This window comes from Littorina saxatilis, linkage group LG2 (assembly GCF_037325665.1).
Source record: "Littorina saxatilis isolate snail1 linkage group LG2, US_GU_Lsax_2.0, whole genome shotgun sequence".
Lineage (NCBI taxonomy): Eukaryota > Metazoa > Mollusca > Gastropoda > Littorinimorpha > Littorinidae > Littorina > Littorina saxatilis.
Window position 1 is genome coordinate 27,184,425 of NC_090246.1, and position 62,954 is coordinate 27,247,378.

A 62,954-nucleotide genomic window follows, 5' to 3' on the forward strand; every position below is an offset into this window, starting at 1 on the left:
CCCTCCCCCCCCCCCCATCCTCGTGAGTACATGGAAACACAAGACTGTGTATGCACGAAAAAGATCATTTGTTCCATGCCATAGTTGGGTGGCTTATAGAAACACAAAAATACCGAGCATACATCCCCAAAAAACGGACGGGGGCAAAAACGGTCATACACGTAAAAACCAACTCGTGCAAAATCACGAGTGTACGTCGGATCGGTTGCAGCCCATGAATGCAGAAGAGGAAGTTTCCTATCTCTCTTTTATTGTTACGAAGTCGCTATCAGTGCACGGAACAAAATGAGACTTGATCCCTTTTTCTGGCGTTTCCTTACAGGAAGGACTGAATCGGGGGCAGACTGGGACATTTAGTCCTTGTAAAGTAAGATTCTGTCAACCAGTACATCGCTTAATTATTGTCTAGGCCTATCCTGTGTTTTGTCCTGACGAATTAATATTCCAGTCTTTCTGAGTCTTGCTTATAATAATAATAATAACTGGACATTTTCAAGTTAAGTGCCTAACCTATGGCTCTAGGCCCTTTACAAAGGAACATATATACAGAATAGAACAATTAAAAGTACAACCTACATAAAACAAATACAGACACAAATCACCACATGTACTGTTCACACAATAATCATATATGCAATACACACTATATATATATACAAACATACACAGCTAACACTCTCAACAATCATAACAACTTTATGGGAGAGGAGTATGTGCAAAAATGGAATGAAGAAGACATTAGGCCAGGTTGGTGTAATATTCTGTGAAAAAGAACGTTTTCAACTGTTGTTTAGAAGAGCTGAGAGAGGTGCAGTGTCTGACAGAGAAGGGAAGAGAGTTAATTGCTTGCTTGTTCAGGGCCGGACCAAATGAGTTGTAAGGGGGGGGGGGGGTTCCTCCTTTTTTTGGGGGGCAAATCAGCGAAGTGGCGAAGCCACAAGCGCGCGCCTGCAAAGCAGGCGCGCGAACTAGGGGGGTCCGGGGGCATGCTCCCCCGGAAAATTTTTGAAAAACGGTTAAAATCTGTGCAATCTGGTGCATTCTGGGCCTTGTTTTGAGGGTTAAGAGCAGCATTGTTTTGGTGCTAAAACTAGTAAAAGTCAAAGCAAGGTACATGCTTTTTCCAGGGGTGGGGTTCCGGAACCCCTGGAACCCCCCCCCCCCCCTGGGTCCGGCCCTGTTGTTTGTTCTCCCTCCATCTTTCCTTCTGTGTGCATGTGTTTCTCTTTCTGTCTCTCTTTCTTTCTTTCTTTTTCTGTCTTCCATTGCTTCACTTTATTTTCTTCCTTTTACTTTCTTCCTTTCTTTCAAAGTCTCTCTCTCTCTCATAATCTCAGCTATGTGGCGCAAACAACCAAGGGGGAGAAGCTAGCAGCTGCCAGCAGTAGTTTCTCCCCTTGCTCCCAGTCTCGGTAGCTTACACCAACAAATCAATGGTGCTTGTCGGGACCACCAGAGGGCGCCTCGAGGCAAGACACCAATTAGGACGGACACCAACAGTTCATCGTCCAAGCACGCAGACGACAGTCGAAAAGGTCATTTACTCCGGTCGATTCAAATTGCTTCTTGAGAACTTGCCAGGGAGATTTCGGACAAAAAAGCACTATCTCGTAGACTGAGAAGACACCTGATGTTCGATTTCTGTTTAAATACCGGCCGGTCGGCTGGCAGCAAGTGCTGCATGCATTTTAAAATGTAATGCTCCCCTTGTGGAACATCATGTCAATCACCGTAGATCCGTCCGGACGTTTACCCGTTCACAGTTACCAAGAATAAACACAGATAAGGGTTAAAACACACACATACACACACACACACACACACACACGAAAACATTTATACAGCACAATTTCAAAAACCTTTGAAATATAATGTTAAATACAACAAAAAATAAAGCGTGATTACAATTTACAACCCCAAATATCAATCTTGGGGAAAAGGGCATGCAAACATGAGAACATTTACTTTTAATCTGGTTGGGAACACGGCTGTTGTTTTAATATTTATTACACTGCCAAAACAGCGATTTCAGAAACATAAAGAGCACAGATTCGTTCCAGTGCTGTTTTTGTGCTATGGCGACTAAAATCTGCCCAAGGCAGGGCATCCTCACAGCAAAGTTAGTTATCTCATAGGACAGTAGTGATGATAGATAAACACAAACACGATATACTCACCCGAAAACACGACGAGACAATGACACTGTGAGCCTGTCATTCCCAACCAATGAAAGTATGCACACACACACACACACACACACACACACACACACACACACACACACACACACACACACACACACACACACACACACACACACACACACACACACACACATTATAAAATGATAGGCCTACATGCATAGGCCTATAATTATACCCGCGCACACACAAAAGTACGTGCAATATTAACCGGTGGGGCAGGGCAACCCTCAGCAACGTAATTTAGCTCACAAACAAAATAAACGATGACAAATAACAACAAAAAAACGATAATCACACAACAATACAACGAGACATTAACACGGCGATCTCGTCAGTTCTAACCAATGCTCCTTGCCCTGTCCCGGAAGTGACGGTCGTTAAACGCGCAATAGACAAGAAACGCGTTGCGCGCGCAGGTAATAAAATCACGTGACTTGATTGCAATGAACGGAAATGATGACAGATCGTAAAATCCACGGGAACTGGAGCAGGAATAATTATCCGATATGCCAGTAATTTTGACTCGGATTCAGATTGTTTAAGCCTGTTCATGGAGGAAAGCTCGGTGCTAAAATGTCTATGTATTGTTCGCAATGGCTAGCTATCCTAATAAAGGAAATCATTTTCATTTGTACACAGCAAGTAAATCAGTAATGGAAGTGTGTGTGTGTGTGTGTGTGTGTGTGTGTGTGTGTGTGTGTGTCTGTCTGTCTGTGTCTGTTTTTCTGTCTGTCTGTCTGTCTGTGTCTGTGTGTCTGTGTTCTTCCCTATTGCTGTTTCACCTAGTTCTTTCGCCCCGCTTTATCGTCAGTGTCTCATTCTCCTCCGTTTTCTTTTACTTCCTGGGGTTTGGTCTCGCCTTCGTCGATCATGATTTAGGATGGACACTGTGATAGTTTTACGCGGCTTTCGGCGTTCTTACCAGCTCTGGTTCCCATTAGCAGCCTCTGTAGACCTCTTAAAGGGTCGATAATGTGTTAATTCATCCCTTAAAACCCACAAGGCCCAGGTAACGTGCTTTTACTTTAAAAGTTATAGTGAAAGTTTTCAAATCCTCCATAAAAGTATGTTGCAACGTTAAAAAAAATAGTATCCCAAAGTAGCGACACATAGCAAAAGTTTGTCGGGCCGCGGTGGTGGTCGTCAGCGAAGGAACCATGCAATCGCTGCACAGGGCTAGTGACTTGTAACCGGTCAAGTTGCTACTTTAATTTCATAAATACATTTGCAATTAACATGATTGTAAACTTGCGAAATCCAAAGCGCTCAACTATATGATTAGTCAGTTTTGCCTGGCGATGGTTTGTATTACTGGGTTTTCCCGGTCGCAGTTTGTAAGAATGCTGACATGTGAAAATTGTAAATTGTCAATTTCTTGCATTATCCACTTTCCCTACAATTCTTCTACTACCGAGTTTTACACGACCCTAATTCAATTTATGATTATTACATCAGGGCCTCAATATAGAGAATACCTCTTTGCCTCATCACAGACCAAGAACTAATTAAGTTGCGTTTGTTAAATTAGCGTTTCTGACGACGAACTTTTCAATGGGCGTCCGAGTTTTGTCGGTGATATTTAACGCTAAAATTTTCGAGAACATTCTCACGGCGAAAACTCTGCTATGTACGCTTTTTTTCAAAAGATTCGTAAGTATCAAAAGGGCGTACGCATGCATATTACCCGGAAGTGCTAAAACTAGCCATAAAATCCTGACAACAAAGACTGTGCATGACTATGCTAAAATCGTTTATTAGCCCTGTACGTGCAGCGCTTAGTTTTGTTAGTGTGATTCAATTCTGACGTCATGGACTCTCCACCACCACCGACAGACGACCGCTACTATGTCTCGTTATCAATTCTCTCCGTCAACTGTCCAAAATAATGTAGTTATGTCCTACCTACAAAAACAGGGTTTTACAGAACAAACCGAATTTAAAGTAAAAATTATCGCCACAATTTTGCTTCGATTTCAGCACAATGCAAAGGATATTTCCGTCTGCAAAGTGTTTCTTTGCAACAGACTTCTTACATTTTTGACACTATTCTTGAATATTATCGTGTCTGTAGTTGCATGCTATCTATGGCAAACAGATTATGAATAGAAAATACGGTTTGACCAAAGTGGCATTTTCGAATGATGCCTGTTTCCCAAATAAAAACAACAACACACAAAATATAGCCAACGCGACTCTTTCAACTTCAACTTACACCGGTGAAGTGAGGTGACAAATGATGATAGATTGTGGTGAAGCTTTTAGGACGAAGAAACACTGCTGTTCTGTGCTGATAGCCGCGAGACAAATGACTATTTAGCAGACTTGATAGAAAATGTACACTGACTTATAAGACTAGTTTCGGAATTTCAGTCGAAGCAAGTCTTCTTTATGGTCAACCAAAACTAGATATCTCATAAAGTTCTGCGTTACAAATAATACTACTGCGCAGGCTGCCATCCCTTTGCAAAATCAGGTGTTTTAAAATAAGCTTATTCAAATGTCGTAAAGTAGGTGAAGAAAGAGCACTCTTCTCTACTTTCGCTGAGTTACTTCCCTTGCTTGTGTACGTGATGAGGCTGTACTAGGTCGCGGCGTTATATATGGCGCTGGCCGTGGTACATCAAGGCGTTGAAAACAAACAAACTTTTATCATCACCACTCCTGCCCACCCCGTCATCCTCCCCTCTTCGCTCACCCTTACCAGCTCCTTAGCGTATCACCAATTCTTGTCCCAAATGGAAATATTTTCTGAGAGGACGTTAACTCCCCCCCTTTTACTTACTTCAAGGCGGCGCTTGTGGACTTCTTTGTGCTTCAAACACCGGAGTGGAGCTGCGTCCTGAAGCGCATTCACTCACTTTGATCTGATTAAATACATGTACCATACCTGTGGTGCGTTTCGAACAAATCATGCCGTGTGCGTCTGGATGAAGGTACTCCGGATGGCCCAGCTTTTTCAGATTCGTCAAATTTGCCAGAAACTCCCTACCCCCCAAACTATCAGATCAATAGTGTCCCTCTAACCTGGACGCATTTTGTGCGTCTCCATCCATTCCTTTCTGTTAGAGGGTAGACGTGTGTGCGCCTGTGGTTATATGTCTGCTTCTAAGTCTGTGTGTGTGTGTGTGTGTGTGTGTGCGTGTGCGTGCGTGCGTGCGGGCGTGCGTGCATGCATGTATGCGTGCGTGCGTGTGTGTGTGTGTGTGTGTGTGTGTGTGTGTGTGTGTGTTTGGTGTGTATGTCTGTGTGTGTGTATCTGTGTGTCTCTGTTTCTCTGTGTCTCTGTGTATGTCTATGTGTCTTTGCGAGCATGCATGGCATGCGTCCGTCTGTGTCTGTCTGTCTGTCGCAGGAGGGGGTGAGGGAGAGCGGGATTGACGAGATTGCTGCCAGCTTATCTGTGTTGCTCGAGGGGGAGGAGGTCCCGGGTGTTGTTCAAGAAAATGTTGTAGCGTCTTTTCGTTTCCAACAGGTTATTGCTTTTTCATTTTGGATGTACATGTACACGACAACAAACATAGTAGTGATTCATAACGGCCAAAGACCATAAAATAAAACAGAGAGAAAGGGAGAGAAAGAAACGCCAAATGTCTCTTTTTAGCATTTTTACCTCTTTTTTTATCTTTTTTTTTTGAAATCAAAAAAAAGTTTTTGTCGGCGCCAAATCGATAGGGTCGGTCGGGTTACCCTAAACAGACAATTTTTTTTTTCCTTAGCATACAATCTGGAGACAAAAGTTTCTTCTCAACGATGTAGGCCCTAACTCCCCTTGATCTCTCTGCAGGGAAATTTAGAAAAGATCTCTAGAGAATAGACGTCGTTGTCTGCTGAATTTCTCATCATCGACAAAGTAACACACAGAGTTCCGTTGCAGGGAAAACTGTGCATCTTCATGAATAATCAAAGCCACGTTGCCTTGTGCAAGAGAAGACCATTTTCAACAGCAAAGCTTACCCAACATAATTGCGGACGAAACTGAATAGCCTCCGAGGGACAGACATGACAAAGGACGGCAACGAATCACCAAGAGTCTCTGAGTTCACATTCTGAAATGACAGTGTCTCCTTTCTATGGCTCTTGTGCTATAAAAAAATCGATACGCGAAAGACAATACTAAAGACCGCTGAACGATGCCTAAGGGATGGTAAGTTTTAACTTTTATGTGACAGTTATGACAGCTCGAAGCCTATAGGTGCTTAGCTTCAACCATGAGCACACTATGATGGTTGGTCGAAAAGTTACAGTGCAGCCTCTGTACCTTGGTGCTAAACCATGTGGTACCACAACAACGTGAGTCTCTGTTCAGACACATACGCGCACGCACGCATGCACGCATGCATGCAAGATCGCATGTTCGCACGCATGCACGCACGAATACTGTAAAAGATCTTTTTGTCGGCGAAATGAAAATGGACCAAGAACAGTAGACAATGAAGATAAATGGCATAGAAACAGACTGTGTACATTCTTGGACACGGATGAACACACCAAATATGTAGCTTAATTTTCTTCCCATCCTTTTTCTGGTCGCCTTTGGGAGGTTCAAATGACAAAATATTACTTTTACGAAAATGTGGTACTCTGGGGACATTAACCGTGTATTTACGCTCTACAGAAGATCATATGAAAATGATAAAACACAAAAGTATGCTAATGTAGCCAAGTGCTAAACTGGCTACTAATTCGTTATAATGTTTTTATGTCATTCCTGTCTTGTGTAAGTTTTGCCCATCGCTTTATGTTTTGTGTAATGTCATTATCTGTTTTGACGCCACCCATCCTCATGTACATGATAGCATTTGAGATTTTGAGAGAGAACTGAGAACTATCTCGTAGAGAGAGGACGTACTTGTTTTTGTACTTTGTTATCATGAAGACATACTGATGTAGATTGCATGACATTACACAAAACATAAAGCGATGGGCAAAACTTACACAAGACAGGAATGTAGATTGCATTGTACTATTCGTGTGGCCTCCCGGCCTTCGGGCTGGGAGCTGGGTTGGTGAGGAGAAGAGAAGAATAGAAAATAAAGAGAAATGTGAATCGACAGACATGGTTTTCCAGAGTTTCATGTTGCATCAAGTGATTCGTCGGTCTGTGCCAGTGAACTCTTGTCTATCATTCTACATGTGAGTGAAAGTCCATTACGAGAGCAAGTGATGTTCGTTCAGTGCAAGACACTAAAGAGGCACCCACATGGTGTACTCCTGAACTTCGGGGTTTACTTCTACTAGGTGACTACATTCACCCAACTACTACATCAAGAGTCAACAATCAATAGTATCCACATCCTTCCACCCCATCACACTAAGAAGTTATATAAAAAATATATAAACACATAAACGACTGGAGAGAGAAAAAAATATAGCGCAGAAATAGACAACATTCGTTTGTATAGAAGCACAAACCGAGTTCATTGTGTTCTATCCTTCCACAATATTTCTTCTCATTTGGAAGCTTAATTAGTGCAGTTAAACCCGGGAACGCAGAAGAAGAAGAAGTGCAGTTAAGCTACTGAACGAATGTCTTTTATACTTGTCATTGTTAGCTGTGGAACAAGACTCTCCTTCGGCGGAGATTTGCAGGAAATGAAACCAGAAGATTTGTCCATGCAGTCATGTCTGCTATTCCGCCCAAGGGCAGGACCAGTCATATTACCAGATACGTAAACTCCGAGGACGTCAATGGACACATACACAGCTTTTAAAGGCTTTTAAGGGTACCCTCCTTGTTTTGTAAACGATCTTGTACAAAAACCCAGGTCTGTCCAGGCTTTTGTAATCCACAATATAATAGCATTCTTTCGCTTCAACACTTACCCAAAATAAGGTATTAAGGCCAAAGACATTTTCAATTGTGGCACGGTGGCTCTTGGCGAATGTTGGCAGTAATAACGTAAAAGTAAAATTAAAACTTATTTATGCGCAAATGTTCCCTCTGTTAGTTACCCACACTGTGCTCTTTTACACATCCACTGCTTCTTGGAGTTTAAATGGTCACATTTACCGGCACGGTTGGCCTAGTGGTAAGGCGTCCGCCCCGTGATCGGAAGGTCGTGGGTTCGAACCCCGGCCGGGTCATACCTAAGACTTTAAAATTGGCAATCTAGTGGCTGATCCGCCTGGCGTCTGGCATTATGGGGTTAGTGCTAGGACTGGTTGGCCCGGTGTCAGAATAATGTGACTGGGTGAGACATGAAGCCTGTGCTGCGACTCAGTCTGTCTTGTGTGTGGCGCACGTTATATGTCAAAGCAGCACCGCCCTGATATGGCCCTTCGTGGTCGGCTGGGCGTTAAGCACACAAACAAACAAACAAAAAAATGGTCACATTTGAGATCTGATAAACAAAGGGGAGTAAGCGCTCTAACTGCATACATGTGTAATAGGGTAATTGAGAGTTATTCGGAACCAGTCTCCTGGCACCTAGAGAATTATAAGCATTGAAATGAGCAAACGACTTTCATCCTCATTCTAATGGCCATATATGATTAACGTATGAGGACATTTTTAAATAACAAGTCTTGGGAATCTCGTGCAATGCAAAACCTCCTTTCCTTGTTCTTATATAGTCACTAAAGAAGGTGTGCAACTGGAGCTTACCCGCAAGACAATGCACCCATGCATAAGGAATCAAGAACTGAAAACCATGAACAAAACCAAAAGCTTTGAATAACTCTCACACTACGCAGCATATTATAAAAGTTTAAAATATAACCTGGAGAAAAAAGCCGCTTATGTGCAAAATCGAGAAGTTTGGTGAACTCTTTCGTTAGCCGTATGATAATGTCCTTTCTCTGCAAAATTCCTTTGGGCCATCATGAAGACGTCGCTTTCCGTCGTTCTTTCATTCATTCCTTCATGTAATCCTCCTTATGCTCATTCATCCCACCATGCGTTGGTCAATGGGCGCTCGACATGCTAAGGGAAATAGGAATAAATAGGCAAAAACCAATCCGCTCATTCTCCTTGAAGAAAGACAGTAGTTAAGAAAGAACAAGTCGCGTAAGGCGAAATTACTACATTCAGTCAAGCTGTTGAACTCACGGAATGAAACTGAACGCACTGCATTTTTTCACCAAGACAATACAGCTTCGTCAATCCCCGCGACAAGGATATCGCTCACTTTTCACGTGCAAAACGAAGTAAAATTGATAAGCCAGTATAGCGCGGTAGCGTATTGCACTAAGCAGAAAAGGGCGCTTTTCTGTATTCTTATTAGCTTTCTGAGCTTGTTTTTAAAAAGACATAACATATCTATACGTTTTTCAAATAAGAAAATGATAAAGAATAAGATGAAATCATTTTTCGACCAATTTCTACAATTTTAATTCTAGTACCTAATTAAGCTTTGAGCGTTAATTTTGTATATATTTTTTTATTCAGAATTTGATGAGGAATACGATGCAATCAATTTTGAATCTATTTGCGAAAATGTATATATCATGGCAACTTTAATGAGCAAACTCATTAATTAATTTTTAAGCCTCCAAGCTGAAATGCAATACCAAAGTCCGGCCTTCGTCGAAGATTACTTGATCAAAATTTCAAAAAAATTGGTTGGAATATGAGAGCGTGGCAGTGCCGCCTCAACTGTCATAAAAAGCCGAATATGACGTCATCAAAGATATTTATCAAAAACATGAAAAAAATGTGTGGGGATATCATACCCAGGAACTCTCATGTGAAGTTTCATGAAAATCGGTCAAGTAGTTTTCTCTGAATCACTACACACACACACATACAAACATACATACACCAGACCCTCATCTCGATTCCCGGTCAACGTTAAAACATTTAGTCAAAACTTGACTAAATGTAAAAAGAAGGGCATTTACGGATGTTTTTTCTGCAAGTGATCTACACCTGAGGCGCTCATTGCCATTCTCGTTTCATTTTGTAGCAATTCCGATCAGAATGCCTGGCTATTCTCCTCAGTGCCGTTGTCCTAGCATGAATCGTTCTTTTCTTGTGCATCATATAAAGCTGTAGCATGGCTCACAGAACACTATCACGGGACACTATAGCTAAAAGGGCGGTTTCCACGACAAAATCAAAGGATAATTATGGTGATATGAAAATGTGATTTTCCATTGAAAACGATTTCTACAAAATAGGAAATCAGTTCTTCTTCCTTTTTTTCTGCTTCTCTACCTCTTTTTTTGTCATCTTCCTATCCAACCATTTCTGCAAAATGTTCCCCGGCCTCTGCACAAACTTCGTGGTCGGCTGGGCGTTAAGCAAACAAACACACAAACAAACTCTGCACAAAAAACCACCAGGCTGCAGCCAGAGGCTTAGTATGTGTCAAAGTGGAAGGATGGTCTCATTCGGCGTAACATCCAAGACGTCATGGTCATTTACAAGATGATTTACAAGAGAAGGAATTAGTATACTGAAGCACCCGAGTTTCTTCTTTGGCGTCACCAACTATTATGCCCTTCTCATTAGAACTTGATAACTATCTTACAATTTCCAGCACGGGAACCTGTTGCCAAGCGCCCTGCCCCCTTTCTAAAACAACAAAAAACAAACTTGACAGAGTTATTTCTGAACATCGTCTATTGTCGTGACGAGGGGCCAAGGTCTGAAGGTAGGCTCGCTGACACAAGCGCCTGTGGTATCCAGCAAAACGTTACCCGGATTTGTCTCTGTTTCTTGAAATGTGTACAATATCGTTTCTCCCAAGACTGCTTTTGTGAGCATATGAATGAGTTCTTGTTGCGCTATTCAATGCACATAGCGGGAAGTCTGATGAGTTTTCGATTGGGGCTGATGATTTCAGCGGTGTGCGAGTTTTCTGCATAGCATGAATGTTTTCCGACACCGAGCGAATATTTCCTCCAACAGCGGAGGTCTATTCATTTCCCTACCCGTTTCCAGATGGTCTACCAAAGTTCAAGATTCTGTTTCATTTTATTTTATTTTATTTTTGCGTGTTCAAGAAATCCATTTCAATATCTGGTCTTGTGAACATTCCTCTCTCACTCTCTCGATATATGAAGTGCAGCTTTTGTTGACACCCCCCCCCCCCCCCCCCCCCTCTCTCTCTCTCTCTGTAGAGATCATTGCGTACTTTTCATCGACTTTGCGGGTGGTGAGGGCATCCAGTTTCTGTTTGCAAGGGCCTTGAATGATGACGTGAGAAATGAAGTGTCATATGCTTTCATTAGACAGACAGACGTACGTACAAACAGAGAAACACACACACACACACACACACGCGCGCGCGCGCACACACAAACACACACTTCTGTAAACAAAAGTGCGACTTGTTCCAAAACAAAAATATTTCCGAGCTTTCTGAACACAAACAAAAAAAATTCTTTCCGAATACATGTACAACTGATTTTCCAATTTCTTTTGGGTGTGAAAATAATATTTTCTTCTGCGGTCAAAAACGATGTTTTGGAGCAAAACCTGCGGACAAGCTTACAATTCTTCACTTTTTTCCCATGTGCTTGTCTTTTTATCTCCCTATTCCCCTGCCTCCCTAAATACACACACACACACAAACCACTCACACACACAAACCACTCACACACACAAACCACACACACGCGCACGTACACGCACACACACACACACACACACAATACACTACTGACTACAACCCCCGATGATCCCCCGCCTTCTGTTCCCAATCCCTCCAATCTTGTCCCACCCCCACCCTCCTTTTTTCCCCCACCCCCGCCGTTTGCCACACCATCGACCATTATGGTCCGGCCCTTACCAGGCAGCGGTTTAATGAAGAAATATTGCCATTGTTCCTCTTCCATCTTCCAAATTCTCTCTCTTTTTCAAAGGGCACTGGGATATTCAGTCTCCCACTGCCTTCAAAGAAGCTGCAAGATTTGTTCCCATAAATATAATGGCAAGGCCAGTGTGACAGTTTCTCCAGATTAATGTTTAACTTAGCCATGGCATAATAGAAATAAAGTAAAAGTACTGGGTGAAAAGGATTGATTTCTCGATTTTTGTTTTCACACTTGTTTCAACACACTGAAATGTCACTAGGCAAAATATTAGCAAAATCTTTTCGTCTTTTTTTTGTTGGTGGTCAATCGGTGTCCGAAGAATATTTTGTATACATGTATGAGTATAATGGCTGTTTTAGAAAAATTACCATTGATACTCCACACAGCAAAGGTGTTAAAAATGTGTTTTCATACACACACACACACAGAAAGAAATGACAAAAACACAGTTTAACAAATCAATTTTTTATTGTTGACAACTTCAGTCGAATACCTGTATTATATTTGTAGTACGTGACCATCTTTCTTTCTTTATTTGGTGTTTAACGTCGTTTTCAACCACGAAGGTTATATGGCGACGGGGAAAGGGGGGAGATGGGATAGAGCCACTTGTCAATTGTTTCTTGTTCACAAAAGTACTAATCAAAAATTTGCTCCAGGGGCTTGCAACGTAGTACAATGTATTACCTTACTGGGAGAATGCAAGTTTCCAGTACAAAGGACTTAACATTTCTTACATACTGCTTGACTAAAATCTTTACAAAAATTGACTATAATTATGCTATACAAGAAACACTTAACAAGGGTAAAAAGAGAAACAGAATCCGTTAGACGCCTCTTACTAGGGAGCATCGGGTAAATTCTTCCCCCTAACCCGCAGGGGGTAGTAAGTGACCAGAAAATGGCTGAATCACCCATTCAAATTAAAAATACACATGCAAAACCTGCATTAAATTTAAAGCCTGAGTGATCAGAAAAGACTGGACAGTCACAAAAGAATGTACTGAAACCTACCACCTGTATAATCAAAAATGATACTCAACATGCAGCCATAGTAATTATGAGGACTGAGGACTTAAAATACATTTGTTCCATAATAAACATAAACACCTACATGTATTCTTAACAAAAAAATTCCAAAAACATGGAATACAAAAAAATGACCCCCTAAAAAGTAGAATAACATGGTTTTTTGATATGTGTGCACTTGTTTTGCCTTATTTCTAATTAACACTTGTGGATTTTCTGTTAAAACAACATGGAATATGCAGAGGGCTATATATGTATATGCCCCTAACCTAGACATTAAATGAACTGAGTTAACCAAACAAAATGGACAGTACAAATACATTATTGCAAAGATTGCAGAGATTGTCAAAAGCTTTACCCTTAAAACATGTTCATGGCAATGCTCATGGGCATGGCAGCATGAAGGCCATATTGCAGTATGCTAATCATAGATATAAATATTCATATAAAACTGACACAGTTTAAAAAAAAAATAGCATATTAATTAAATTAATTAATTAAATTAACATAACATAAAAATAAATACAAGATTCTTATTAATACAGCTGCATCTTGAAAGATACAAATTCAAAACTGCAAACAAGAAGCATATAAAATTAATATTGACGTGCAAAAATATTGAGACTATGTACATAAACGCATAAAAAAGCTTTATACAAAGTATATTTCCTTGAGAAAATTTCATTAGACAAAAGTGTCGCACACACGATCAGATTTCAGCATAGGAAGGCAACACAAGACTGGGTGGCCGAGTGGTAACGCACTTGCGCTCGGAAGCGAGAGGTTGCGAGTTCGACCCTGGGTCAGGGCGTTAGCAATTTTCTCCCCCCCTTTCCTAACCTAGGTGGTGGGTTCAAGTGCTAGTCTTTCGGATGACATGAAAAACCGAGGTCCCTTCGTGTACACTACATTGGGGTGTGCACGTTAAAGATCCCACGATTGACAAAAGGGTCTTTCCTGGCAAAATTGTATAGGCATAGATAAAAAATGTCCACCAAAATACCCGTGTGACTTGGAATAATAGGCCGTGAAAAGTAGGATATGCGCCGAAATGGCTGCGATCTGCTGGTCGATGTGAATGCGTGATGTATTGTGTAAAAAATTCCATCTCACACGGCATAAATAGATCCCTGCGCCTTGAGTCCGAGTCTGGAGATACGCGCGCGATATAAGACTTCATATAACTATAACTATAACAAATAGAGAAACTAACCGACACAGGCCACCGGAATTCCATATTCAACTGTTCTCTCAGCAGTCTTGTTAAAAATGAGAAAGCATGACCAAAAGTTCAAATGGTCAGTCAGTAACATTTTAACAAACATTCAGCAGCTTATCTCCATGCATAGTTACGCTGATGGGGTCTATGTCGACCAAAAGAGTGGGATTCCCTGTAGGTGGAGTTCCTGGAGGGGGATTCCCTGTATACAGGGAATACCACAGGATTTAGTTTCTGTAGCGTGTCGCTGATATCGCTGAAAGTCACGTGATGCTTGGCGACATCGGTAGAATTTGATGTTTTTCAATCTTTTTTGATATTTCTTTGAAATTCGAGTATGGTTTGCAAGTTTTATTGAAAAACTCCACCCTGTGGGAATCCCACTCCAGGAACTCCACCTACAGGGAATCCCACTCTTTTGGTCGACATAGACCCCATCAGCCATAGTTACACTCACGCTGGCATATAATCATAAAAACACCAAATCCAAAAACAAAGAAATTTTAAAAAAAAACCGATTCATTCGCTTGTGGTTTACCAGCAAGCGGCCAAAAATTCAATCAAGCTAAGTTCTTGTCACAAATTGTTTGTCTGTGCACTTAAAAGACCATTGGGTTGATATAGTTGTTATTATAACGTATTGTTTTGTCAATAACAAACGTTCCAACAACTTACCTTTCTTGTTTTTTTATTCATAAAGACACCAGCTTAGGGATGTTCTACTGATAGATATATATATGTGTGATACAGATTGGTTATTGAACAATCACATTGGGTGATGATAGCATATTTGTAGTAATTAATCCAACAGATTGAATATTCAACAGAATAACCAGCAATGGTCCCAATTAAAATAAGGTTCTGTCCCAACAGAATCTGATTAGAAGCAGCAATGCGTGTCCTATGCCAGAAACTTGATCCAAATCTTGTAATATCACTGCCGACCAGCATGAATGGAATCTTGTAATTTGAAAAGATTGTCCGCAGGCGCTGTTCAATCTTTTCCAACACTTTATACATTCGACCTACATGTGCGTTTTATCCCTTCAAAATACTGCACACAGAACTAAATAGTACATATAACTTATGGCAAACAATTCTCATTGGCATTTTTGAACACCTACAGAATGTATCACAGATTGAGCTTTTTGTTACATGATTAAAAATGTAAAAGTGTGACAGATTCATGCAGCACGGACAGAATTATTTGTCAATACTGAACAATAACACCACATCTCATCTGTTTTTCAGACACACAAAAACAAAACAAAAACACTCATCACTCATAAAAACAATATATACATGACACGGGTGCATGAGCCTGGCATCAGAGGTCTCAAAACGACAAAGTAGTCACCAGGCTGTTTTTTCTTCTTTCCTTTTTTCACTGCATTCGGCTTGATGGCGTCATTGTCTTTCGGCAATACAGTTGCATATTTGTACATGTAGTCCAATACTGAAACCATATTGAGTATCTATTTATTATTTCCACTCCATAAGAATCCAAATAAGAGGCACTGGTAGTCAAAGATACCTTCCTTCTCAGTAAACTTTTACTGGTTAGTCACAGATCCTAATAATTTTTTCCCCATTCAGTACCAAATAAACTTGAGTTTGAACACTTAATTGCAGTCTTCTGTACGTTTAGATAGAGAACGTCTATGCTGCCAAAATGGGCCTTTACTGCAATGTACATTACACCTACACAATCTTTGATGCATTGTACACCATGTATACAACTGGCTCAGCCTTTGATACAATGCACACTCTACATCCATTTGGCTAATTCAAAAAGAAATGACTGACTATTTGTGTGTAGTCTTCGTGTACACTACATTGGGGTGTGCACGTTAAAGATCCCACGATTGACAAAAGGGTCTTTCCTGGCAAAATTGTATAGGCATAGATAAAAATGTCCACCAAAATACCCGTGTGACTTGGAATAATAGGCCGTGAAAAGTAGGATCTGCCCCAAAATGGCTGCGATCTGCTGGCCGATGTGAATGCGTGATGTATTATGTAAAAAAATTCCATCTCACACGGCATAAATAAATCCCTGCGCCTTGAATATGTGCGCGATATAAATTGCATAAAATAAAAAATTAAAAAATAAAAAAATAAATCCCTGCGCTTAGTCTTAGAACTGTACCCACGGAATACGCGCGATATAAGCCTCATATTGATTGATTGCTCGAGTCTTAAATTGTGTATCATACAGCATGATTCATCTTGCTGCTGACCCTGAACAGCGGATTTTGTTTAGGTGGTGGAGAGGAGGGGGGGTAGTTTAACCATGGTTACTTATAAATATATTTGTGATGCTGAATACACTCTGAATGCCAAGCATTGTCTATATATACAATTGGTTCATTCAAACATCATACTAAAACAATTCTCGATGGCAAATTGTTTCATTTATTATTGAACCCTCGTACGTTCAAGTTTTTCTGATAAGGTAGGTAGCTTATCCGGTTGTTGTAGGCTCAATGAGATTCAAGTGGAGTTTTCACCAGTTGCTTATTGACAGCATGTTTCTTGGATGTCTTGAACTGTTGTACCATCAAAGGGATCAAGGTACAAAATGTTGATGTTTAGATGTTTAGCTGCCAGTTATCTCGCAGAATTGTTCTATTCATGGTATGCATCATACCAGATTTTGCCAGATTTCTCCAGTGATCTGAAAACATAAAAACAGGACAAATTGCTATAAGATCTTCAAAAACATAAAAAAACAAATGATTGTAGTCATACCTAAAAGAAGTTGAAACAGACACATAGTAACAACGCATGCGCACGATAAAGTACCCAAGTTCACACTGCAGCAAAAGTCTCAAGGCTTGGAAACATGAATACACGCATGCAGAAAAAAGCAACAAAATATGGGTAGCGCCGTACTGTATGGCAGCTGGCTTTCTCGAGTGAGAAAGCAGCCCGAATTTCCGTGAGGGTAACCTCACAGGACTATATAAAAGCTTATCTTATCTTATCTTTCAAAGTATTATTTCATGCGAACTTCATCCATTACTTAGTTCACACGTCTACCATTACATCCCCAACCAGCTGGCCACAAAACTACTACAGCAGTCCCTCTCATGAACGGACACCCTTGGGCCATAGCAAAACTGTCCGTACATTGCAGGTGTCCGGTCACGGGAGGGGTGACCACACCACCCCCTCCCCCATACACACACAGAGACACACAAACAACAGCATTGAGTCTATGCTAATCACTTCTTGTGGCTGCTAAACAATAAACTCCTAATACTTCTTTAAACGTTCTGTAAAAATGATTTGTATGAAAAGTGTTGAAAAGAAGAGATAAAATAAATCCTCAAGGCAGTGAACACACTCACCATGCACTGACATACGAAAGCAGCCACACAAACACAGCACAGAGGAGCGTGTGCAGATGCCTTGCAAGAATAAGCTTGAAGACCAGTTTGAATAAATAGCAGCAGATAGAGCTGCATGTCATAATCATGTAATTTATTTTCATCTTGTCTGGCTTTATTGACTGCATGCCGATCATGTGGCATGGCAGTGACTTTTCACTCTTCAGTCGGAAATACACTGTACATAACACAGCTCTCACTCTCCCTCACTAAATGCCTACCCCAAGCCGTGACAACTGATGCTTGGAAATTGTGTGGAAGAGTACACCTCTCTATTTCTCTCCAATGCTCTTCCTGCTGACATGCAGTGACACCGGACACCCCACCGAGTTTAGCCAGCTACCCCTCCATCCCCCCCCCCCCTCCCTCCCTCTCTCTCTCACTCCCTCCAGCCATGTACTGTTTGGGGCTGTGGCCACAGAGGTCAGCTCCAACTGTTCACTCAGAGCAAAACCAGTTCGCAGCCGGTAATTTCCGCGCATATGTAAATTCCGCGCTTGTAAAATACATGTATGCTCCGCGCAATATCGGGTTGTAACTTCCGCGCACGAATTACTGGTTCGGCTCATACAACTTGCGCGCGTACTCACAGTCCCTACGGTTAGCACTTTTCACTGACTGCTCATTGACTGTTCACGAAGGCAGAAACTGCTGGAACTGGGGAGACTGCAGCAACGATACAACACGGGGGAAATCGACAGGAAGGAATACGTCAAGTCCATGGCCTGGAAAAATTTGCCGGCCATGCTGTGACTTCCCCCCTCTTGTACCTTTGCTGCAGTCTCTGTGACTGTGATACCAGACACCCGAAATTTCTGTAATTTCTGTTATATAATAAGTGAACAAAATATTCTTATACGCATGGTTTAAGTCTTCATTCGTTTTTATCGACTTGTCTGTGTAATAAAGACGTGTTCAATATATAGATATACAAGTGTCAGTTTTCATGGATATACAAGTGTCAGTTGTTAATGTCTCAATGTCTCACATTTGACCGAGCAAAGACACGCGCGCTAGTTTCACATCACATTTTGCTAAAACACGCGCGCATCTTACATATACACCACGCGCGGGAGTTTCACATGCGCGGAAGCTTCAAAATTGGGAAAGTGCGCTGAGTGTTCATGCACCCAACCAGTTGACTGTGTCGTAACTTTTGACAAAGCAAGACAACTGAAGGGTTCACAGATTAGGCAACCGACTCATGGTCAAGGCTGAGGGGAAACAAGAGTATCTTGTCAATGAAAGAGGTTACACACAGACACACGATGCTGAGAACTGTGGCCGGTTTTTCACGAGTCTCTTTCGCTCAGGACCTTCATCGACTGTGGTTTCTGTTGTTTACGTCAACAGACAAGAATAATGAGCACAGTGCAGTTTCATGTTGGCATCTTCGCATGTACTCCACTTCTGACCAAAACTACCCCCCCCTCCTGATGGGTACAGGTGCACTCAAGTTACCAGTGACTGTCGTCACGCCATTGTGGCTGTGATCTTTGTACCAAGAGCCGGACTGCTCTGTTATCGATTTTGTTGTGGTGAAAATTTGACGATGGTCTGTCCGTACATTGGAGGTATGACCTGCTGTTGGGACCGAAAATGAGTGTCCGCGTCCACGTTTTGCAGGTGTCCGTTTAAGGGGGGGCAAATATAGAAGGAAAACACTCCGTGCCGAGCAAATGTGTCCGTACATGTCAGGTGTCCGCTCACGCCGGGGGCCGTACATTGCAGGGACTGCTGTATAACTAACGGGAAATAACTCAATCAATAGCAACGTCCATAAACATGAGAAAGCAAAGAATGATCTCCCTTCAAAGGTATTGGAGTAATTTGTCGCATACATTTACAAAGGTTTCATGTGCGTGCGAGTGGATGTGTGTATGCATGAGTGTTTTTATACTGGTTTGGGATTGAATCAGGAAAAGGTGATAACACCATACGTTGACTAAATCACTAGTTACCTGACAACGTCACCCCAGGCACTGAGAAGAGGTTTGCAACAATATGGAATGCCATGTTTCTCACACATGGATCGTACAAAAGGAGCCACCTTAATGTAGTTGTGTCTTGGCATTGTTGGGAACAAGCTGCAACAGTTCAAACAAACTCTTGTAAATGACGGATATCAAATGCAGAGAGAAATCTGAAAAAGCTTGCAAAACAATTATGGAGAGGGAGAGAGGGAGAGAGGGAGAGGGAGAGAGAGAGAGAGAGAGAGAGAGAGAGAGAGAGAGAGAGAGAGAGAGAGAGAGAGAGAGAGAGAGAGAGAGATTGAGAGATAGAGAGAGAGAGATAGAGAGAGAGAGAGAGAGAGAGAGAGAGAGAGAGAGAGAGAGAGAGAGAGAGAGATTGAGACAGTCGGAGATTGATGGAGAAAACAGATAAACACTTGAAAAGACACTTTTAGTGAATAATAGGATCTTTTCTGTATTCGGTTGGCCTTCTGCTTGTGTGAACATTGAATTACAGACACAGCCCAAATACAAAACTTTAACCTTCAAACTGAAAGGCCGATATCCTTACCATTTGGCTATTGTAGGCTATCCGGTTAAGAACATTGCCTCAATTGTGTTCCACTGTGCAACAAACCATGAGCCAAAGAGAACAAATCAGCCCTGAAAGTCCAAAAATGCTTCTCAAAATTCACTAGCCAGAGAGCACATTTTACATGCCAAACAAACCATTTGTTTCAACAACTTTACTCGCAGCTGGCGAGTAGATGAACATTTCTACTTGCTAGTTACATGTTTCTACTCGCCATGGCAAGTAAAATTTCACCACTTTCAGGGCTGCAAAACAAAGCTAACCAAAGCGTACTCACTGGTGCTCAATCTGATAGTTGAGATGACCAGTGAACCAGTCGAGGAAGGGAGTGGAATCGACGTTGCACGTGGTGTGAAGCTGCATGGTAAACCAGTCTTCATCCTTCCTGTCACGCTTGATGTCCATCGGTATGTGGCTCATCTGTGTGACCCATGTAAACCAGTGGCTCTCAATCATCCTGGAAGACAAACCAAACAATTACGGTATTTTCTAAGGCCCGACTTTTTTCCTCGAGTTTGACCCCTGGCCTTGTATAAGGAAACGCCTAATCCGTGTATGAAATACGAAAAAAAATCAAAGAGACCGCCTGAGTACCAGTCAAACAACTTGTGATAATGCATGTTTCAGCCACTAGGTACTACCCTGGCCAAGTTTCCTCTCAAGACATCAAAGAGACCGCCCCATAGGTTAAACTCGGTCACTGACCCCAGTGCAGGAAGTGTTTCCTCTCTCAGATATGACAGGGGAACCACCTGTCATAGCTAAAACTGGGTCATTGACCCCTGGGAAGAAGGTCAGTGTCAAGGCATCACAATGGACCTGCCTTTGATCTCACCGCACACACAGAGCACACATATTTCCACTCTGTATTCTTCCTTTGATGTGCCGCTTCATTCTTCACCGTTAGTTACCGGTATACTTTTTCAATTTTGGTGCGCCCTATGGGCCCCCTGCGCCCAATGGGTGACTGGAATACAATTTTTTTTAAAAAGAGGGGGGTGAGCCTTATGCGCTGTAGCGCCTTGTAACCCGGAAAGTACGGTAATCAAGACCCTAGTCAGTTTCAGTTTGTGAAATGACAGTTACACATTGTCTGTGTCTGGCACTGAACCAAGTTTTCCAGTTTATGTCAAAAATAAGAAAGATGAAATTCTATGACAGTTACATATTGTCTGTGTCAGGCCCCTAACCCATTTCTATGACAGTTACATATTGTCTGTGTCAGGCCCCTAACCCATTTCTCTAGTTAATGTCAAAAATAAGGGAAATCAAATTCAATTTGTCAACCAGTCCCTATTTCTGTTCATTCATCCTGTCCGTTCTTCCCTCCATCCAAAAAATAATTGACAGTAAAAACAGATGTGTGAGAGCACAAGTCTCAATCATCTTAAAACACTAACTTATGATCTTATGTACCAATCTATCAACGCTCTCAATGAAAATACAAATTCCACATGCACTAGTACTAAACAGGTGCACATGACATTTCCTTGATTTAGCCCACAAAAACAATCATGTGTGCGTGCGTTTGTGTGAGTGTGTGTGCGATGGTGTTTCATATCTATGTTTAGCAGTATTTGTGATTCTAGTTGATAGCGATCGATTGATTTGAATGTGTATTGTGCATGTGATTGTTTTTTTGTTTATTTGAAGATTCTTTAAATGTGTATTGTTGCTGTAATGAAGATTTATAAATAATAATAATGGTATATAAAAAAATCAACAAATCAGTAAACAAATACATGACTTTGTATTTGTTTACTGATTTGTTGATTTTTGTATATACCCTTATTATGATTTATAATTATAGCATTGGTCTATCCGTCACTTAGAAATTGCTCAGTTTGTAAGCACTGGACTTGTGGTCCTCTGGTCACAGGTTCAAATCCATGTCAGGACAGACACAGGTCAACTTTATGTGCATACCCTGAAACAGTATCCATGTCCCACTACTGTTTTACCACTGTGTTGTGTAAAAGACCTCAGTCATTCTGCCAGAAGTGTAAGTGGTTGCATGAACACACACACACACACACACACACACACACACCACCTGGATACGACTCTAGTTGCAGCTTGCCAGTGAGGAGAAAACCAGAATTTCCCAGCAATAGGAGAAGTGAAGAAAATAAGCCCACACACACAAAAATGTAGTTACCCCCCCAAAGAGCTGTTGTTATCCCAAGATTACAAAAGCTAGTTATTGCTCAACAACAAAAATTTAAAAAGCTTTTTTTTCTGAGGATGAAAGTCGATTGTTCATTTCAATGCTTTATATTCTCTCAGGTGCCAGAAGTCTGGTTCTAAATAACTCTCACTTACTCCATTACACAAGTTGTATGCAGTTAGAGCACTATAACGTCCCTATGTTTATGAGATATTTTCTGCTGAGCAAAATTGAGAGATGATAATTTCACATTATACAGACCTGGCCAGCATGTAGAAAAAAAAGGTTCCCCATCCCCCAAGGAAAGTGGCGTAGGCAGTGGACAGCCACATAAAGAAGCCAAAAGTCAGGAACAGATCCTGCAAGCAAAATCAACATATCACAAACAGGCCATTCAAGTAACAACTTTTTTTTTTAAACAAGCAAAAGAAAAAAAATGTTTGGCGTTTCATGAGCAACACAAAATTTGACTTTTAGTAATTTTCAACAAACATCTGATTATGGCTAGTTTACCTTATATGGTGAACATTCTGTCAGAAAGTCATCCATTTCTTTCTCAGTCAACCTATGTTAAATACACATGAACAAATGTCAACAAACTGATGAAGGACTTATAAGAGCTGTTCGACATGACAATGTTCACACAGCAAAACTTACAAGATAGTCCCTGCGCCTCACACAGAAGTAGATAACCTCATAATGGAAGTAGAGAGGCAGCAACAAGGGTGGTCCCACTGAAAAAGCAAAAGAAAATATTGTCACGGTCATAGGAAAATTGGATATCTCAATTTTTGAAGTTTTGAGAAAAGCAAGATTTTGGAAAAGGCTCAAGTCAAGGCAGTTAGGCACCTCTACTCTAAAACAGAAGAATTATGCTAGTTTTACAGGTGACTTCTTCCCCACATTTTCACATGTTATAGAAGTGATCAGGTGGCATACAATGGACTCTCAACTGCAAAACTGTGTTACTATAAGTTAAGCAAAATTTTCTTCTGATAATTGTGCTGATATACTGGTGAAAAACAAACCTACATAATTATATCCACAATAGTTTCGCCTTTGCAGCATTTGAATAACTCAGTAGGGAGCGCGCTGGATTTGTATCCAGTTGGCCGCTGTTAGCGTGAGTTCGTCCCCACGTTCGGCGAGAGATTTATTTCTCAGAGTCAACTTTGTGTCCGCGAAACCCCCCCCCCTCCCTCCCCGCCCCCCCCCCCCCCCCCGCCCCCCCCCCCCCCCCCCCCCCCCCCCCCCCGCCCCCCCCCCCCCGCCCCCCCCCCCCCCCCCCCCCCCCCCCCCCCCCCCCCGTGTGTACACACAGGCACAAGACCAAGTGCGCACGAAAAAGATCCTGTAATCCATGTCAGAGTTCGGTGGGTTATAGAAACACGAAAATACTCAGCATGCTTCCTCCGAAAGTGGCGTATGGCTGCCTAAATGGCGGGGTAAAAACGGTCATACACGTAAAATTCCACGAGTGCAAACCACGAGTGCACGTGGGAGTTTCAGCCCACGAACGCAGAAGAAGAAGAAGAAGAAGAATAACTTAGTTAAAAGGCCAGCCAGATCAAGGCCATCACCGAACATGTCTTTTCTTATATTCCCACAAAATGATTAGGTTGCACATGTCAAAATAGAGTATGCATGCACAATCAAACATGCAAGCACATGCACAGACATACACATACCCACTGCAATGCACACACCCTCTTACTTGTGGTACTGTTGTATTTTTATATTTAGTCAAGTTTTGACTAAATATTTTAACATCGAGGGGGAATCGAAACGAGGGTCGTGGTGTATGTGCGTGCGTGTGTGCGTGTGTGTGTGTGTGTGTGTAGAGCGATTCAGACTAAACTACTGGACCGATCTTTATGAAATTTGACATGAGAGTTCCTGGGTATGAAATCCCCGAACGTTTGTTTCATTTTTTTGATAAATGTCTTTGATGACGTCATATCCGGCTTTTCGTGAAAGTTGAGGCGGCACTGTCACGCCCTCATTTTTCAACCAAATTGGTTGAAATTTTGGTCAAGTAATCTTCGACGAAGCCCGGACTTCGGTATTGCATTTCAGCTTGGTGGCTTAAAAATTAATTAATGACTTTGGTCATTAAAAATCTGAAAATTGTAAAAAAAAATAAAAATTTATAAAACGATCCAAATTTACGTTTATCTTATTCTCCATCATTTGCTGATTCCAAAAACATATAAATATGTTATATTCGGATTAAAAACAAGCTCTGAAAATGAAATATATAAAAATTATTATCAAATTTTTTTTTTCGAAATCAATTTAAAAACACTTTCATCTTATTCCTTGTCGGTTCCTGATTCCAAAAATATATAGATATGATATGTTTGGATTAAAAACACGCTCAGAAAGTTAAAACGAAGAGATGTACAGAAAAGCGTGCTATCCTTCTCAGCGCAACGAATACCCCGCTCTTCTTGTCAATTCCACGGGCACTGCCTTTGCCACGGGCGGTGGAGTGATGATGCTACGAGTATACGGTCTTGCTGCGTTGCGTTGCGTTCAGTTTCATTCTGTGAGTTCGACAGCTACTTGACTAAATATTGTATTTTCGCCTTACGCGACTTTATTTAGACATGCCATGGGTCTGCAACATTCTCTCTCTCTCTCCGACTCTCTCTCTTTCTCACACACCCACCCACCCACCCTTACACACACACACCACAACAGAAACAACTGCACACACCAACCAGGACACCATATTAACTTACACAAAAAGAAGTACTTGTGCTGGAAGTTGTACGGCATGAATCCCTTCTTCTTTTCACCCCATAGTTTGGGCATCTCATCGCCCATAAGGAAGAGGTAAGCGATATCAATATCTGGGTCCTTGGACAGCTTGTTGGGCTTGGCATGATGCTGGAAGTGACGGAAGTTCCACCAGTGAGACGAAGCACCCTGCAAATGAAGCATTTTTCACATTAAAAACATATGGGTTTACGAGTACAGTAGTTTTTAAGCATATAACCACGTCATGTCCCAAATAGCCTCTAGTTCAGGGGACAGATAAACTAAGTTAGCATAGCATAGCAGAGTACAGTGGAACCCCCCTTCTAAGCTTTTTCTGTCTTTTAACCTGCCTGACACTGCAACTGCAAGGCAATTTTCCTTGTTTTTATAAGGACAGTAAAATCTTTGAATTTTGAAAAAAGTTGAAATTGCACAACTCTATATCACAGTTTTCTGTCAATGCAGCTATATATATGTAGACAACAGTGAAGAGCTTTAAACCGATTTGATATCAAAATCTACTCATAATAACTGAGAATCTTCCTCGTTTTATTAAGGCTTTGACTGTTCACAAATCTATTCATATTTCAAAGTCTTACAGCGCTGATGTCCAACGGTCTCAATTTAATTCTCAACCTCGGTAGTGTGAACACTCCCATGAGTTACTGCCCTTGAATCTACTTCCCTCTTCAGATCATCACACAGCTGTCAGGCAGAAAAGCTTCTTCTTCTGCATCTCAGGCTGCTGCTCCCATGTACACTCTTTTTTGCACGAGTGGGCTTTTATGTGTAAAACTGTTTTCCCCCTGTCATTAAGGCAGTCATACTCTGCTCAGGGAGTGCATTGTAAAGGATTGCTTCTTTTTAGTTCATTAGAAACACGCGAGTGCCGAGACTACTATAATCCCGTCACGCGGGTCCGAGATTACCGAGACTATCTACGTCAGAAAGATGTACGTCATTTCTTTCAGCCACAATTCGTTCTTTTATTGCAGACTTCGAAAGAAAAGAAAATGTCGTGTCTGATTAAATTAATTCAACTTGTAGTTCCTAGCGACGAATTGTTTATGCAACCGAATTGTTTATGCATCGCTAAGCAACTACTTAAAAACGGAAACGCCGGAAGTAAAAGAAAAGGCCGTTGAGATCAACAGACCAGGCAAGATTCGGAGAGCTCCAGATTCTCGCGCAGAACTAGACGTTACTAACGCCGCAGAAGAAGGAAGTCGTTATCCCAGAGGGAGAACCCGTTTCGCTGTCTTGAGAGGTAACTAGTCTGTTAGTTAGTCGTGGATTTCGATCAAGAACGAACCAGATAATATCATATTCAAATAACCAAAGGGAAGTAATCGCTCTTAATGCATACGACATGTGTAATAGAGTAAGCGAGAGTTGTACGGAACCTTTTCTCCTGGCACCTGAGAGAATGATGAGCATGTGAGCTTGCGGTGATCATCTTTTTTTGAGGATGAAAGTCGCTTGTTCATTTCAATGCTTGTTATTCTCTCAGGTGCCAGGAGAAAAGGTTCCGTACAACTCTCGCTTACTCTATTACACATGTCGTATGCATTAAGAGCGATTACTTCCCTTTGGTTATTTGATATCTTAACATCGCTCTGCCTCATTCTGTTTGAGATTCATATTCATTCGTAGCAAAGAATGGGTGTAGGTGTGTTCTTTCTTCACTTAGTTTTGTCGTAGAATGAATATTGATAAAATTGTCATTTAGGGAATGTCTGATATTTAACAGCTTCTACGTTTGATCGCAGGTTCGTGCACGGGAAGACGAACAAGCAAGATAACCGACAGAGCTACGTATTTGGAAGCGTCATTTTACGTCATCGTCGTCATGGATTTCATCGTCATCATGGATTCCATCATCATGATTCCTGTAGACATGGTTCATCACCAATTGTCGAGAGTCGTCTCTGCAGACTGTGATCATCCACTGTAAATGGATCCTTCTTCGTTATAATAAGGAAGTACATTTTTATATATCTGTTTCATTACCTCCAAGTAACCAAAGAACTTTCATCGTCGTCATTTGGAATTGTATGATAATGAGCCACGTTTCCGGAGAATAATATTGATGTCAAAATCAATGAACAATAACCATATGGTGTTGTGAAGTGAAGAACTGAATCTAAGATATATTATTAATGCATGACCTGAGTCAACCTTGTGTAAGGTCGAAGAGCAATTAAAATAAATTATAATTCATGCTGTTGATTTCTGTCCTAAATTGCCTTGGACAATATCAGCCGATAGCTCAATCGTAATTGAAAGTCAAATATGGGATTTTAGTATTAGAACAAAAAAATCCGCATAACATGCATGCTGTGTACTTTTGAGTTCCCGAAACCCACCAAACTCTGACATGGGTGACAGCATCATTTCTGTACGTACTTGGTCTCGTGCTTGCATGTACAAACAAAGGGGGATAAAGTACTAGCAGGTCTGCACACAAGCTTTCTCGGAAGCTTGGAAAACTCTCTGCCTTTATACAAACAAACCCAGCTTGGTTTCTCTCCCTTTCCCTCTCTGTCCCTCAGCTGTACACTTTAACATATTGAAACATCACAGCAACATACCTTTACGAGTCCTACAACGAGGTGATGGAACCAATGGTTGACAGAAGTATTCTTGAACACACTGGCATGGCCGTAATCGTGCTGCGTCCAGCCTGCCTGGGCCTGTTTAGGAAAAAATGAAATTGTAAGATAGTGCGTGAGGTACTTGTTTATACTTTTCAATGCATGGAATGACCAGTTTCTGATAAAGGTGACATCATAAGCTTGAACATAAGAAAGCTAGAAAATATACACGCAAACTGTGTCTCTGTTTCTTCCTGCAAAATCAGTATAATAACTCACAGTGTACACAACATTACTTACAATGACTTCATACTTTGTCTTCTTTGTTCACTAGATTAGGATGGCCGAACAGGGGCTCTCTATAACTTTCAGAGACTTGTTCATTATTTTGGTAGGGTTGCAGAAATTTGAAAACTGTGAATTTGCGCTTTCATATATCTTGTTAATTTATCTTATAATTGTATTTATACACACAACTTTATCATCAGTGCGTAAGATCAGAATTCAACCCACGTCCTTCACTAGTTTTTCAAATGACGTATTCACCTGTGATGTTGCGAATAGTAGTACAGCAGCAGACCAGGGTAGCCAGCCGGTTCCAAAGTACCAGAGAACAAAGACAGGCGATAGAAAGAGGGCTACAACATGAGCTAAGTGGAAAGTGAAGAATGCTGGGTTTGGTTTCAGCCAGCCTTTTCTCTCCACCATCTCACGCAGCTCACGGAAATCTTCCTGAACACTAGTCTGAAAAGATAAAAACAGTATGTACAGTAAGTCTTGAACTTGGTTTAATAGAAAAAACCTGTTAATTCTGATTTATCCTCTGCATAGACATCATCCAAAACAAGAAGAGCAAACGCTCGATCGAGTCACTTTCGCAGTTCTGAATATTATATGAGGCATCAGATGGACAGGAAGAAATTGCTATTCACAACACAATGAGTCACGTTCACATAAAATTTGAGCCCGGTCACTTTTATAGTTTCCGAGAAAAGCCCAACGTTAAGTTGTGTGTTGCCGAACAGAAAAGGCTAGTTATCTCCCTTGTTTTTCTGATAACGTTCGTAAAAGGCTACAGATGTAAATACTTTGATGTAAAGAATAATCCTACAAAGTTTCAATCACATCCGATGAACTTTGTCAAAGATATAAAATGTCTAATTTTTCCTTTGACGCTGACCTGTGACCTTGAAAAAGGTCAAAGGTCAACGAAACCATCGTTAAAGTGTAGAGGTCATTGGAGGTCACGACTAAACAAAATATGAGCCCGATCGCTTTGATAGTTTCCGAGAAAAGTCCAACGTTAAGGTGGTGTCTACGGCCGGCCGGCCGGACGGCCGGCCGGACAGACTAACACTGACCGATTACATAGTCACTTTTTCTCAAGTGACTCAATAAAACTGAATGTCTGTTCAAAACTAAGCTTCAAATTCTTGTTTGTCGCAAACATTTACTGCAGAAAAGGAATGTTAGAAGTAATGCTCATAAATATATATATATATATATATCTATATATATATACGACTTGTGTCTGTCTGTCTGTCTGTGTGTCTGTGCGCGATGCGCGGCCAAGGTTCTCGATGGATCTGTTTCAAATTTAGTGATCATATTCAGGTACACCCTGGACACAACCTGGTCGATGAGATATTTCAACACGTGCTCTCAGCGCTGAACCGATTTTTTGTTGTTGTTGTTGTCTGGATCCACTACCAGTAACTCTTCCTTATCTTCTCCAGTGTTTTCAGCCGCGATTATCTCCCTTCCTCCGTGTGGCGTCAATCCATATTCCCGTTACTACGTTACTATTTTTAGAAGGTCACTGCACGTTACTATTTTTAGAAGGTCTCCAGTGTTTTGCGCTTTTATCTCCTTTCCTTCGTGAAGCCGGCGTACACCCGGCAAAGCCGGGTCCCAGGCGCAGCCTGGTATTCGGCTCTACTTCTTCCCGGCGAAGCGGGTAATCATCTAGTCTTATATATATATACGACTAGTGTCTGTCTGTCTGTTCGCGATGCACGGCCAAAGTCCTGGGTGGATCTTTTTCAAATTTGGACACTGTATTCAGCAGGCATGAAAACTGAAAATAAAAAAATACTGAAAACAAAATTCGAAGGCGCATAGCGGCAAGTTTCGCAGGCGCGAAGCGCCAAGACTTCAAGGGGGGTCCGGGGGCATGCCCCCCCGAATTTTTTTTTTTTTTCAAGGGTGCAATTTGGTGCAATCTGGGGCTATCTGAGCCTTAAAATTGGATTCAAACATGGCCCCAAAACTATTTTACTATAACTATGACTAGGGAAAAAAAAAAAAAAAAAAAAGAAAACAAAAACGGAAAAATACGGAAAAAAAAAAAAAAATACGGTTTACTTTTTTCGAAAATACGGAAAATACGGAGAATTTTCATGCCTGTTCAGCTACACCCTGGACACAACCTCATCGATGAGATATTTCAACACGTGCTCTCAGCGCTGTGCGCTGTGCGCGCTGAACCGATTTTGTTTGTTTTTTGGTCTGGATCCACTACCAGTAACTCTTCCTTATCTTCTCCAGTGTTTTCAGCCGCGATTATCTCCCTTCCTCCGTGTGGCGTCAATCCATATTCCCGTTACTACTTTTAGAAGGTCAATGCACGTTACTATTTTTAGAAGGTCTCCAGTGTTTTGCGCGTTTATCTCCCTTCCTTCGTGAGCCGGCGATGCCGGCGTACACCCGGCAAAGCCGGGTCCCCGGCGACAGCCGGGTATTCGGCTCTACTTCTTCCCGGCGAAGCGGGTAATCATCTAGTAATATATATATATATATCTTTAATATACGTTTTCTCACTTTAATTGTTCAACAACATTTGAGACAGTCTTTTCATATATTTCATTTTCAGACCCAAAAAAAGCCTGAACAAAGGCCTGAAAAAATAGGAGGTGTATAATCAAATTAGGAGATTTTTTACGCAATAAATCAGAATAATCAACTTCTAATTCAAAGAGAGGAGGACTTGCAAGGAAGAAAATGTTACATTAGAGGGCTTTAAATCAGAGGTTTCACAGTTGTTGGCACACCAATATGTCACATTTCAACTTGTATCAGAATAAATGAACATTTCAGAAGTTGCACTCACAGGTTTATAGTCCACCACATCTCCAATATAGAGCGGAGCGAGGAATTTTGACACAAACTCTTTGTTGTTGTGGAATGCTGTCCATGCGTCCTGAAAAAACAAAAAAGTTTTAGTTTATTTCATTCAAAACATAAATAATAAATGACCTTTTTTTCGGTTGCTTTCTAATGCTGTCATTTAATATAACAGCATTAATAAGAAAGGGTACTATTCAGCAAAAAAAGATGTTTACCATCATGCAGCAGATAAAAAATGTCTTTCACTATTATTAAACCCAAAGCTTTGCTTAAGGGGTCTACGTCGACCACAAATGGATGTATTCCTGGTAGGTGCATTTCCTGTAGGTGTTTTTCCTGTATGTACAGGTAATACACCCAGACAGATTCTGTGTAGGATATAAGTACGATACCGCTAAATCTTGTGCCAAGCGTGTGACTGCCATTAAGTGATTTGAATTACCTTAGAGTTACTTCCCTGTCTCAAATTGCAGTTCGACAGGAGAATCTTTCAGAATTCCTGAATCTGTAAACAGCATTCGGCCAATCAAATTGGATTTCAAAGAAATACAGAAAAAGATTGAAAAACAACAAATTCTACCAGTGTCGCTAACATCAATTAAATGATCGCCGAAACACTACAGAAAATACACCTACAGGGAATACACTCACTTTCGGTTGTCATGATAGACCCCTTCAACCAAAAATTCCCTCAAGTGTCTTAACAAAAGCGACAGAGTACATTTATAACACCTTTAAGTACTTCTGACAGAACTTCATTAAACCAGAGCTGTACCTAGGCCTATACCAAGCAATTAACAATTACTTCTACAACTGTACAAGTATCCGGGAAAGCAACTAAATAAAAAAAAATTAAAAGAAGAAGAGGAAACCAAGGTATCAGTTATATGACAATATGAAACTGTCTAGTACTTCTAAAACAAAGCTGTCAAATAGTACACTTCGCTAAAGAACTTCAAATCACATGTTGAAACATGCGCATGAGTGTGCCTCTTGGTCCGCACTGATGTATCGTATCCCTTCCGTTTTAAAATCAGCGAATCATACTCACTGATGCATCTTCGCCGGCATAGTGACTGATGACTTTAGCACCCCCGGGATGTCGTTTGGCAAAGTTGGTGATGTCGTACGCTTTTCCTTGAATCACCAACCATTTGTCGTCCCTCTGTTTGTGCTCGTTTACTTCCTCAATTGTTACCGTCCGACGGCCATTTTCACCGGCTCTGCCTCCTCTGCCCATTGTGAAGTAAGAAAGCCAAACGACTGTCAATTTTGTTTAAACTCTGGGGATACTCAATGCGTTAGCAAACTGTCACCGCACAGGTCATTTACGCAGAACACAGTTGCCGAGTCGCGTCGCACCCCTGGGCCTGCTTTGACAAGTTCAAGGTGAAGGTCGATCAACACTCTTCTTTAGCTCGGATTTTTCTCAAAAAGAAGTGAGCAATATCTTGCAAAACTAACCTAACCTTTCAGGAAAAAATATTTTTAAAATATTGTATGTGTAAGCGTTTAATATTTTCTAATATATTCATTCACGGTAAGCTAAGAAACTTTATTAAAATAATAACTTTTCAAAGAATGCCCTCCGATAAATATCCAGGTGTTGTTTTGAATTGACCACCATTCACATAATGGCGTGGTATTACCATAGAGACTACTTTCTGTTTAGCGTGCACTGCTTTCATAACAGAGTAAAACACTAGTTACGTGCACGGGAGCATGAACGTATTGAGGCGCCTTTTATAACCGAGGCAGTGTTTCCGTTCAGATTGTTGTGGTTGAGTAAGGCATACTTCACGGGTTCACCATTCGTCAGTACGTGCTTTAGCAGTTCAGGCTGACTGTGCTCCAGCAGTCGAGCGATCTTGTGTTCGGGCATGAAAATTATGTCATTGTTTGTCAGGGGCGTTCTTTTGTTTGGTAATGGTTATAAAACGTAAACGTACTCCATTGACAACCGTTTGCTGAATCTTAGTGGGGAAACTCGAAACTGGGTGACTGCAAGCCATGCGCTGTCGATCAGTTTCGATCGGTTCTACTTGTCTCCGAAAACCCCCGAAAAACTCAATCAATCAATCAATCAATCAATATAAGGTTTATATCGCGCGTATTCCGTGGGTACAGTTCTAAGGGCAGGGATTTTTATTTTTTTTTATTTTATGCAATAAGGGTAAAAGGAGAAACAGAATCCGTTAGTCGCCTCTTACGACATGCTGGGGAGCATCGGGTAAATTCTTTCTCGTCCCAACCAATATGGGACTTCCCCTAACCCGCGGGGGGTAGGTGTGTGTGTGTGTGTGTGTGTCCGATGTGTGTGTGTGTGTGTGTGTGAACCCGTGCGTGTGTGTGTGCATATGCCTGCGTCCGTGTGTGTGTGTGAGTGACAGTGTGTGTGTGAGTGACAGTGTGTGTGTGCGTGTGTTGCTGTGTGTGTGTGTGTGTGTGTGTATCAGTGTGTGTGTGTGTGTCAGTGTGTGTGTGTGCCTGCGCCTTTGCTTCTGTGTGTGTGTTTGTGTGTGTGTCTATGTCTGTGAGTGTTTGTGTGTGTGTCTATGTCTGTGAGTGTGTGTATGTGTGACGGTGTGTGTGTATACGTGTGTGTGTCTTTGTCTGTAAGTGTGTGTACAGTGTGTGTGTGTGTGTGTGTGTGTGTGTGCTTACTTGTGGGTGTGTTTGTGTTTCTGTGTGTGTTTTTGTGTTTCTGTGTTCGCGGGCGCGTGTGTGCCGGTTTGTATGGAAAGCCGTTTGGCTCATAACCATTACACGCGTAATAAAACATAAATACACGTGTAATAAATAATTGATACACGTGTAATAAATGATTAATGCACGTGTAATAATCATTTTTACGCGTGTAATAAATAATTCATACACGTGTAAGAAATGATTAAATACGCGTGTAATAAATATTTCATGCGCGTGTAAGAAATGATTAAATACGCGTGTAATAAATATTTCATGCGCGTGTAAGAAATGATTAAATACACGTGCAGGAAATAGTATATACGCGTGTAAGAAATGATTAAATACACGTGTAGGAAATTATTTAAATACACGTGTATTTAATCATTACATACACCCGTAATAAACTTAAAACTTGAATCGGAAAATATACGACATGCAAAGCAACAACTCTCGTCTATTCTACTTCCGGTTCGCGCGCACAACAACCGACTTCATCTGATAAAACAAGTAACTTACCTTTCCAATGCTGTGCGAGCCTGGGCAAAGGCGTTAAATTGTTCTCGCAAACCTTCTAAGGTGACATTGACGTTTGCCGCTTCCGCCATCTTGAGCTGTAAGCGTGCAAAGCGAGGCGATGAAAACGCATAGAGTGTTTTTCATGTGGATTCCCAGTCCGAGTTTTTAAGTCGCTTAACCACGTGACTCCTGCATTTTTAACGCTTGTATGAAATATTTATTACACGCGTATTTATTCATTTCTTACGCGTGTATGAAAAATGTATTACACGTGTATTTAATCATGTCTTACACGTGTACGAAATGATTAAATACACGTGGAATAAAAATGTCATACACGTGTACGAAATGATTAAATACACGCGTAATAAATATTTCATGCGCGTGTAAGAAATATTTAATACACGCGTAAGAAATATTTCATGCGCGTGTAAGAAATAATTAATTTTGAGTTCGGATTGTTTAATCCTTGACAAATTAGCCTTGTTATTCTAAATACGGGAAGCCGTCATACTTACGCTAGTAGCTTCTGAGAGAAGTGCGAGTAAGTGCACACACACACACACAAATGAACAGATACACGCGTAATGGTTATGAGCCAAACGGCTTTCCATATGTGTGAGTGTGTGCTGCTGCTTTGCAGCCGGTTTTTTGCACACGCACGTACGTCTACGTGTGTATGATTACGTGCGCATGAATCGCTCGTCGTCAATAAAAAGCGACCATTTCACACAAAAATGTATTGTCCGATGATCCTGCGGCAAATGCAAAAAAATGTTAAATAAAAGATAAACGTTACTCAGCCCTGCTATGCTCGGCCGTAAGCTGACTGCTGTACATCAATACATGTCCATTTTCTTGTAGCTCCTAGTCCTGAGAGAAATAAAATACGTACAAAAATGTCATGTGCGTCACAGTCTGGGTGCAGTTTTGATGAAAAAAATTCATGAAAAATATGGACAAGCCTTTTCTGGTTGCATGCAATATGATTTTAAAAGGAAAGGAGCATCGGTGCTGTTGTTGAAGTCATTCCTGTGCAGGAGGAAGTCCCTCCAATTCATCACCATGGTTAAAAGTAAATGTTCGGGGAAGTTTTTGTGAAACTGTAACTAATACCTTATTTCGGGAATATCTTTGGGCCTCATTTTGTGGCATCCCTTAAACAACCAAAATACTTTATAATGTTATGACCATATTTGTTTTTTACAATATACTACTCAAGTGCGCGAAAAATTTGAAAGCAGGGGTTCTTAACCGTCATTTAATCTTATCGGTTATTACTCGTGAAATGGTAACACAAAATGCCAGAACTTTGGATATGATTTTCGCCCACGAGGGGCATACTACAAGAAAAATAAAAGCAGGACCGTCATGTAATTTCTGTCTCTGTCGTGAGGTGAAATGCAAGCGCCCGTCGTGTATATCAACTTAGCCAAGAAATGATTGCTTCGGTAGGAATAGCATATAGCACACAGAATACGTTAGCTATCTAAACAAAACAACATGTTCTGGGTAAATAATTGATTTGACTTTTTTCTCGTATGGAAAAGTTTTGTCTATTGTGATTTTTTCTCCATATTGAAATCGGTCCCTTCCGTTTTTGTCCGGTCTACGTTGAGGGTACTCTAATTTGAGCGGCGGTCACGTGATCCCTGTCAAAGAACCCCGAAAGGCGATCCAGATAATCAAGTGAACGGCCTTAACCTTCGCCGTAGGTCGCTAAAAACATTGTTTGCAGCACGTCGTGAGTACCCATGTAACCATACTTCTCAAAGAAGGAAAAACATGCACGGGTAAACAAAACAAGAACAAGAAAAAAAAAGTTTTAAAAAAAATACAGAAATCAGGCTTTTCATTGAATTAGATTATCAAACGAAATATATTTGCGATTTTGTACTTACATTTATCTTTTACGTGTTGTGTAATTACGCACCAAGTTAATTCTTACCAAACAGGAACCATAACTCAGCTTTTATTTTGACATCGAACCCACAATTGTCTCCCTTACAATCGCGATTTTGTCTGAAAACTTCTGTGTACACATCGAAGGCCCAATCAGGGTTTCAATCTACAAATCCACTACTCAGAAGAAAAACTTACCCGCGGTTCTCAAACTCCCGCTCGAGTTCGCTGCTTGTTCCTTGAGCCATCTTGAAATAGATCAGAACTCTTCTCAGAAAGAGAACCAGAAAGTCACATTACACTGTTAGAAGTATGGTTACATAGTGTCTCACGACGTGCTGCGAAGATAGTCGATGTTTGACCTTTGTTTATTTAATTACCTGTCAATCAATTTTAATGCGGGTTTAGGAGATAATAGATTTTTAGGTGTTTGAGGCCTTTCCAAAAGCTCATTACAGAATTCCACCTAGTTTTCGAGATATTCGCAATTAAAGTCCGGACTGTTACTAAAGTACTCACGACCTACGACGAAGGTTAACTGGCATAGAAAGTTTGAATGAAATGAAATGGGAATTAATGGTTAAATGTACGTTACGGTCATGTAGCTATTACAAACGTACGCAGTACGAGTATACGGCTTTTTCTACATCAATATAGGCACCATTATCTTGTGTTTGTGAACGATATTTAAGAAACAACAAAAAACAAATATTGACTCAAAAAGCGTCACAAAATCGCTTCTTATTGACATTAGGTAGCATGCGTCTGTGTCATAGTGTGCATGGGTTTATGTCTGTCGGTCGACGTATCTTTATGTGTGTATGTTCTTACCAACTGAGCCCTGAACTTACTTTTCCTGTGTCTATGTTAGGTTTGTCGTTTGTTATTCTTTAGGTTGTCGGGCAATGGTGGTGGCGGCGGTGATGGTGGTGGTGGTGGTGGTGCTGCTGCTGCTGATGATGATGATACGAAAGAGCCTCAAACGCACGCGCGCGCGCGCACACACACACACACACACACACACACACACACACACATACCCACACACACACACACACACACACACACACACACACACACACAACTACCACCACCACCATAGAAAGACCAACAGACCGACCAACAGACAGACAGAAATGGACACATGGACGCAAGAACACACACACACATACACACTCACACACACACACACACACACACACACACACACACACACACACACACACACACACACACACTGCATCAAACACAAAACACAAGTACATGCGGGTGTTTAGTCATGTTCCAACAAATCAGCACATGTCATCTCCTGTGTCAGAATCACAGGCATCTTGACAACAACCTTCACAGTTCTTTTCCGACTTTCACCAACATCAGTCCTTGCATTCGAATCCACAGGCCTTCTACCAGCTGAGTCAAAATCTGCAGAATGGGTATTTAGAGGGCACACTTCACGTTTCTCGCTTCGCTGAGAATCCAAGTCCGAAGGGGAAGATTGAGACTCCTGAGATTCAAGAGAACCCACTAAATACGCTGGTTCAGAAAATGCTCTTCTTTCCGAAGAAAGAAAACTGTCTTCGGAGCCTTCCCCAAGGGTAGAACTGATGTCTTCGGCTGTTGAAAACTCCTGCTTCTCACGAATTGATTGGATTGCAGGAAGCTTCATTGGCTTCTTGAAGAGTCTGGCATCTACGGGCATGTGGACGTCGAGCACCTGCCTACCCATGCCCTGGTACACCCACAGGTAGTCCAGGAGTTCTTCCAGCTGCGCGGGATCGCGTTTCCTCGTGACGCCAGGGAGCCTCTGAACGTCGGATGGCTCGATGCGTGTAGTGTCCAGACTCCCTCCTCTTCTCAGATCGTAGAGGTCGTCGTCCCCGTGAGCTTTCATTGACAAGTAAGTGCGATCTGTGATACAGCCACGAGAAAGATCCAGGGAGTACGGAACACACTGATCATCGGGATCAGACTGCGAGGGTTTGCCTCGCGGCTGTCTCTGATTCCCATCTGACCATCGTCGAGTTTTGTCTATAGAACCGAGCCAGCGAGGCCCTGTGTCTTTGCGCTGCTGTGGTCTGTAAGTTCTCTCTAAGCTGGATGCTCTGTCTGTTGCTCTGTGTGTCTTCTCTGTTGCTCTGTACGCTCTTTCCATACTGTGAACTCTGTCTGTTATTGCACGATCTCTCCGTGTTGCTCTGTGTTGTCTCTGCGCTCTTTCCGTGGCTGGGACTTGCTCTATTCTGTATGTAGCATCTTTGTCTGCACTATTATCTTGAAAATCTGAGATTGGTTGTTTATTTAGCGTTCTGGACTCGGCTTGGATGGCGTTCTCAAGGTGTTGTCCTATGGAGGCTGGAACGGTGTGCGTATCACCGTTGAGTCGATGTCTGTGTGCCATTTGCTGAAACAAAGAAAAGGTAATCATTGCAATCCTCAAATATTTCATGCAAATACCTGTATTACGGTGGGCTTCGATATCTTCAAACAAAAATCTTGATCAGCGGGCGCCTACACACACACACACACACACACACACACACACACACACACACACACACGAACACACACACAAACACTAACACTATAACACACCCACGCACACATACACTCACGTACGGCCTGATTTCTATTTCTAATTAAACATCCAGACCTGACAATGGGTATGCAAGGATACACATAATTATCCTACCAAGCGTAATTCCCAACCACACTTAGCTTGAACAACAACCCCAGCTATGCTCACTCCATTCATTACACGCACTACTTTACCTGTTGGCGTTGCAGAATCTTCTCAACGATGCGGTTGTAAGGGTGACCAGGCTGGCTCAAGGCGGAGTGGTTGTACCACTCGCTGTCGCCTTGGTCGCCAGAGGGGTCTGAGGCGCTAGGCACCACGCGGTCGCCCTGATCCTGGACCAGGCTGGACGTCGCCATGTCTTCCTTGGCCCCACTGCCTTTCAGCATGAACGTGGAGTTGCTACCTCGGGCCCGGCGTCCCACGTTGGGTATGCTTTCCCTGGAGTGCATTGTGACTTCAAATGTGATGTGCGGAAGACGTGATCTAGGCCGAGGTGCACGAGAAACTTACCAACCGTGTCGGAGCCAGCCACGGTGATGGATTGGTTGAAATTGAGATTTGTTGTGATTCCAACGAATCAGAACCCGCGGTTTGTTCTCTCCCGTTTTGTTCGTGCACCTTAGCCCTGATTATTTCTTCGCGGTTATTGACTCGTCTACGTAGATGTCTTGATCGTATGTCTGTGGACACTGATGTACTGAAGCACTCAGTCTTCATATGGATGTCGAGAAAGCTTGAATTATGAGGACACCAAGCTCCGATGTTCTAAAATCGGAATGGCGTCTGTCTGGTACTACGATGTCCCAAATTATTTGAGGGGAAAAAAGTTCAGGAAACGTTGTGTGATAGTCTCAAAGTCTGAAATTGAAGCTATTCAGACTACGTGGAGAGATGGCTCAACATGATCTGAAGTCCCTAAGACGTCGAAATAATAACCATACAGTTCCGAAGATCACCGTCTTATACAAGTCTCAAGTTCAGGGCAAACATTGCTAGTAAGAAGGATTCCCTGAACGTCACAAGAGTACTTCCGAAAACTGAAAATCACAACTGACACAAATACACTGCATGATGAAGCTGAATGTTTCTGTCGGTGTAACAATGGTTTCTTAACCTTTCTGTGTATGGCCACATTCGAGGTCAAGCCTGACATCAGAAGGACGATGGGCTTTTGTTGTATCAGCCGTATTTTAGTTCCAAATGTCAAGCAAAACTTTCATCACCGAGCCGTTGTAACTGATCTACCACTCATAATTCCTCATAAAGACACACCATCACACAGAGCTTTTACAGTTTTGACCGTAATAAAAATGTTCGTACCTCACACCGTAAGTCAATAACTGTTTCCTCCATCCTCCCCGTCCTCATTATTATTGTTTCTCAGCTATTCTTTGGGAACACAAGCCTGGGTCAAACCATAGGAAATCCGCAACAATAGTAATGGATTTCCAAAGCTTGTTGACCCTCACAGAAGCGTCGCGCGTGTTATAAACCAGTTACGACGACTTGTTTGGCTTGGATTTCTTCGTCTCCTTCGGGGTCAAACAAGTGGACAGCAGAAGCCGTATTTTTCCACCTGAAAGCAAAGAACACAACGAAACAGGATTAAACTGACCAGAGGCACAACGATAAAGAGATTGGCTTTTGAAGAGCTACAGACGGACAATTCCGCAAAGAAAATATAGCCACTGGAAATAACCCGAAGCAGATAGACTGCTAACGTACCAAAATCAAGAATATAAACAAAATTGTCAATATGTTTCCGGTCCAATGGAACGAAATTCTGGAAAATGTGTTTTGTCTGTCTTACCATTCTTGATTTTTGGACATAATTAGATGACAGGCACGGTTGGCCTAGTGGTAAGGCGTCCGCCCCGTGATCGGGAGGTCGTGGGTTCGAACCCCGGCCGGGTCATACCTAAGACTTTGAAATTGGCAATCTAGTGGCTGCTCCGCCTGGCGTCTGGCATTATGGGGTTAGTGCTAGGACTGGTTGGTACGGTGTCAGAATAATGTGACCGGGTGAGACATGAAGCCTGTGCTGCGACTTCTGTCTTGTGTGTGGCACACGTTATGAAATTATGTCAAAGCAGCACCGCCCTGATATGGCCCTTCGTGGTCGGCTGGGCGTTAAGCAAACAAACAAACAAACAACAAAAATAATTAGATATTCAGTTTTTCTATCCCGCTCAAGCCAGCTAGACTATTGCAAACACAAAGAGGACAAAGTCAAAAGAAATCGAAAAGCTTCTACTTCTTCGTTTCACATTCTGAACAGGTCCTCCTTAGCTCAAAACCCTATTGTTAAGCTAGAACAAGCACACACACAACAAAATAGTTGGCACCAAACGACAGTAAGAGTTGACCCCTCAAACGGATGTGAAATGTATGCGCTTTGCAGACACACAGAGCGTTCAATCGTGTTTGTGAATACACAACTCGGTTAGGCCTGAAAGAGTCGGTGTAGACTCCTCGGTGTTTAATATCCCACTGTGAAATGCGAGCAGCCATTCTTCCCGTTCACAAGCGGAGAAAGCGATTTGGAGTAAACTTAATGAGGTTGAAATCGTCTTCGATTGAAAGGCCGTAAATCTAATGTCTCTCTTATGTTTATAACGTCTCTGTCTACCCTGATCTGAAAGAAACTACAGGCGCTTTTAATTCAAGAAGACTTTGATCGACTTCTGTGTACAGCATTTCCAAGATTTAAAGCTCACGCATAAGCAAACACACCTGTATTTGGAAAGTGACCAAAATCAATTTTCTCGCACTAAATTACACAGAAAGGCATTGCACAGACACACAAACACACAGACAACGCCTGTACTAAGCAATTCCTGTTTTGAAGTAAATACATGACAACACTAATGTGACCCTCCACCACGGAACGAGTCGCATGTAACCTTTGCATGTGTAGCCAAGTGGCGTACACAGTCTTTTTGTGTAATTATCTCCTGCCCGACCCAGTTGCCTCCCCTGTCTATTATCTTCCCCTGACCCAAGTTGTGTCTCCCGCTAGGATTATTGTGTGTCTACTATCGTAGGGTAGACTCTTGACCGGATGCATTTCTAACCTCTTATCCCAGATTTAGGTGGTCGTTATGTAATGTGCCGCCGGACTGTCTGGGTATCGTTGGACGGCGTTTTGTCAAGTGGGTGTCATTTCTTTTGACAGGGTACATTATAGAAGATGCCAGGTCATGGCTTGGAGGTTTTAGTCTCTTACCCCTCTCCCCCTTCTTTGTAACTGGTTGTAATATAATGAGCCTTATCCGGTGTGCGTAATATTTCCTGTGCTTGACACCGACCCGGCTTCATGCCTTGGTAACGATCCCTTTCATTTGGCAGGCAATCTTAAGACGACACCCCCCGTTGGCTTACACTAGGTAGCCTCCCTATTGGCTATTGGGAATCGGACGGTGACCAGCCTTTAAAAGACTGAGCATTTAGGCTAGAGGAGAGAACGCGATTTGGGATAGCGAGCTGTGTGTTGCTCCGATTGTGTCGGTTGATGTGAACGGTCGAAGTGCTGACCAAATTTGTAGCGATTGTGTCGGTCGACTTGTGGTTGTAACAGAATTCCGATACCTGTGCTCTTGTGTTTACTGTTGCAAGTGTGTTCACTGAGGAGAATCTGTAAGTAACTAAATGTTTTATTCATTCCTTATGTTTTATTCATTCCTTGTGCTTTATTCTTATGTTTCATTTGATGCTATGATGTTTGCATATATGTACATTTTGACGCCATTTTGATCTATCGGAGAGATGTGTTTTCTAGATCAGTTTCTAATCACTTTCATGATTTGACGCTGAAATTGAGCGTTAATAACTTCTAATATTTGATGACCAGTTATTCTAAAGTTGTTTTAGAGTCTTGTAAATTAAAGACTCGTAAGAATCAAGTAAGGCAGACTCGTTCTCATTTTCCCGCCAGTTCAATGGGCTTTGTTTGGGGAAAACACATATACACATTTTGTACTAGCATTCCACTGGGCTAAATAATGTCTAGCACATAAAACTCGCGCGTGTATCGTAACCCATGTGTATCGTTGCCATTTTCCCCCATTTTATCACATATTATTTCTGGAGATCAGTAAAGTCTGAGCAGTAGTCGGTTAAAAGCCCAAAGTTAAGCCCTCAGTGCCATTGGCCCGTAAAGCTACCTATTTACGATTTAGGCGCAGAAACCCCTACAATTGATGAACGGGAATTATGGTTGACATATATTTTGGGTAATGAACTCGTATCATGAGTTATCTTTCTTATTCTTGTCGTTATTATTCAACTCGATGAAGATGTGTCTTCATGGCGATGAACATACTTAATAATAACAATTATTTTGCAGTTGCGGTTCATGCAGTTGGTTAATGTATGTAGAGCATTTTCCTATGCAAGGCTTAGGCCTAAGGGAAGATGTTGGTTACTTCCCTTGACATTAGCTGTTGTGGAGTTGTTTAACTCACTGTGGATTCTCTTTCAGAGAGTGCTGTGTCTGCAGGATTTTGGCTGTATTGTTACTTGTCTATATTTGTCATGATTATTTTGACAAATGATACAGTCATACATTCATAGGTTTATTGTGGAATGTATGTATGGTTAGGATGCATTGGTATGAATGGTGCGTTTTACTTGCTATGCCATGTACTTATATTATGTTTTCTTTTCTTTTCATGTGTCATCAGACACTGCTTTCTGGTGTTTGCTTTCTGGTGTTTGCTTTCTGGTGTTTGCTTTCTGGTGTTTGCTTCTGGTGTACGTTAATTAAAAGTCACGTTATCGCAACCTCTGTCTTGGCGTCTCATTTATGCTTCCTGGCCTATTTTCCCCCTTCCACTCCACCCTATCACATCTGGCGCATGCGGAGCAGGATTCAGGAAGTAGAGACGCCGTAGTTTAACACCAGAAAGCAGGGGTAGCAGTGTAGGAGGGACTCCTCACATCCAAGATGGCGGTCGACGGGGTTCCTAGACCCCAGTGGCAGATGTTCCCCCCTCCCAGGCTTCCTGTCTTCACTGGTGGTGACGATGGCTGTCAGCTTGACGATTTCAGCACTGAGGCAGTGCGCATCATTTCCCATTTCAACATGGCGGCACTTGGAGGCGAGGGAGCAGAGTGGCTGATCCAGTCACTTGCTGGGCCTGCCAAGAAGGAGATCAACCTGCACCCCCCTCAGGCGACCGCTACGGCTGACTTAGTCCTGAACATCCTGCAGGACACGTTTGGGGACCACGCCAGCATTTCCACTCTCCTAGCGTCGTTCTACAGCATCTGCCAGAGTCAAGAGGAGGGCATTCTCTCATATGCCCACAGGTTGCAGGCTCTGCAGGTGAAGACGAATGCTGTTGTTGCCGGTACGGTTTCCGATGCTGCACTTCGGGATCGATTCATGCACGGACTGTTCTTGCCTGCAATGAGACGGGACCTCATGCGCTTTGTGAGAGGGCGTGAGGCTGTCCCTTTTGCGGCAGTCCGTGCAGAAGCTCTCAGGTGGATGAGGGAAGATTTCGAGGTGGTGACGAAGCAACAACAACAAGCAACAGAGAGCGGCACTGAGGTACGCAGCCTGCAATTACAAGTCAGCGAACTCGCCATCAAGTCAGCAGAGCTTCGAGCTGCCTTGAACCAGCGCCCGCCGGCTGCCTCTCGTCAACAGCAACCGTCCGCGAAGCCACGTTGTTGGCTTTGCAACCGCCACGGGCACCTACAGAACAGGTGCCCTACCAAGCGTCATGGGAGTCAACAACCGTTGTCATGGAGACAGCCCAGTGAGCTACGTGTGGAACAGCAGTCAACAGCCGTCAAGCAACCGCCCCGCGAGCAGAGCAGTCAGACCGAGGAGGTTGTGACTGCTCAGGAACAGCTGACGTCGAAGCACGAGGCCTCCATTGACAGATTAGAGACCCGACTGAAGAAGGAACTGGAGGCCAAACAACAGTTACAGGATGAACGTTTTCAGAAGGACTTAGAAATACGCCAACTTAGAGAGCGGTTAGTTTTCAAGTGTGAAGAGGTGTCAATTGAGCGGAAAGCAGCAGGACACATTCGCAAAGACATGGAAGCGTTGTTGCGACAGCAGCTCACAGAGAAAGAGCATCGGCTTGCGACAGCCCCAGCCCCCGTAGAGCTTCACGACGCTGACCCGATAACATTGTGGGATTCTGTGCTCAATTTGTCCTGCCCCTTTACTCCAAGTCCCAGCTAAACCACCCCCTCGTGAACAGTCAGGAAAACAATGTGCTGCTGTCACGTGGGCAATGTGTCATTTGTGAGACTGTTCGTGTTCTGCTAAGAGACTGTGTGTACACTATGAGTATTGATTGCCTGTTGTATTGTGTCTTGTATGAATGGGTTGGGTGACTGTGCGTGTCATCCGTTACCGTTTCTGATTTTATTTGTTGTTTCACTTGAGTGAACTTGTGTTTGATTTATAGATGTCATTTTCAGCTATTCCCGAGGCGCTGTACCTGCGAGGACGCAGTTGGTATAGAGCTGGGGGGGATGTAGTCAAGTGGCGTACACAGTCTTTTTGTGTAATTATCTCCTGCCCGACCCAGTTGCCTCCCCTGTCTATTATCTTCCCCTGACCCAAGTTGTGTCTCCCGCTAGGATGATTGTGTGTTTACTATCGTAGGGTAGACTCTTGACCGGATCCATTTCTAACCTCTTATCCCAGATTTAGGTGGTCGTTATGTAATGTGCCGCCGGACTGTCTGGGTATCGTTGGACGGCGTTTTGTCAAGTGGGTGTCATTTCTTTTGACAGGGTACATTATAGAAGATGCCAGGTCATGGCTTGGAGGTTTTAGTCTCTTACCCCTCTCCCCCTTCTTTGTAACTGGTTGTAATATAATGAGCCTTATCCGGTGTGCGTAATATTTCCTGTGCTTGACACCGACCCGGCTTCATGCCTTGGTAACGATCCCTTTTCATTGGGCAGGCAATTTTAAGACGACACCCCCCGTTGGCTTACACTAGGTAGCCTCCCTATTGGCTATTGGGAATCGGACAGTGGCCAGCCTTTAAAAGACTGAGCATTTAGGCTAGAGGAGAGAACGCGATTTGGGATAGCGAGCTGTGTGTTGCTCCGATTGTGTCGGTTGATGTGAACGGTCGAAGTGCTGACCAAATTTGTAGCGATTGTGTCGGTCGACTTGTGGTTGTAACAGAATTCCGATACCTGTGCTCTTGTGTTTACTGTTGCAAGTGTGTTCACTGAGGAGAATCTGTAAGTAACTAAATGTTTTATTCATTCCTTATGTTTTATTCATTCCTTGTGCTTTATTCTTATGTTTCATTTGATGCTATGATGTTTGCATATATGTACATTTTGACGCCATTTTGATCTATCGGAGAGATGTGTTTTCTAGATCAGTTTCTAATCACTTTCATGATTTGACGCTGAAATTGAGCGTTAATAACTTCTAATATTTGATGACCAGTTATTCTAAAGTTGTTTTAGAGTCTTGTAAATTAAAGACTCGTAAGAATCAAGTAAGGCAGACTCGTTCTCATTTTCCCGCCAGTTCAATGGGCTTTGTTTGGGGAAAACACATATACACATTTTGTACTAGCATTCCACTGGGCTAAATAATGTCTAGCACATAAAACTCGCGCGTGTATCGTAACCCATGTGTATCGTTGCCATTTTCCCCCATTTTATCACATATTATTTCTGGAGATCAGTAAAGTCTGAGCAGTAGTCGGTTAAAAGCCCAAAGTTAAGCCCTCAGTGCCATTGGCCCGTAAAGCTACCTATTTACGATTTAGGCGCAGAAACCCCTACAATTGATGAACGGGAATTATGGTTGACATATATTTTGGGTAATGAACTCGTATCATGAGTTATCTTTCTTATTCTTGTCGTTATTATTCAACTCGATGAAGATGTGTCTTCATGGCGATGAACATACTTAATAATAACAATTATTTTGCAGTTGCGGTTCATGCAGTTGGTTAATGTATGTAGAGCATTTTCCTATGCAAGGCTTAGGCCTAAGGGAAGATGTTGGTTACTTCCCTTGACATTAGCTGTTGTGGAGTTGTTTAACTCACTGTGGATTCTCTTTCAGAGAGTGCTGTGTCTGCAGGATTTTGGCTGTATTGTTACTTGTCTATATTTGTCATGATTATTTTGACAAATGATACAGTCATACATTCATAGGTTTATTGTGGAATGTATGTATGGTTAGGATGCATTGGTATGAATGGTGCGTTTTACTTGCTATGCCATGTACTTATATTATGTTTTCTTTTCTTTTCATGTGTCATCAGACACTGCTTTCTGGTGTTTGCTTTCTGGTGTCTGCTTTCTGGCGTCTACTTTCTGGTGTTTGCTTCTGGTGTACGTTAATTAAAAGTCACGTTATCGCAAGCTCTGTCTTGGCGTCTCATTTATGCTTCCTGGCCTATTTCCCCCTTCCACTCCACCCTATCACACATGATTTTCATATTTTTACATTTTCCTAAAGAGTTTTTTATGCTCTATCCAGTGGTGAAAACCGTTTTAGAAAAGAGCGAACACTTTTCGAGTTATAAGCCTGTGACTAAGGTGACCCTCACACTGTTACCAGACACCCCCCGGACTTATATTAAGCCTAGCGCAGAACCGCGCGAGGTGACATGCGACTCATTTCGTGGTGGAGGGTCAAAAGCATAGCTTCAATCAATCAATCAATGAGTCTTATATCGCGCATATTCCGTGGGTACAGTTCTAGGCGCTCTGCAGTGATGCCGTGTGAGATGAAATTTTATACGGCCAGTAGATTGCAGCCATTTCGGCGCATATTTACCTTTCACGGCCTATTATTCCAAGTCACACGGGTATAGGTAGACAATTATTAACTGTGCCTAACCAATTTTGCCAGGAAAGACCCTTTTGTCAATCGTGGGATCTTTAACGTGCACACCCAATGTAGTGTACAATGTAGCTTGTTGTGTGGGTCTCAAGTGTTTCTGTTATATTACAGGTGACCCTGTCATTTCCGGAATAAATTATGTTTAAACAAAACACACTAACTCACGCCTGCATGCACGTTCGCAGAGAAGGACGAAGGAGGGAGGGAACGTAGACAAACACACGTACACAATTACACAAGACCAACGGACGTTTTCTACAATAATGAAAACACAAAGTATTGTTCCTAAGGGAGGGCTAGAAGAAATGAAATCTGGAGCGATTATTAAAGTAGGAGAAACACAGAATTTATGAAAAATACAGTCAAATTTTCACATTAAATATAGCAGCCAGTATATCAGTCACACATTATTTTGTCATATGACTTGATGTACTTTTGTTTTAACAATTCTTCAACAAATTAATAGGCCGAAGAAAATTCCAAATTTGATGATATAGGGCTTAATTCTATCACGGCAAAGTGTTTAATGGTGTATCTTCGCACCAAGCTTCAGTTGTGGGGATTATCCTTTTCTGAATAGTACGTGAAACCACCACATGTACATTTAAACTCGTCTCGTGACCATGATCTAATGACTTTAGATCTTGCAAAATACGTTTTTTGTAATGGTACATATGACATCATCAAAAGTAATGGAAGGTGCATCTTCAGGTAGACGGATAGATGGAAGACCACAGGCAAAGTTCTTATCCGTAGAATGTGCAAGCAAACTCCCTGTATTGCTTAATAAATATATGTGGTCCGCGCACTTTTGCTAGCTTCGTTCAAAAATCACTACTCATCCCTTTAAAAGCAGCAAATAAAGACAAAAAGAATAGAAAACAGAGAGAAAAAATAATGAGAAAAACACACAAAAACGGCTCAAGACAAACCGATGAACAAGTGAAAAATCCGACACAGACGCCATTTTGTTTCAACGTGCTCGTCGCGCCTTCAAACTTCTTTCACATTTTGAATAGTATCGTTTTAATTGACATATTTAGCCACTTTCTCTTGAACAATGTTGATGTCATTCAGATTGTGTATACACAGAAAAGATCATGAATTCTTTTACCTTGGAATCCAAAAGGCAAAACTTCCGTCCTCAGATTACACACATATGGAAGACTAGATGATTACCCGCTTCGCCGGGAAGAAGTAGAGCCGAATACCCGGCCGTCGCCGGGGACCCGGCTTTGCCGGGTGTACGCCGGCATCGCCGGCGCACAAAGGAAGGGAGATCTAAAAATAGTAACGTGCAGTGACCTTCTAAATATTGCAACGTACAAACGGGAATATCGATTGACGCCGGCGCACGAAGGAAGGGAGATCTAAAAATAGTAACGTGCAGTGAAAAACGAAAATCGGTTCAGCGCTGCGCGCTGAGAGCACGTGTTGAAATATCTCATCGATCAGATTGTGTCCGGGGTCTCTGTCAATAAGCCCACCAAATTTGAAGCAGATCCATCGAGAACTTTGGCCGTGCATGGCGATCAATCACACACACACACACACACACACACACACAGACACAAGTCGTATATATATATAGATACAATGAGCTCAAAATTGATCACTACATTAGCCACTCTACCAGCCAACTCTTTTTTTCCATTCATTTTTCCCTCCCCTTGCTCAAACCTGAGTTATTCTTTGCATGGCACGGGGCTCATTGTTATGCTACCGGAATGTTTTCACGGGGGGATTTGGATCACAAATATGATAAGCAGTCAGCGAGAAAATAGCGAACAACCGGTCCCAAAAGGATTTTCTTCGCCCCCTTGGTCCAAGGGAATCGTGCTAATGAACAAATCCGCTGTGACTGTCTTGGGGGGGGGGGGGGGGGGGGAGTGGAATGACAGGCACTAATCTTTTTGCTGCTCAAATGATCGTCAAATTCTCATTAATTTTCTCTGACATGTTGGGTGTCACGTGTTTTGATTGTTGACAGTAGTTCAACCATGGCGAAGAATCTGGATATTCGGTGCTTCTTCAGGGGGTTGATTGAGTGTGCCACAGATTTCTTGTAAGCCCACATGTTGACCCTCAGCTTACATAGACAGACAACACCGGCACAGAAGCATGCCAACAAGCGTGTACAAAAATAAAATACACATAACTGCGCGCTCGCGCACACGCACGTGCAACCGCCATCTCTCTTCCTTTCTCTCTCTCTCTCTCTCTCTCTCTCTCTCTCTCTCTCTCTCTCTCTCTCTCTCTCTCTCTCTCTCTCTCTATCTCTCTCTCTCTTCCCCTCTCACTGCCTCTCTCCCTGTTTTTCTCCTCCTCCCCCCCCCCCCCCCCCCCCCCCATCCCTTCTCAGTCTCGTTGTCTCTAGTAAGAGTTTGATGGAAGTTTGGCCAGCAAACGTAAACAACATTATTATGCAATGCAAAGTTTTCAGATTAACAGGAGTGAGAATCTAGACGCAAGAGACCGATTTGATTTATTATAGGCAATGGTAGTAGGCGACATAATTATAAAAATAAAAAATTTTAAAACCGCACTTCAAACTTTGTCTTTACCAATATCAACCTCCGCACGCAGGTCACCTTTTCTCTTACCCTCCCAGCCCCCCCCCCCCCCCCAGCCCCCGCCCCCCTCACTCCCCTTACATTGTCATTTGTTTTCTTTTCTACGGTAGAGTGGTTATGAAGAAACAGAAGTGATTTGGAAGGCTTAGAGCCACTTTGACAATACCCATTCTGATAAGCATCGCTCCACGGCTATTATAAGATGTTTGATGGGTTGTTGACAGACCAGCTTTTTTGTCGGTCCGAGGGGGAGCATATTGTCTTTTATTTCAAAACAAAAGTCGATATGCCCCCCGAGGACCGACAAAAAAGCATCCGCACCGAATATGCATACCAGCGCTCATTGGTTAATAACAGGATATTCAATGATTATTTTCCCGTGGGTAGCTTCCCTTTGCTGCACAATATTTACATATGTTTTAGACCAATGAGCGCTGGTATGCATATTCTGTGCGGATGCATGATTTGAAATGAAGTGGATATTAGCGGCTCGCAAACGAAGATTCGTCCAAATGATGGTTAAAAACAACCTGCAAGGGACGGAAGCTGAAAATTAAAGGTACATACAGTTCAAACAATCATTCAACTGTATTTATTTGACCTTACACAGACTGTAGGAAGAGGCAACCCGTCTTGAACAATATTTTTCCCCAGGAAGCGACTCCAAGAACACAGAAGACTCGAAGGTGAGTGACGTACCTTGTAGTCTTTCTGTGATAGTAGTAGTCCAGTGGACGATACCTTCCGCCTGTGGGCTGACCAAGACAGGAGAGCTTGACACACACTGTGGATCTGAAGGAGTGACAACAACAGCATCACTGGAAGTGTCAATTCGCTGTACATAGTGTTTCTTCGCTCGCTGGAGTCGAACAATACATGTCAGACGCTGGTAGCAGACGACACGATAATAGGTACTCGTTTCAGCCGTTTGTCCATTTGCGACTCGTTCCGTCAATTTTTTGGCTGACGGCCTGTTCTTCACGGTCAAGGTTAATCCACTCAGATGCACATGTCAAAGCTTTTGCCCACGAAACACTTGAAAATGGGGTCAGTTTTTCGTCAGTGTCTACATTCTGAAAATGTATAGTGCAGTTCGCTGACATGATGATATGTCCCGCGGAAACAAACACAGCTAAATTCTTATTGGTTAAAAAGCTTTTCACTGCGGACGATTTTCTATGGGGAATAATCGTGGCTTCGGCAGGGAGATAACTGCCTCTTTGCTAAATTAATTCATTAATAAAATCAGTACTAGCGTATACGCAGCTATTAGTGCGTGAACATTGATGAATTCTATTCTTTTAGTAGTTAGGTACCAGGTTCTGCAAAGTTCACATGGTACCCTTCTCCGTATAACCAGCTTGAACGATAGAGTTCTACGCCGTGTAGTCTATCAAGGCATCTTGTCAGGGAGAGAATGAGCCGAACTCATTTTGACCTGAGTTCAGGATGTGACAATACCATCTATCGGTTGTTTCACACAGACAAACACCCTTCCCAAAGAAGGCTTTGGAAGAATGAATACGGTCTGAGGCCTTTTGTTGTTCACAACCATGTTTGTACACAGAATGGACACTGTTTGATTATGATTAGTCAGGCGTTATTGTTGTTGATTCTTCGACACAGGCTTGTGGGGTGTGAAGAAATGAATGGTTCGTCGGCCAGTGTATTGAAGTAACGATTGCTAAAAGTCTACTTTAAATCCTTTGGACGGACGGACTGACTGACGGACGGTTGGACGGACGGACGGACGATTGGACGGACGGACGGGCTGACGAACGAGCGGACGGACGGACGTACAGACAGACAGACAGACAGACAGACAGACAGACAGACAGACAGACAGACAGACAGACAGACAGACAACAGACAGACAGACAAGCAAGTAGTATACGAGTAGACGTCTCGGTCTGTACCATAAAATATCACAAATTCAGTTCTTAGAAACTGTGTTTACCGTGTCAATTTTGAACCAATATGTTTACCCAATTAGGCTATGGTGAGAATATATACTTAACTCTGACACCTGAAAGAACATAATGTGTAATGAGTAAAGCTGTCGTCTTTTTTTTTCCTGCGAATGTCCTGTCAGACTTTTCGAAGATTTTTCTGTACTCCGACACTCCGTCAAAGAATTGTATACAGAATACGTAGATAAATATATATGTGACAAAAATACACTAAAAACCACATGTGAATAACTGATAATTATGTCTTGTTTGACACTTCTGTATTAAGGGATAACATTAGACACGATCTGCCAAGCAAAACTTGTCTTTCACGGAGATTTCTTGAGATTAAACCAGAACGTTTTTCCAATGTGACAAAATCTTTATTAACATATTATGAAGGTGACAGGTTTATCTCTGTTGATTAAAATGTATTTTGCATGCACACAAACTCATAAAAGTGTCGGATTAATTTTTCTGCAAAAAAAATCCAATCACGAGGATTTGTAATGAAAAACGTTTCTTCAGTTGTCACACCTAAATATGGGATAAGACTTGATTTCTTGCACATTTGTGAAACCGGCTGACAGGTACGAATTAATTATATAAGAACGAGTTGCTAAAAAGGCACCCTGACGTCTGGCGTTAATACCTTTTTGACACGAAAAGGGAGTGGTGAAACTCTGTGTGTGTGTGTGTGTGTGTGTGTGTGTGTGTGTGTGTGTGTGTGTGTGTGTGTGTGTGTGTGTGTGTGTGTGTGTGTGCATTCGTGAGTCTAACTGCGTGCGCGCGTCGGTCTGCCTGCCTGCCTTCCTGCATCTGTGTCTGCGTATGTTTGTGAGAAAATTGTAATTGTTGTTTATAATATAAAAGTGAATTAGGAATTGTTTGCTATGTGAGATTACTTCTTTCTGTTTTATTGAATATTTGCTGTATGAATAGTTCTGAGGGTTGTCCATATTTGAGGACCTGTTTGCTCCGTACTTCAATCAGATATTCATATCGGAATTTCAAGCAAGTTATTTGACGTTTCTCTGTATACGTGACTGTCTGTTTGTCTACCTGCCTGAGTATTTTTCTCTTTACATTTTCTCTCGGTCGTTTTTATACAGTCTGCCTCACAGTCAAGTCCGATTGCCAACCTGTACAGCAAATGCACAATCCTACCAACGAGAATGCCTATGTAGACCCTCTGCACTGATTATGACTGTAGGTTATACACTATTACGAAGTTCAAATGCAGCAAAATGTTATCAGCAAAATATTGATTTATCTGTGGCTACCTACTCGAAAGATTGAGCTTAGGTTATTGACTTGGAAGAAAAAAATTCGTAGCGTTACGAGTATGCATGAAAAGCACTCATTAAAAAACCTTTTAGTGCGACTGATTCGAGGGTTACTCGTGCGCTTGGCTAATCTCCGATTAAAATCAATCTGTATGGCGGTTGGGGGAAAAAGTAAATGACGCTTACGCTATAAATCCTAGCAGAGGCACTAACAAATGCTAACCGATGATACAGGGTGACCCCCCAAAAATGCCACCCACTAAAATGCCAATAACTCCTAGATTCTTTTAGCGAACTACTTCATACATGATGTACATTGGTTAGAGGTATGTGATAACAATTAATACAGATTGAATTAAGTTTGCATTATAAAAGGTCGGACTTCTGCGCTCTTCAGAAAAGATATTCCGAATTCGGAGTTTGGCTCAAAAGTACGAGGTTTGTGTGGTGGCCACACAAACCTGAATTTAGCCTTCCACATTAGTACCTGTTGGTTTTTCTCAATAAGATAGATATTCATGTCGGAATTTTAATCTTCAGTATCGTTTTCTCATAAATCCATTGCAGCAAGTTTCTTGTTAATTCTTTTTTCATGTTGAGTGCACCAGTACAGGCTTTTGTCAATCAGCTACTGGAACCATTATAGCATTGTCGAAACTATTTCTTTTCTATGCTCTTCCGTCAATACCCAATTCATCAGCCAAAAGAAAAACTGACAATATACAGAAAGAAATAACACTAAATACAATGAACAACAACAACAACAACAACAACGGAAAAGAAAACACTTACCCACATGCAACACCAAAATATCAGTGTACGTAAATGTCCTTCTTGTGATTCCTCGTGCAGTAACAAAACGCCTCACACGGTAAAACAATATGTCAGAACCAATCACATTCTTTCCGCCACTCGCGAGGGGGACAATTGTGGAATATTGTATTTTGCTTCCAGTGGGTTATGAACGGTATGCTGCACTTATGAGAATCTATAAAACACCAGCTCAGGGTGTTAAGTGTTATAGTGGTATACAAAATTGCTGTAGAAGCACTGTAGTAACTTACCTTGTTGGTTGCTGTCCAATATCCGACTTTACAACTGTCAGGAGGGTTGTGTGTAGTGTTTTGATATCCTTCTTTCTTTGTCATGATCCTTCAAGCGTTTATGTTGTAACCTATTAGCTTCATAACAGTTGACATATTTGTATCATGTTTCTCACTGATGGTAATACGCAGTATTCGTCGGTGTGTTCTGATGCTTTGTAGAATGCTCATTAGGGTGACATATCCTATCTATGGCCAAATATATCTCAGAAACACAGGATGCCGTTTGTCGTCCTGAACCACAACATTGTTGTTATACTGCTATATTCAACGCTGCGACATTACGAAAACAATAGAAGTTCATGAATACATCTTGTGCGCCTTGAGTCGCCTTGTGGTGAGATATGTCCGCGTTATAAATTCTCGTATTATTATTATTATATTTATTATTATCATTATTGTATCTCCCACCGCTTATTACTTCTTGGTTGACTGTACACGAATTGCAACCCTTGTATGCTTCAGCGAAGTTACAGTAATACTTGCCTATCCAGTTTCACATCTTGTTGCGTTTGAACGAAATAACGCAATGTCCCTTAACAAAAAAAGGAGTAAACGCTATATATCGACAGGTGTTATGCAACTCCGCGTTGGTTAAAATTCGATATTCAACCCTGTGAAAACCCTGTAAATCACAAAGGTCAAGAGCTGAAAGTATACTCATACCTGGGTCAGGTTCAACAACAGCAACTACTGCAGCCAGTCTCGTGCGCACGGATCTTTTTCGACTTCGTTACCCTTGTATGGGCAATGCCATTAATAATTCACACTTCCAAAGGCCCCCATTTCGCTAAAAGCTGCAACCAGCTGTCAAGACTTTGAAAAGCGTTTGAAGCCTTCGATCTATCCCTTGAGCCTACTTTCTTATCGCTTTCATCGAACTCTTTTATACCTCACAGAAGTCACTGATCCCGCGATAAGACCGCGACGTGATGTTATGCTGGTGCGAGATAAAATGGAGATGTTTTTGAACGGGTGTTATTGGAATTTCTTCTGCCTGAGAAGAGTGAGAAGGAGGTTCTTTATTTGGTGTTTAACGTCGTTTTCAACCACGAAGGTTATATCGCCACGCGGAAAGGGGGGAGATGGGATAGAGCCACTTGTTAATTATTTTTTGTTCACAAAAGCACAAATCAAAAAATTGCTCCAGGGGCTTGCAACGTAGTACAATATATTACCTTACTGGGAGAATGCAAGTTTCCAGTACAAAGGACTTAACATTTCTTACATACTGCTTGACTAAAATCTTGACAAACATTGACTATATTCTATACAAGAAACACTTAACAAGGGTAAAAGGAGAAACAGAATCCGTTAGTCGCCTCTTACGACATGCTGGGGAGCATCGGGTAAATTCTTCCCCCTAACCCGCGGGGGGTTAGAGAAGGAGGTGGGAGGATGGGAAGGTTATAGGTGTACTGGAGATGTGTGTGAGTGTTTCTGTGTTTGTTTCTGTCTGTCTGTCTATCAGTGTACTTATGCGTGTGTGCGTGAAAATGGCAAACGACGCAATAAAATGTGACATACGCAAAACAAATGGGGGAAAAAACACGCTTCCAAGAACTATTTCATTTTAAATTATAAATGGCCATCGCGGGCATCATCACAGAAAAAACGTATTTGCACATTTTCTACTAATCAAAGGCGTGACTTTTTTAAATCATCGATACATATAGAGAAGTGATATATTTCTTTTCCTATTTAGGCTTATATCATTTACTTACTTTTTTTTGAATTTGTCAAATTCAAACGGCCAGTTTGAACATCAAGATGGAATATAGCGTGTTTTTGGGTGAGTCACATTTTGATTCCACGAAGCCAAAGCCTGAATCGTCATGTGACTTTTATGAACAGAGAGAGAGAGAGAGAGAGAGAGAGAGAGAGAGAGAGAGAGAGAGAGAGAGAGAGAGAGAGAGAGAGAGAGAGAGGGCTAGAGAGAGAAAGAGAGAGAGAGAGAGGGCTAGAGAGAGAGAGAGAGAGAGAGATAGGAAGAGTGAGAGAGAGAGAGAGAGAGAAAGAGAGAGATAGGGAGAGAGAGACAGACAGACAGACAGACAGACAGACAGACAAACAGACCGACAGACAGACAGGCAGGCAGGCAGGCAGACAGGCAGGCAGACAGGCAGGCAGACAGACAGAGAATACAAAAGGCGAACACACACCTCATGAATAGAGTTACACAAATACGGCTAAGCACACTCGCGTACGTTTTCTCTCTCTCTCTCTCTCTCTCTCTCTCTCTCTCTCTCTCTCTCTCTCTCTCTCTCTCTCTCTCTCTCTCTCTCTAGCCCTCTCTCTCTCTTTCTCTCTCTAGCCCTCTCTCTCTCTCTCCCTCTCTCTCTCTCTCTTCCTCTCTCTCTAGCCCTCTCGCTCTCTTTTTCTCTCTCTCCCTCTCTCTCTAGCCCTCTCTCTCTCTTTTTCTCTCTCTCTCTCTCTCTCTCTCTCTCTCTCTCTCTCTCTCTCTCTCTCTCTCTCTCTCTCTCTCTCTCTTACCTTGTCATGAACATTTATAAACTACAATGTTTCATATAATGCGCTTATGTACATAAACTTATACTGTTTAACTAATTATGTATGTATGTAGTAGTAGTTCTTAGAGTAGATTTAGTCCCTCTTTAGGGCGAGGGCCAGATGCAAAAAAGTATACCAATGCTTATTCTGTTACCCTCGTAAAATAAAGAATTGTCATTGTCATTCTCTCTCTCTCTCTCTCTCTCTCTCTCTCTCTCTCTCTCTCTCTCTGTCTCTCTCTTTATCTCTGTCTCTATCTCTCCCTCTGTCTGTCTGTCTCTCTCTCTCTCTCTGTCTCTCTCTCTCTCCCTCTTTCTCTCTCTTTGTTTCTCTGTCTCTTTCTCTCTGTCTCTCTCTCTCCCTCTCTCTTTCTCTGTCTCTCTCTAACTGTCTCTCTCTCTCTCTCCCTCTGTCTCTCCCTCTCTCTTTCTCTCTCTCTCTCTCTCTCTCTCTCCCTCCGACTCAAGCTGTCACTCCGCGAACCCTCGTTTCACATTCATGGCACTCAAGCGACCGAGTTCCACTGGAAATATATGTTAGTTTTCCAGCTGAATCTGAACAACCCTGTAAACAGCGATTGTTCCAATCGAGAAATCGCTTGAAGGGATTCCAACCTTGATGTTCAAGCGTTTCGTCAACACCAGAAACCCTACCTGTATTTCATCGCACAATAAAATTCTTACCTGTGAAAGACTCAGTTGCATTTAAACCATGGTTGCCTCTGCCAAATAGTGTGTGTCGGGACGTCTGTGTGTAGGGTGGGGACGCGGTAGCTGTCAGTTCGGAATATGGTCATTAAAGTAATTAACACTTGTACCCTGCCGTAACTAGAAGTCATAAATCATATGTTTAGTGAGTGGTGTCGAGTCGTTTACTGTGGACGGAAACAGAGGCTTTGGAGTAGGGCTGTTTATGCGTGTGGAGCGAGAGTTAGGAGGAGGTGAGAGGGCGCACGCACAAAGGAATACAGTTAAGCTGTTTACCATCACACACACACACACACACACACACACACACACACACACACACACACACACACACAACTGACAAAGATCGAAACGCTTCCAGGCTTCAGATTACCGTATCACTATTTCGTCAACAGAATAACACTACTTATCATAAATGGTTTGTGTTTAATCGCTTTATTCGTGAGCGAAAAATCGTTTACAAAAAGCAAGCTCGGTAACACAACTTACGAGTAAATTCACAGACTCCAACTTATCATATCACAGTCTTTTTTTGTCAAAAAAAAGACATCATTATTTTATTGAATTGAGTTTTTCATAAGGTTATATCTGTTGACACGACGGCATGTCGTGTGTGTACTTACTTCTTTGTGTGGGTGTTTTCCACTCCATACAGGCATGCGTTTTGTGCTCGGAAACGCCTGAACTTCTTCAAAGTCGCCGTAATAGTTGCCATCATTTCGACAGCATTGACGTACTTTTTCAGGGTAGAGGAAAAGGTGACACCAAGGAATGCCAAAAATTTCGAAATTTACCAAAACTTGTATGGCCATTTCGACAAATTCGCCGTAGAATATAAATCCTGGCAATATCCTTGATAAACTGTCAACATGTCAGCTTTTCCTTAAGGTCTGTACACATCGTAAATATCATATATATATCACATACATCTCATGCATCATAATATTATCACAAATTCAAAGATTAATGCGCTGAAATGATATCATTGTCAAGCATGCAGTAAATATGAAAAGGGACTATACGAACTGCGGGTTATTGCAACATAACAAACAGAAATATAACTTGTTTGTTTGTTTGCTTAACGCCCAGCCGACCACGAAGGGCCATATCAGGGCGGTGCTGCTTTGACATATAACGAAAGGCGAAACTACAACATTTAGTCAAGCTGTCGACGTCAAACTCACAGAATGAAACTGAAACTGAACGCACTGCATTTCTTCACCAAGATCGTATACTCGTAGCATCGTCAGTCCACCGCTCGTGGGAAAGGTAGTGAAATTGACAAGCCAGACTAGCGCGGGAGTGGTTGCGCTGAGCAGGATAGCACTCTTTTCTGTATCTCTGTTCTTTTTAACTTTCTGAGCTTGTTTTTAATCCAAACATATCATATCTATATGTTTTTGGAATCAGGAACCAACAAAGAATAAGATTTCGTTATTTTAATTTTAATCATAATTTTCATATTTTTAATTGTCAGAGCTTGTTTTTAATCCAAATATAACATATTTATATGTTTTTGGAATCAGTAATAAATGAAGGATAAGATGCAATTATTTTTTGATCGTTTTAAAAAAAACAAAATTTAATTACAATTTTCAGATTTTTAATGACCAAACTCATTTATTAATTGTTAAGCCTCCAAGCTGAAATGCAATACCAAAGTCCGGCCTTTGTCGAAGATAGCTTAAAGGCATATGTACTCGATGACTATACACGCTAATTGCTTTACCAACAGCTGGAGACATGCTAAATTAAGTTCCCTGCAAAATATTGTGGTCTAGGACCCCTTCAATGTTGAGATATGTTAATTTTCATTTTGATCTGGATCGTCCTATTTATAGATTTGGCAACACATGTAACGTTGATGCAAGGGAGCTAACACCGCGGCTTTGTTGACATCCTCACTTTTTCAGAGGCTAGAACAAGCTGTAATGCATGTATTATGGTCCGCGCATGGTGACATATCGTCATTATATGGTCTTATGGTGCGTTTGACATCGATTATGGGCAAACTACACTTTGTAAACACGGGACCGCGTACATATGCCTTTGTCAATGAATTTGGTTAAAAAATGAGGGCGTGACAGTGCTGCCTCAACTTTCACAAAAACCCGGATATGACGTCATCAAATACAATTATCGTAAAAAAAAGAAAAAATGGTCTGAGGATATTATACCCAGGATATTTCATGTGAAGTTTCATAATAATCGGTCGAGTAGTTTCCTCGGAAACGCTCTACACACACACACACACCACGACCGTCGTCTCGATTACTCGTCCATGTTAAAACATTTAGTTATAACTTGACTACATGTAAAAAGTATCTTATCTTATCTCTCTCTCTCTCTCTCTCTCTCTCTCTCTCTCTCTCTCTCTCTCTCTCTCTCTCTCTCTCTCTCTCTCTCTCTCTCTCTCTCTATTTCACTCCACAATTGCACAAACAGGCTGACTGGCGTCGGGGTTTATTCACAAATAGGTCATACATCTTTTGTTTTTTGAAGGTGGGTTTTTTTTAAAACATATTTACGTTACGCTTTTATTTCATTTGAAAAAACTACACCTCAGGCGGTGATTAATACAGATATAAGAGATGAATTAAATAATTGGCGTCCAATTTCGTTAACCAACAGTGATTAGGCAACAAAAAAAAATTGTCTGTGTAGGGTAACATGACCAAAAAAAGTAGGGTCGGTAGGTAGGTAGGGTTTTTTTTTTGGTGTGTTTTTTTGTTTTTTTGTGTGTGTGTGTAAATTCACTTCTTATATTTGATGAATACATGTTTCAAAACTAACGTATAAATAAAACAGAGAGAAAGGGAGAGAAAGAAACGCCAAATGTCTCTTTTTAGCATTTTTACCTCTTTTTTTTTTCTTTTTCTTTTTTGAAATCAAAAAAAAGTTTTTGGGTCGGCGCCAAATCGATAGGGTCGGTCGGGTTACCCTAAACAGACAATTTTTTTTTTTTGGCCTTATAAATTACTGGCTAAGTGTTTGGCTCTGCGCATGAACAAAGTTGTACATAATGTGATTAACCCCTTCACTGCCCACCCCGTATGTAATACGTGGTCATTTTCGGTTTGCCCTACGCCCATAACCGTATCTCATACGTGGGCTTTGTGTCAACAACATTTCAGGACATTTCTAAAAACTAAATGGGAGGTAACCACTGTCCAAGTACGTGTAGGGGTTCTATACACAGTTCTTTCCCATAGACCGTTCGGATAATGCTGTTATACTGTGGCAGTGAAGGGGTTACTCCTGATCAGGTTGGATATATTAAAGGGAGGCAAGTATCATCTTTATTAAGATTGATTGATGATGTTATAGATCAAATGAATGTGCAAGATAAACCAGGTCTTTTGGTTACCATTGACATGTTTCATGCATTTGACTGTATTTCAAAAGACTTTATGATAAATGTTTTTAAAAAATTTGGGTTTGGCCCGGAGTTTGTAACTTGGGTCGAAGTTTTGATGAAAGATGCCAAGAGCTCTGTTAATTAGGCCAAAAAAAATTGTCTGTTTAGGGTAACATGACCAAAAAAAGTAGGGTCGGTAGGTAGGTAGGTTTTTTTTTTTTGTGTGTGTGTGTGTAAATTCACTACTTATATTTGATGAATACATGTTTCAAAACTAACGTATAAATAAAACAGAGAGAAAGGGAGAGAAAGAAACGCCAAATGTCTCTTTTTAGCATTTTTACCTCTTTTTTTTTCCTCTTTTTTTTTTGAAATCAAAAAAAAGTTTTTGGGTCGGCGCCAAATCGATAGGGTCGGTCGGGTTACCCTAAACAGACAATTTTTTCTTTTTGGCCTTATGCAGGCTGGTTGTCTGATTATTTTCGAGTGGAGTCTGGAATCCGTCAAGGATGTCCGTTCTCGCCTTTAGCCTTTGTTTTGGCAATTGAGTTATTAGCCATTAAGATAAGGCAGAGTAAGAATGTTAAAGGTATTTCGAATTTGAATTGCTTTAATGATAGGTTTTTGGATGATATGTTAAAAATTGCTTTGTATGCTGACGATGTTACGTTATTTTTGAAAAGTGAAACGGATTTAAAACATGCCTTATTGATTTTTGATTCTTTTTTTGTATTACGTTTCCGGATTAAAGTTGAATTTGTCGAAATGTGAAGCCATGTGGTTAGGAAATCAGAAACATTGTCAAGACACCTTTCATAATTTTATTTGGAAGAAAAAATTAAAGATGTTGGGAATTTATTTTTGTAATGACAGATCAGCCTCTGATGTTGAGGAAAATTGGATAGAACGAATTACGTCTGTTAAGCGCTTGATTTCGGCATGGGAGAAAAGAAATTTGAGTATCATTGGTAAAAGTATTGTACTTGAAACGTTTTTGATTTCCCAATTTGTTTATTTTATGCAGGCATTTGTAATCCCTGATAAAATATTAGCCGAAGTTAATAGATTGTTGTTTAGATTTTTATGGAAAAGAAAGAAAATAATAAAAAAAGCATTTGAAAAGGTTAAGAGGATAATATTGTGTAGTGATATAGAAAATGGTGGCTTAAATATGATTGATTTGAAACACATGCAGCTTTTCCTTTTTATTACAATGGGCTGTCAGACTGAGATCCCGCGAAGTCACAGATAAGTGGAAATATGTGCCAAAGTCAGTGTTATCAATGTACGGTTCAAATTGTGAATGTTTTTATTCAAATGTTGATTTTCGAAGATTAAAAGGGAGTGAACTTGTCAAATCCAAATTTTGGAAAACTGTCTTGAAAACCTGGCTTGATAACAATGTATGTATTGATGATAACTTATTTAATCCGCTTTTATGGAATAACCAATATTTTGTTTATGCTGGAAATGTACTGTATTTTGAAGATTGGGCAAGAAAGGGTATTGTTAGCGTATATGATGTTTTACATAGAAAAGAGTTTGTTTCCTATCAGTTCATTTGTGATGTTTTAGGAAAATCCCCACTGAGAATGTTGGAATATAGCATGGTTCGTGCTGTTGTTGTGAATGTTATTAATAAGATGATGCACACAAAGGAAGAAATTGATTTGATGGATATCCCCTTATATCGTGGTAAGAAAGTACACAACGCACAACAGTTCAGAAAAGAATTAGTAAGCATGAAACTTGTTGAACCGTGTGCAATTGGATTTTGGAGGAGGAAATTTAATTATGAAATTGACAAGAAAGATTGGATGATGAGTTTTGAATCGGTTAAAGAGACAAGGCTACGAGTATTACAATGGAAATTACTTCACAATATTTACCCCACAAATATTATGTTATGTAAAATGAAAGTTGTGGAAGACAATATTTGTTCACACTGTAGTAATAGCATTGACTATATAGAACACTTTTTTTTCTTTTGCCCAGTGGTGCTTGAGTTTTGGAAACAAATTGAATTATATATTTGGGTACACTTGGATAAACAGATAAAGTTAACTGTGCATGAAATCATGTTTGGAGTTAAAAATCGAAAAATGCATGCAACTCTGTTGAAAGAACTAAAC

The 62,954-nt window shown here is 41.6% G+C and overlaps 2 protein-coding genes across 4 annotated transcripts; both read right to left on the minus strand.

Moving 5' to 3' along the window:
- Positions 1–12,412: 12,412 nt before the first annotated feature.
- Positions 12,413–32,200, minus strand: LOC138958641 (acyl-CoA Delta-4 desaturase-like). The gene is made up of 10 exons (XM_070329855.1): positions 31,849–32,200; positions 30,781–30,870; positions 28,218–28,415; positions 27,669–27,770; positions 25,059–25,245; positions 22,972–23,048; positions 22,576–22,673; positions 20,425–20,604; positions 19,565–19,690; positions 12,413–16,888 (listed from the first exon to the last, which is right to left on the minus strand). The coding sequence occupies exons 1-10, from the start codon at positions 32,035–32,037 to the stop codon at positions 16,840–16,842; spliced, it is 1,296 nt and encodes a 431-aa protein (XP_070185956.1). The 5' UTR covers positions 32,038–32,200; the 3' UTR covers positions 12,413–16,839.
- Positions 32,201–37,167: 4,967 nt separating this feature from the next.
- LOC138958633 (uncharacterized) lies at positions 37,168–55,082 on the minus strand. 3 transcript variants are annotated; one of them, XM_070329846.1, is made up of 3 exons: positions 54,913–55,082; positions 38,673–40,057; positions 37,168–38,304 (listed from the first exon to the last, which is right to left on the minus strand). In XM_070329846.1, exons 2-3 carry the CDS (start codon positions 38,928–38,930, stop codon positions 37,177–37,179), a joined length of 1,386 nt encoding a protein of 461 aa, XP_070185947.1. In that variant the 5' UTR covers positions 38,931–40,057; positions 54,913–55,082; the 3' UTR covers positions 37,168–37,176. The 3 variants fall into 3 exon arrangements, with proteins under 3 accessions (XP_070185947.1, XP_070185949.1, XP_070185948.1); XM_070329848.1 differs by lacking the exon at positions 54,913–55,082 and adding an exon at positions 54,208–54,510; XM_070329847.1 differs by lacking the exon at positions 54,913–55,082 and adding an exon at positions 40,292–40,526.
- Between the last annotated feature and the right edge of the window lie 7,872 nt (positions 55,083–62,954).

Excerpts from the sequence above, each read along its gene's own strand:
- LOC138958641 (XM_070329855.1), bottom strand. The coding sequence starts at position 32,037 with ATGGGCAGAGGAGGCAGAGCCGGTGAAAATGGCCGTCGGACGGTAACA. Across the intron at positions 30,871-31,848 it reads ATGCCGGCGAAGATGCATCA|GACGCATGGACAGCATTCCA; the intron begins GTGAGTATGATT and ends TTGTTTTTTCAG. Across the intron at positions 23,049-25,058 it reads GCACAAGTACTTCTTTTTGT|TGGGACCACCCTTGTTGCTG; the intron begins GTAAGTTAATAT and ends TTGCTTTTTCAG.
- LOC138958633 (XM_070329846.1), bottom strand. The coding sequence starts at position 38,930 with ATGCACTCCAGGGAAAGCATACCCAACGTGGGACGCCGGGCCCGAGGT. Across the intron at positions 38,305-38,672 it reads AGATTCTGCAACGCCAACAG|CAAATGGCACACAGACATCG; the intron begins GTAAAGTAGTGC and ends TCTTTGTTTCAG.